Source organism: Neofelis nebulosa, chromosome 6 (genome assembly GCF_028018385.1).
Source record: "Neofelis nebulosa isolate mNeoNeb1 chromosome 6, mNeoNeb1.pri, whole genome shotgun sequence".
Classification (NCBI taxonomy): domain Eukaryota; kingdom Metazoa; phylum Chordata; class Mammalia; order Carnivora; family Felidae; genus Neofelis; species Neofelis nebulosa.
Genome location: NC_080787.1, coordinates 104,842,236 through 104,914,324, shown reverse-complemented (window position 1 = coordinate 104,914,324; position 72,089 = coordinate 104,842,236). Strand labels below are relative to the sequence as shown.

Here is a 72,089-nt window from a genome sequence, read left to right as displayed (position 1 = left end):
CGTTTCATGCAATTGTCTTTCCACGGAGTGTGTCGGTGAGCATACACCGTGTCATCTGTTGTTTTAAATATTATGATGAAACTAAAAGTCCTGTAAAAGCTCGCAGTATTTAACTTTATGATAGTAATGGACTTTTGTTGGTCGCCACCTGTTCACTGCTAGGGCTAGCCAATTTTCTTCTCTTGATACTACTCCAGAAATCCATTATTACCCATCAACTAAGATGTTCCAGACCTCTCTTATGCTCCCTGCCCTAAGTTTAGCAGTAGCTACACTCAACAGAGACATACTTCATTTCAGAGAAAGATACTACAAAGTCCTGGAATCTGGCTCCTAGTCTGCATTCTATATTATTCGTACCATCCTTTACATTATTCATACCACCATAAACCATCTAATATTAGAAGCTGCGTAAGTGATTTCAGTAACATAAGAGTGGACTTTCAAAATCAGTTCTTCGGCTATATGGGTGAACTAACTGGTATTCATCAGGATTGTTACAACAGTGGGTATTTACTGCAATGCATGTTGATCTCCAGTGGGGGTACTCTCCCGGTGGTAGTGGAGTGAATTAAAATATAAAAACTGGTTCTCTACTATGGTAGAAACCCATAATGTGTCCAAACCTACACGTGACAAAATACAGGTCCATTTCTGATTGATTTTTCCGGCATTACTGAGTAAAGTATGGAAAATTTTGTTAACACTCCTTGGCCAAGTGTCCCTTGACTCTCTCAGTCCCAGTTAAGAAAGAAGGGATATAATAAAAATGAAGTTCATTCATTTCACTGTTCTTACTAGTACTATGGTTTGGGATGTAATATCTAGTATGTACTAGTCACCAATGTGTAGAAAAGTCCTGGGTTTCCTTTGACTTTGACTTTGTCCTAAATAGGACATGTTATTGCAGCTGTCTTCATTTTTTCTACCTATTGCATATCAGTTATGGGTGTAGTCATTAAATTTTTGTTATTTCAACCATAGGTTGCAGACAAAATCTTTATAAAGAATATCTTTTTTTTAAATTAAGCTTTTGAGTCCATTTCTGTTCCTTCCTACCAAAAGGTCTTAATTGTTAAAGGTGGTCTCAAGTCACTGGCTATTCTGGAATGGAACATCCTTAGCATTTTAATTAAAAAAGGTCACAATTGGAAAAGCTACTATTTTCTGGCAAAAGTCTACAGGAGTCAGAATTCACCGGCACGTTTTCAGCAGAGTAAATTGAAAACTTTAATCAGGGGCTGAAAGTGTGACCATTCCCAAACGGTAGAAAAGTCAAAGGTGAGAAGATATTCACCTCAGCTGCGCTCTTCATCGGGCTCTTGACTGAATTATTAATGATGGGAGAAGATACTACACTCATAAAAGTTTCCTTATGGGCTTTATTTAGAATCATTTCTCTATCTGGATCTTCTGAGGGATCCTGCCTAGGGTGAGTATCGACTCCAGGGCATGTAAAATCTTCTGAGCTGCTTTGTCTTTTGGGATTCTTAGCCCAAGTAGTTTATCAGCACCGCAACCGCTTTTAGGATAGTTTATCTCACCCTGTTGGGTCTATGAACCTGGCTCAAGCCCATAAAGTGTCTGCTCCTGAGGTCCCCTGCCCCCACCACCTGGAAAAAAATTCTGTAGAACAGATGCCTTAATACAGATGCCTGTATTGGAGATGGGCATCTCCATCTCCATCATAACAATTATAACAATCTCCATAATGTTATATCTCCATTATAACAATATAAATGGGTAGTTCTGACTGCTGAAAGACAGCAGGGTGAGGTAAGGGGTGGGAGACTGGTCCACATCTACCCTCCTAGCACCCACTAAGCCAGACCTTAGGTTGTCAAATCTACCTATGTCTCAAGAGAAACTGGGTTTTTATAAGTATGTTTATTGTAGAGATGTCAGATGAGCAGAACGAGACTGATCTTGCCATCAGCTCAGGACATGTGATCTTCATTTGTTCTTTATTTTATTTGGAGTTTTATTCCCTTCATCCTATATAACCCAGTGTCTCTCTCCCTCCATAGACTCCCAACCTCAAGTATTTAATATTTGTACTTTCAAAGCAATATTTCTATTGGTTCTTATTATATGTGTATCTGTGATGATGTCTTTAAATATGGATATTACTGTTTGTATATGTTTAATTTACATAAATAGTGTGGGAGTATAAAAATTACATTTTAAAGATCTATCCATGTCTACTTAGTTCATTCCCTGTGATTGCTGTATAGTCTACATTTAACCTAATTATTCCCTGGTTCTTTGCTATCGCAAATAATGCCGTAATAAACGTATTCGTAAATACCTCCTGGTACATCCTTGTGAGAGTCTCCCTGTTGTTAATGGTCTATATAGTAATTACTTAATTCCACTGAGTATTGCTTTATTGCCTTCCAAAGCGACCATAGCAGTCTACATCCCCACCAGCAGGGCGTGAGGTTCCCACGTCTCCATACCCCACCAGCATTTGATGTCCAACTTTATAAACTTTTGCTCCTCTAGAAACAATATCTCAGATTTTAATTTGTATTGCATTGATTATTCTAAGGTTGAACATCTCATTTCTGTATTTCTTAATCATTAGAATACCTCTTAATAACCTTTCTATTTTTCTATTGTTTCTTTTTCTTATTAGTCAGAATTTATTTGTTATTCTAGATATTAATTCTTTCTTGGTCCAAAATACTCTATCAATCTTTTCCCAGACTATCACTTAGCCCTAAATTTTGTCTGTGATATCCTTTACTGTCCTTCATTAAGCACTGGCTGAAAACTGAAGTACACACTTTCTCAGAAGCCACTGCAGCTGGGAGTGGCCAGATAACAATTGATTTTGATATAATAAATTATATTCACCTTTTCCTTTATACTTTATGTCTCAAAGGATTTATTTTAAAATAATTCTACATCCCTGGGTAGCTCAGTCGGTTGAGCGTCCGACTTGAGCTCAGGTCATGGTCTCACAGCTCATGAGTTTGAGACCCATGTCATTCTCTGTGCTGACAGCTCAGAGCCTGGAGCCTGCTTCGGATTCTTTTTTTTTTTTTTTTTTTTTTTTAATTTTTTTTTTCAACGTTTTTTATTTATTTTTGGGACAGAGAGAGACAGAGCATGAACGGGGGAGGGGCAGAGAGAGAGGGAGACACAGAAGCGGAAACAGGCTCCAGGCTCTGAGCCATCAGCCCAGAGCCTGACGCGGGGCTCGAACTCACGGACCGCGAGATCGTGACCCGGCTGAAGTTGGACGCTTAACCGACTGTGCCACCCAGGCGCCCCCTGCTTCGGATTCTGTGTCTCCCTCTCTCTCTCTGCCCCTAACCCACTCGCATTCTGTCTCTGTCTCTCTCAAAAATAAACAAACATTAAAAAAAAATTTTTTCTTAATACTTCTACACCCCAATCACAAAGAAGCCTTCTCAGATTTTCTTCAACTAGCTTTACAGCTTTGCCTTCCATGTTTAATTTTGTAGCCTATCCATTGAAACAACTTAATTTTTGGACCTATTCTATATTCTACCTCGTCCACATTCTGTCCAGTTTTCCCAACATTATTTATTGAATAATTCATCTGTTTTCCAAAGATCAAATACCAAGTTTACTTATGTGTCTGTTGTAATTTCTACTCTTCTGAATAATGTCTTAATATCAAGTAAGATTTTTTTGCCCCCTTACTGTTCCTCATTTTCTAAAATAACATAGCTAATTATAGGTCTTTATTCATCTATATAAATTTGAGAATCAGCCTGTAGAGATGCACACACAAAATAAATTCCCTGAATATTTAAAATATTAAATTGTGTCATCTATGAATGTGATTTAGCTCTAAATTTTTTCAGGTTTCTCTTATATGCTTTACTCAGAAAGGTATGATTCATTTAAGTTAATTCCCTGATACGTTATAGGTTTTGTTACTGCAAATATTGAGATTAATACTCAAAAGCTTTCAAAACTACTTCTTCTCTTGCCTTTCCTGTAAAGACTAGAAGCTAAAATACTTAATTTTCAGAGCAGTGCAAAAAGGAGGCTCTACCCAGTTCTGTCCAAAGAGAGAAAATCCCTGTAAATGGCTGTCTTTCTGAACCACCTTCCCCAAAAGCAAACCTGATGAGAAGGCACCAAAATGATACCTATCTTAGACATCAAAGTCCTTTTATTTGTAACCTTTATAATTTTATTTAATATATTTGAGCTATAGTGATATGCTTAGCACACTCCTACCACTAAGATTTCTTCACCCCGGTTTCTTCAACAAAAGAAATCTCAAGGGAAAAAGGTAGAGGGGGAACTTTAGAAATGTATCAACCAATAGTGATGTTTGGACCTTATTTGGATCGCAAATCAAACAGGGAGACTGAAAAAATAATGGAAGAAAATATGAATATTGGATATTTGATATCAGTAAGGAATTTTTAGGCATAATAATAGTATTGCACTTATTTTAAGGGTTCTTATATTTTAAAGATGATACAGTGAAATTTTTATATATGAAATGACAGTACCTCAGATGTGTTTCAAAATAATCTTGAGGCCACATATTTGTAATTACTGAACTTGGTTGGTGGGTGCACTGGGTTCATTTTATGTATGTTTGAAACTTTACATAATAAAAAGTTGATTTAAAAAAGAGAGTGCTGGGGTACCTGGGTGGCTCAGTCGGCTGAGTGTCGGGCTTTGGCTTTGTGCTGACAGCATGGAGCCTGCTTCACATCCTCTGTCCCCCTCACTCTCTGCACACGCTCTCCCTCAAAAAAAAAAAAAAAAAAAAAAAAAAAAAGTTGAAAAAAAAGAGCGTTCATTTTCATGTTATTCGTATTTTCTGAATTACTTCTATTATTTCAAGGGTCATTTTTTGTTTGATAATCATGGTTCTTCTTTTCCCGTAGGTTAATCCTCCTCAAAAATGCCTGGTGACCTTTGGTTGCCCGCTCATATTATTAATTAACAACTAAGCTAATAACTATATATATCTGACACGAATTTCCTCTGCTGTTGGTAGATCTGTTTATCCCAAATCTTCTTTAATTAGAAAAGAGAGCTAAAGGGTCAGTGTCCATAGATAAAGTGAGTCAACAGCCAGCCTTCAAATAAAAATAAGATTAAACCAAGGGGTGCTCCCTTTAGTGTATTACTCTCCTGGGAAGAAATGCTCACCCTTTAATCCCACCCCACCCACCCCCATAGCTCCTTTGTGGATGTCTGGAATTACCGTGAGATTTACTGCTCTCCCATCTGGCCCAAAGCCTGTTGCAGGAGCCCCAGCTAGCCACTTGCTTTAAGAAGCAATTGTTGAGTTCTAACCTGGCGGGATAACAGATGACTGCAATTTGCAGCCATCAAGTGACTATGTCTTGAATTAAGGACTCTAATTTACACCCAATCTCAACTCCCACTTTCCATACTGGCTTTCTCTAAACTTGAAGCATCTCTGAAGCTCTGGATTCCCAGCTCCAATGAACATTTTTTATGTGCTTTCTAGGTTGAGGTTTTTTTCTGTTGTGTTTTATCAAAAAAAAAAAAAAAAACCCAGATGTTTTATCAAAATTCCAGAAATCCATATAACATATTTCCAGCTTCCCGTTCTCAAAATCCTAACAAATTCGACCTCTTGATACTTCATTCTCATCATTCCAAGAGAAGGTAACCTGTGCTCTGGGCCCATGAACTTGAACCTTTGTACACACCTGAGATAGATTTAGATGCAGCATCAAAGTAGCTGATGGGTGGGAAGTGAGAATCCTTTGATGTCATAGATATGCCCTGATGGCAGGGAAGGAAGGAAGAGGGGTGGTGGGAGGGTGTGATTACCAATGAGGCAGTGAGAACCAAGAAGAAAGAATCTCAAAATTTTCAGCACAGTGCTAAAGAAAAGCAGTGATCAGCTAGCAGCCAACCACTAGCCAATCATTTATCATCATTCCAGAGATCCGTATTTTTAAAATCAGGTCCCTTTTTGTAACACCAAAGTATAGTTCTCCAATGTCACTGATTGCACTTATCGCCACAAAGCAATAACTGTCTTTCTGTGGCATTCAGATATACAAGGCCCGAAAACTTGGGAAAGTAAGCAGTTTGCAGTGAAGGTGTTACAAGAAGGGCACTGGCGATCCGAGAAAGATCAAGTCCCCTCATGCAACGCATTAATGTCTCTGCAAGAGAGTGTCAGAGGCAGGAAGAAGGTTTAGAGGTTTTCCTGTATAGATTCTATAAGGGAGAAATGCATGATTTTGTTCAGTATTCTAGCTTTGGTCGAATGAAAGAAATCCCAAATTGAACTGGCTTAGGCAAAAAATGGAGTTTAGAGAAAGGGCATGATGGTGTCTCATGGCAGAACCCAGGAGTGAGCAAAGCCCCAAAGCATTTGTGTAACTGAGCTAACACGAGTTCGCTGCTTGGTGAGTCACAGAATCTATACCAGGTGAGGTGTCCCACAAAGGAAACTGTTTGGCAGCCAATAAGGAGATCACAGGGAATAATTTCCAAAGCTGTGACTCCCAGAGCAAAGATGAGTGGGTTCCTTTTATTTAGGGTTGGGATGAATATTTTTTTAATTAATTTATTTAATCCAAGTTAGTTAACATATAATGTAATAATGATTCCAGGAATAGAATTTGGTGATTCATCACTTACATGTAACACCTAGTGTTCACCCCAACAAGTGCATTCCTTAATGCCCATCACCCATTAACCCATTCCCCCACCCATCTCCCCTCCAGCAACCCTCAGCTTGTTCTCAGTCTTTAAGAGTCTCTTATGGTTTGCCTCCCTCTCTGTTTTTATCTTATTTTTCCTACCTTTCCCCTGTGTTCATCTGTTGAGTTTCTCAAATTCCACGTATGAATGAAATCATATATTTATCTTTCTCTTATTTTGCTGAGCATAATACACTCTAGTTCAATCCACGTTGTTGCAAATGGCAAGATTTCATTCTTTTTTATCGCAGAGTAATATTCCATTGAATATATCTACCACATCTTTCTTTATCCATCCATCATCCAATGGACATTTGGGCTCTTTCCATAATTTGGCTATTGTTGATCGTGAGGCTGTAAACATTGGGGTGCATGTGGCCCTTTGAATCAGCATTTGTGTATCCTTTAGATAAATACCTAGTAGTGCAATTGCTGGGTCGTAGGGTAGTTCTATTTTTAACTTTTTGAGGAACCTCCACACTGTTTCCCAGAGTGGCTATACCAGTTTGCATTCCCACCAGCAGTGCAAAAGTGTTCCCCTTTTTCCACATCCTCACCAACGTCTGTTGTTTCCTGAGTTAATTTTAGCCACTCTGACCAGTGTGAGGTGATATCTCATTGTAGTTTTGATTTGTACTTCCCTGATGACGAGTGATGTTGAGCATCTTTTTCCTCTGTTTGTTAGACATCTGGGTGTCTTCTTTGGAAAAGTGTCTGTTCATGTTTTCTGCCCATTTCTTCCCTGGATTATTTGGTTTTGGGGTATAAAGTTTGGTAAGTTCTTTATAGACTTTGGATACTAACACTTTATCAGGTAAAGGGATGAATATTTACATAGGGGAGCCCTGTCATCAGAAGTAGAAGCAGGCATAAGGCGGCATGTGAGCTTTAAGGAGACATGCCTGTACATACATTGTATGCTATGTAAATGAGGCTTGAGCTCCTCCTTGGGCAGAGAGCGTAGCATCATAGTGAGGCAAAGTTAACTGTCAGTCACTCTGTGGGTCACTCCATGGTCCATCTGCGCAGACATGAGTCAGGGGTTACGCTCAAACTGGTCCGAGTGGTCTTTGCTGCTCTTTGCTGCTCTTCATCAGGGCAGACGTTATTGCTTGAGGGGTAGTTTCAGTTTCCATCACAGATGCTACACTCAGGTCTTTTGCCTGAATTGAGAGACAAGCCAGAAAGAAGAGCTTAAGAAAAAAATGTGGGACAAAGGTCGTTGGATACAAGCAGGAGAACAGTAAAGGTCAGATCTTGGGGTCCAGGTGGTGACGTTTGGGCCCCGGGGACCTGTAAGAGCCTGGGCCTGGAAGGGGGAGTATTACCACCTTCCAACCTCTGGCTCCCACTAAATACTGACGTGGTTTATCTCTTGTTGCCGGCCAGTCTTCTCCACACGATGAAAATCACACATGCTTTCTGTTCCACACTTTACTATTTGCAAATTGAATCAACACCAAAGGAGGCATGGTCTGTCTCCAAAGCCTCGATCAGCAGTGTGGTCTGGAGTTTTTAAACATCTCCTTAACTCCGAGAGGGTCGCCCCTTCCCCCTAAAGGTTTCAATGTATGAAATCATATTCTCTCGAGGCAACGACAGGGTTATCTTCCCTTTCCAGTAGTTAGCTTTGTTACTAGCTTGTACATCAGTGCTTCGCTGATAGATGTTTAACAACCGATTTTCAAAAAAGAAAGGAAAAAGAAAGAAAAGGTAACTGTTGTAATATTTACCAGGTTGCCAGTATAAATACTGTCACCGTGGCCCATTTAAAGCTACCAATGTGATATCACCGAAGCCACAGTTAGGAACAGATACATATAATCTGCTCTCCAGAGCCCTCACAAGCAGCACTCAGCACAGCACTGCTTATAATTTATTTATGTGACCTCTATTTAGATAACAATGTAAAATGGCAGGCAGCAGCCTCTTCTTGATCCTGATGCTTTAGAATCCAGTGGCAAATAGCTTGCACCCCTAGTGCTACGTTTAATTAAATATGAGTGGGCCTGGGGAACTCCATGTCTAGACTTGGAGTGTCGCCATCAGTTAGAGATGTGGCCACGGAGTAGGGGGGAGGAAATGGCCATGCCTCACCTCTGTCAGTTAAGACTATGGTCTCTGAATCCAACCGTTTGGACCCAGAGTCTATCTTTCCCTTCTTTGACTATACGCACTTATGGAGAAAGGCAACTTAATAATTACATTACTTATTTAACCTCCTTTTGCCCCAGTTTCCTAATTATTAAAAAAAAAATTTAATGTTTATTTATTTTGAGACAATTCGAGAGACAGAGTGCAAAAAGCAGAGGGGTAGACAGAGGGAGACACAGAATATGAAGCAGGCTCCAGGCTCTGAGCTGTCAGCCCAGAGCCCGACACGGGGCTCGAACTCACCAACTGTGAGATCATGACCTGAGCTTAAGTCGGACGTTTAACTGGCTGAGCCCCTCAGGCACCCCCGAGTTTCCTAATTATTAAAATAAGGGTATTAGAATACGCACTTCATATGACTTTTATAAGGATTAACTAAAATAATTCATGTGATACAAAGAGTTCAGTGCCTGGCACACAGTAAGGGTGCACTAAATGTTTTAGCATCATTTTAATTACTTGTCTTTTTCTCCTTAATGCTATGTTAACCAGAGTATTGTTTAATATGGTTCACACTACATTTTTAAGTAGTGTAAAAATTTTCATTTTACACATTTTACACATTTTAAATAGTGAAAATTTTCTCATCCTTGTTTTCTAAGTTCTTTTTGAAAAACAAAGAATGGGGGCGCCTGGGTGGCTCAGTCGGTTGGGCGTCCGACTTCGGCTCAGGTCATGCTCTCGCAGTCCGTGCGTTCGAGCCCCGCATGGGGCTCTGTGCTGACCGCTCAGAGCCTGGAGCCTGTTTCAGATTCTGTGTCTCCCTCTCTCTCTGACCCTCCCCCGTTCCTGCTCTCTCTGTGTCTCAAAAATAAATAAACATAAAAAAAAAAAAATTAAAAAAAAAAGAAAAAGAAAGAATGGCTGTTAAATTTTGTCTTTTGTCTTTTCCGTGCCTCTTGTTTGGTTTTTCTTATGGATTACAGACAGGACTTTCAGCGAATTAGCGTAAGCCAATAAATACCACCTTCCGCATCTGCTTCAGGTTCCCTTTCTCCATAAAGCCTGGCCTTCCTCCAGCCCGGGCACACTCCCCCACGTAAGGCCCACTACCCCTCAGCAGATCTCCACCTGGCCGCACCCCCACTAGCTCCTGCACAGCCCCTGGCTCTAGCCCTCCTCAGAAGCACCCTTGCAGTCAACACAAAATGCCACCTTGATCAAAGTATTCTGCCTCAACTTATGATAGAGGAAAAAATGTAAGAAAACAAACAGAAAACAAAAACTTGAGCCCTTAGAATATTACTGAAGGTGGGGGTGGGGGGGTTGTTATTTGAAACCACAATTGGCTGAAGAATCTTCTCCTCCCCCCCCTCCCCGGAAAAAGGAGAGACAAAGACACCTAATTTGCTCAGCATAAAATGTAAGAATTTGAGTTTCCTGCACGTTGAGCTTTCTGAATTTCCCGAAAGCTGCCCAGGAAGCAAGGCCAGCTGTCTGTCTGGATGGGCGGGGAGGCGGCTGGGGCAAAAGCAATGGCTACAGGATGGGGACCGTGATCTGGAATCAAGGTCAGCTGGAATGGTTATGAGGGTTTTACAAAACCTGACTATCTAATATCCAGGATTCGGCTGTATGAGTCACGAGGCACATCTCATCACCCTAAAAACTGAAGACCTGCCTTGCTCGTAACATTGAGTTCAGAGTACTTTAGAGAGAGAAGTGAACATGCCCAATAGGGTTTCCAAGTTGACTTCTCCTGGCTGATCAGGACAGAACAGACACACAGGCTCCAAGCAGAGGAATTATCAGTACAGTGAAGAGACCATCATCAACCAGAAAACTCAGCATCTAGGAATGTTCCCACACACTGGAGGGGAGGGCTGGCAGAAATTCTGGTCTATAGAGAGGAGCCAGTGTTCTGAAGGATTCTGTGAACAGAGGTCCAGGAGAGCCCTGGAACCCATTCCTCTCTTCTACCTCCCAGCAAAGGCCAGAGGTGAGGCAAGGACCCCCAGGACACAGGACATGTGGGTGAATATTTTGAAGTCATTGGGTTTGATAGATTTAGATCATTGGAGAGGAAAAGGAGGGAGGTAGAGGTGGGAACAGTGAAGGTCACATCACTGAGAACCACTGGAGTTAGTGAGACATATGCAGACTCCACTCTACGACACAACTGTGCCATCTGATGAGAAATACCACCTTCCTAAATTTGTCACTCAATAGGAAAATTCCATCGCTTTCTGTTATCCCAACTACTCCATAGTGCACTTAAAACTAAATCATGGGAGCCTGGGTGGCTCAGCCGGTGAAGCAACCAACTTTGGCTCAGTTCATGATCTCACGATTTGTGAGTTTGAGCCCTACAATGGGCTCTGTGCTGACAGCTTGGAGCCTGGAGCCTGCTTCAGATTCTGTGTCTCCCTCTCTCTCTGACCCTCCCCTGCTCACACTCTGTCTCTCTCGGAAAAAAAAAAAAAAAAGTTTAAAAAAATTGCACTGGCATGAGAGAATATGGGTGCTTGTAAAATAACCTAAACACATGGGACAAGTCACTTTAGTTTTTAAAGTGCCATACTTTGTGAAGCTCAGGTGTCATTGGTCCATCACCTCTGCCATCTTTCACAAAACAAAGCAAAACAAAACAAAACAAAGAACATAAGCTCAAATGGACCTCCAGTCATTATGAGAAGCATAAGTAAATCTGTTTCAAAAATATATGGCAATCATTGGGCAGGGTTTAGGTACTTAGTCTTCCTCGATTTGTCACATTGAGATATAACTTACTTTGAATTTAAAAAGCCTTAATGAAGGGTGCCTGGGTGGTTCAGTCAGTTAAACGTCCGACTTCAGCTCAGGTCATGATCTCACGGTTCATGAGTTCGAGCCCTGTGTTGGGCTCTGTGCTGACAGCTCAGAACCTAGAGCCTGTTTGGGATTCTGTGTCTCCCTCTCTCTCTGACCCTCCCGCCCGTTCACATTCTCTCTCTTTCTCTTTTTCTCTCAAAAATAAATAAACATTCTTTAAAAAAAAAAATCTTCGTGAGAAGTGTTTGTACTCTTGAGTAGAATATATGTTTGGCAAAATCTATTTGTGATTTCTAAAACCTGTATTAAATTTTTTTCTCAAGAATAATTAGACTTATTAAGTGCTATTTCTGAAGAAAAAAATTCTAATTTTCATGCACAATAAAATGTATGAATAAGTAAATAAACTGTTTTAGTAATAACAGTAAAGAGCTTCCAGAACAGCTTGTAGTAATCAGCTTTCCAGGACTCTGGTCCATTTTAATCGGGAGCAAGAAAGATCTCTGTTCTATTCTTTTGGTTCATCATCTTGATTAAATCTTTGCTGACAGAAACAGTGGGTAGACACGCCTTTAAAATGATCTGTATAAATCAGTTCAAAATTCCTCTTCTCAAGCTGTCTGGAGTATCCGTATGTGAGCCTAGACTAACTATTAACAAGCCAAAAGCCCCCACCTCTTCTGCCTTCTTTTGAGGATCCTCCAGTCAGGCCAGGTTTTAAAAATATCAACATCTTGGGGCCCCTGGATGGCTTAGTCAATTATGCATCTGACTCTTGATCTCAGCTCAGGTCATGATCTCATGGTTTGTGAGTTTGAGTCCCACGTCATGCTCTGAGGCAATGACATGGAGCCTGCTCGGGGTCTGCCTCTCTCTCTCTTTCTCTCTGTCCCTCTCCCACTTATGCACCTGCAGGCAAGCACTCTCTCTCTCCAAAAATAAATAAATAAACTTAGAATACATAAATAAATACATAAATACATAAATAAATACACACATAAATACATACATAAATAAATAAAAACATCAACATCTTTTATGGTGGTTGCCTGAGGGGAGGTGGGTGGAGGGATGGGTGAAATAGATAAAGGGGATTAAGAGTCCACTTAATTGTGATGGATACTGAGAAATGTACAGAATTGATGAATCATTATATTAACCACCTGAAACTAATATAACACTGTATGCTAATTATACTTGCATAAAAACTTTTTTAAAATAAAAATATCAACATCTTTCATGACAAACTTGAACCCTGTTATGCTTACAAGCCTCGCTCAGGATCCTCAGTGCCATCTAGACTTTCTGCTCTGACAACAGTTTGGATTTTCTGAGCCTGGTACAGGGAAGCATCTTTTTTCGCTAAGAAGCTATTACCACCTTCTTGCTTTGTTTACTATACTCAGCAACCTCTACTTGAAAAATAAAATTATTTCTTACCTGAAAGATTCAGGGCATGAGGTCAGTCTGTTTATACTGGCTTTTTTGTTGTTGTTGTTGTTGTTTTGTTTTTTGGGTTTTTTTTTTTTTTTGTGGTAGTTAGCCATTGTAGCAGTTCTTTGATGGTAGTCATAGTGTCATGCATTTTGGAGTGAGAAACTCCAACGATTTCCTGGAAAACTGTAAAGAAACGTTTTGCTTAGAAACCTGATTGAGAACTGTGTTCACAAAATTGACTGATTAAGTTGATCCGCACAGCACAGGAACTCCCATTATCTGAGTCCTGGGAAAAGACCATTTAAATAAATCTCCTTAAATATTCTCAAGGGAAAAAAAGCAAGGAACAAAACAATGTACATGCTAAATGAACATTTAGATAAAATATGTACATACACATATAGAATACCTCTGGAGGAATCCCCAAGCAACTGGCAACATGAGTTGTTTTAGAGGAGAATGAGGTGAATGGGGACAAGAATGCCATGAGACAGTTTCACTACGTGCCTTTTTGAATATTTCACCATGTGCATTTATTTGAAAATACATACATATATATAACACATACACATATGTTATATATACATATATACACGTATGTACATATATACATGTTATACATATATACGTGTTATACATATATATAACATACATAGCATATATCATATATATAACATATATCATATATATCACATATATCACATATATAACATATACAACATATATATAACATATATCATATATATATATATATATATATATATATATATAAAACAAGTAGCAGGATGGGAAAAATATCTCTGATGGATAGAAATCTGGCAGTTGGAACTTTAAGATCATTGGTCCCCCTGAAAACAAGCCACATGTTAGTGACCGTGGCAGGCTCGCAGGTGCCTCACACAGGCATTGGAGTGGTATAGTGGCTGGGGCTGGGGGGCTGGAGGGGAGAAAGGCCCTGCTTGCCTAAGCACCTAACAAAATGACTGGGAAAAATAAGTGCCTGCCTGTTTTGAGGTTGGAAATTTTGATACAGAAAGCACAGGGACTCCAAATGTAGGCAAATAAATCTTGGACCAGGATAACAGGGGCTACTTGAAGTGAAACTCTCATAGAGATATTTATTGAGCAATTATGGATGAAATGATATGTGAGATTTGCTCTTAAATAATCCAGTGGAGGGGCACTTGGGTGGCTCAGTCGGTTGGGTGTTCGACTTCAGCTCAGGTCATGATCTCACGGCTCATGAGTTCGAGCCCCACGTTGGGCTCTGTGCTGACAGCCTGAAGCCTGGAGCCTGCTTCTGATTCTGTGTCTCCCTCTGTCCCTGCTCCTCCCCCATTCATGCTCTGTCTCTCTCAAAAATAAACATTAAAAAATTAAAAAAATAATAATAATCCAATGGGGAGGCCTGGCATTTGTTGATAATTGTTGAAACCCAATGAGGATACATTATACTCTTTTCTGTTTTTGTGCATGTTTGGAATTTTCTATTAAATGGGAAAGCTAAGGCACACTTTGCACATCATCTTTTAGTTTTTGAAATTGGTCGTAGAAGGGAAGGAGAAGGAAGCTGAGGGCAGGCTGTGAGCATACAAAATCCTGGAAGATTCACCAAAGTTCTAATGGCTGGAGCCAGGGAACACGAGACAAAATAAAGGGAGACTGTGGGGCTGCTCTATGGGTCTCCAGAAAGGCATGTGGGGAAGGGCGTCCTCTAGAAAACACCCAAGAATCAACCCCATGTCACAGCAATGTTAGACATGACAGCACGCTAGAAAATGAGTCAGGAATTAAGTCCAACTGCAAGGAGAACACAGAAAAACAACAGTGGCTTAACACAGAAAGCTGTTTATGTTTGCATCACACCGGTGATGTCGGGGTTACGTGTTCCAAGGCCAGCAGACTGTCTCTGCAGCCTTCCGAGGTCCAGGCTTCTCAGGCGCTGAAGCTGCCCCTTAGTCTTGTGGTCCAGGAGAGTAGCCTCTGCACTTGAAGCAAGAGGATGGAGGAAGAGACTGAAAAGTGGGCAGAGAGGCTGGCTCTTAAGGAAGGTTCTTAGAAGCTTGTCACAAGGAAGTCTGAAACCAGGCTGCATGCGGCAGCTATATGCACATTGTAGCACCAGAGCAGAATCTGTCACCTAGGAAAAACAAGCCCAGCTTTTGCCAAACTCCAAGCCAGTATCTATAGGTTGTCCAAAGACAGTAACCTCATAAGAAGCAGAAGATTATACCATTTTTTTCCTGGATGCTTTTTATGGGCGGGGGGGGGGGGGGGGCGGCAGGGCAGGGAGGGGCTCGGGGAACTAGCCCAGAAAGGCTTTAATGAGAGCCTTTTCCTTACCAAGGGTTCCCAAACCAAATATTAAGAACACAGACTTAGGGGGCACCTGAGAGGCTCAGTCAGTTAAACATCTGACTTGGGCTCAGGTCATAATCTCAAGGCTCGTGAGTTCAACCCCAAGTCGGGTTCTGTGCTGGTAGCTCAGAGCCTGGAGCCTGCTTCAGATTCTGGGACTCCCTCTCTCCCTGCCCCTTCCCCGCTCATGTTCTGTCTCTCTGTTTCTCAAAAATAAAAAATAAACATTTAAAAATTTTTTTAAAAAAAAGGAACACAGACTTAGGTCACTGTAGTGAGCAGTTATTTTTACATACAGTTTTGGGTATTGTCAGGGTATTAGAATTGATGACAGAAATCTTGTGGTAAAAAATGTGGGTGGGGAAGGGTGGAGGGTGTTAGGCAAGAATGTCCATAGCACTGTAGGAGTTTTGTTAATACACTAATCTAATCCCTTCTAAAACCATCAACCTCCCTCTCTTCCCTTCATTGCTCTAGGGTTGTTTGTTTAAAGGCAGGAGTTAAAATTAAACTTAAATTTAAATGGAATGAATTTTAAATGAATTAATTAATTGAAAGGTAATTCGTCGGATGATTCATTTAACACAGAGATTAAAATCAAAATGCACTGTGTCCTCTCGACCACTGATTTCAAAGATGGTCCCCACCAACATCACTTGGGAATGTATTACAAATGCAAATTCTTGGGCTCCACCCAGACCTTCTGAACTCATCTGAGAGATTCTGGTTCACGCTAAAGTTTTGGAACTGATGCTCTAGCCCAGCGATCCCCCACCCTGATGGCACGTTACAATCACCGAGAAAACTTGGGAAAGTCCCGCTGAGCCCCATCCCCAGAGACTCTGATTTGATTGGTTTGGGATGTGTTCTCAGGCGTGGAGATTTTTTGAACGTCCCTCTCCAGACTGTAAGGAGAACACAGGACTGAGCACCGTGGCTCTGGCCAGCTTCGGTCGTCTGGGCCTTTGTGGCCAAATAAAGCCACGCAAAGCAACTACATTCTAGGAGTTGTGGGGGACAATTGTCCCTCCCAAATAAAGACTTCAAGAGTAGTCATCTTTCCTCTGTCCCGTCATAAGCTCCCTTTGACCACAAGTCAGGAGGACCGAGCTGCCCAGACTCCATGAGCCGAGGGAGGAGCTCCCCCAGATCCCATCTACCTTCCCTCTTGCATCTCCATGATTTTTCTAGTTCTCCTTTCCCACCTAACCTGCAGTTCGGGTCAGTTATATCAAATGAGTCAGACCCAAACAAGTCGTACCCAAGATTTCGGTGGCGGAAAGAACATTGTATATGGATACTGTGGGAGAGGCAGAGGCAGACATGAACAAGAGCAGGGGGTATGATGCCAGTAAAGTTTCTGTGGGGAGGCTCTTTTTAAAGGAACCCCAGATGGGGACAGGATGGGTTGAAGCCTGAGAAGGCCTGAAATTTGTGGAGAGCTCTTGGAGGAGAGGTGGGAAGGGTGGTCATAATTAATACTACCCTGTTATGCTAATTAAGATTTCTAATTATAACGTATTCCCATACTGCTATTGCTTTTTGAGGCAGCCAGAGTTCTTTCCCCCATATTGACACCACTTCTAACACCAACACCTTTAAAACTGTTTACATGCATTCGTATCCATGCTACAGTTCTCAAGAGTTGGGGGGGGGGGGGTTGGCTGAGGAGTGGGAAGAGGAGGAAAGTACCTTACACAGATGGGTGAGGGGGATGGGCACACCATGATGCTTCCTTGTATGGACCCCTAAGTAATAGCAAACAATCATTTTATTACTAAGACTAGTCAAAATGCAGGGTGCCTGGGTGGCTCAGTCGATTAAGCATCTGACTTCACCTCAGGTCATGATCTCAAGGTCCGTGAGTTTGAACCCAGTGACGGGCTCTGTGCTGCCAGCTCAGAGCCTGGAGCCTGCTTTAGATTGTGTCTCCCTCTCTCTCTGCCCCTCCCCTGCTTGTGTTTTCTCGCACGAGCGCTCACTCTCTCCCTCTCTCAAGAATAAATAAATAAACATTAAAAAAAAAAAGTTGGATATGTGAAATGTTTTGCAAAGGGTGAATACTGACTGACAACAGAATGAGCTTGTGACTCATTCCCCTCAAGGTTTCCCCCGGGCCACAATATTCTGTCAGACAGGAGAAAGGAACCAGTTCAATCATTGGCCACTGGCATTTTCCCCTAATGATTGATGAAGAAAAAAATCACTCAGGTCCATCAGCTGGGATGAAGGGAACTTGGAACTTAAACCTCTGTGAGGAAGAGACAGAAAGTCCCTCAAAACAGTCTTTGAGAGAACCTGAAATAGGCAAATACAATACAAGCTGTCACCTCAGGTCTTAGGGAAGCTGGGGCTGCCCTTTCTTTGGCATTCTGGGACACAGGAAGGGACTAGAAGCCTAGGGCCCATCCCGGGGTTTCAACCTACAGCTCTCAACCTGTTGACCAGTTGTGAAATCAAATGTGTGTGAGCCCAGCATTTTTTTTTTCAAAGCAAATAGAATAAAAGAGAAAATTATAGTGTATCGCTCATAAGTACCGTTTCAGGAAACTTTTGTTTCCATATTACCAGGACCTGTTAAGGTGGATCAGGGTGGATGCAGGCCCTGAGTCAGAGAAGGGCAAGGAGACCCCTTAATAAAATCACAGGGATCAAAAGGAAATAAGGGGGAAAATACCAAACCTGGACTGTCCTCCCACTCTGGTGGAGTTGGTAAGAGAAGGAAGCTGACTATCCTGAGTTTCTTTGGAAATGAGGTCAAAAGCAGATTCCTGAACATGTCCCAACTCAACTCTTCCAAAGCAGATGTCACCTCAGAAGTGGCTGACTCAAGTAAATTAGAAAAAAAAACCCAAAAAACCACAACCCTAAAGGACCTGAATGGTTTGAAAAGGAGCCATCATGAGCACTTGAGCGTCCGGTATGAGAAACCGCCATCTGAGACAGAGCGGGTGCGGTGTTGGGGACAGGGGCACAAGTTTCAGACCGAACAGGAGAGGACCAAACACGACCAAACAGGAAAACATCAAACGTCTCAGAGAGGTAACTGCAAAATCTCTAAAATTCTAACATTAAAAAAATGAATTCAGAAGCAACCTGGAGAATAGTTTTTGGTGAATATCTGTCTGCAGTTTAACGTAGTTGATAAGAATTCCCACAGCAACAGCAGTGGCCTGAAGTTCAGGTGTGCGGGGAGGTGTCCTTTCCTCTCAGAAGGAAGGGTTTCCCATGCACAAATGCACCCGGTGGGCGGAAGGCCAGGGGTCCACTCTTCTCAAGGGCCGAAGTTTCCCTCATTACTCATTTCCCTCATTCCCCGTTCCTTCATTACTCCAGAAGGTTCGGGATCTTAACAGCTTGACATTGTCTGAGCCTGTTGGCACCTCTGTGCCTGCCGTGAGACCATACCACATGGGAGGTGGTTTCACAACCACATGGGAGGCCAATCCTTGAAATGGGCAAAGGACAATTCCCATTAGAACAAACGTGAATCACCATTAACTGGAGACACCTCAAAGTTTTGTCTTTCAGGAAAACTTCGGCAGCTGTGTTTGGGAGAAAACAAAAATGAGAAATGGAGTTCTTTCCCAGTACTTTTGTCTCTCACTGAAACTTCATGTCAAAATCTCATGCTGGCTGTTTCCTTCTTCTTTCCCAGACAGCTATCATTATCAGGAATTGCAGAAAAGGCATAAAATAATGAAAAAGGCATTGTCTCTACCCACAAAATATTTTATTTAACTTCCAATCTGGAATGGCCCATTTGTATTTAGTACAAAATAAATGCACAGCATCATCTCTGATCATCACAGCTATTTGGCTGAGAGATATAATGATCCCCACTTGAAGACTAGGAAAACTGGGGCTTAGAGTGCTTACTAACACCCCCTACGACCCCGTAGTTCTTTAGCTACGAAGTCTACAAAAATGCACCCTAAAAACTATTCAGCTGCAAAGTCTACAAAATCTATTTCAAAAATCGGCACAACCTTTCTGCTACACACATGGTCTCTCTCTAGGTCATTCTGCCCTTTCTCGAGTCAAAGGTCTCATTCACCTCTGAGAAATCTTCTAGGAAGTGCTGAGTTTCTCATGAGCAGAGTTTCAGGGAGGCACCGCTGTCACTTTCTCTAGGCAGCTCGGGGCAGAAGAACGGACGCAGAGGCTCCACGCATGAGAGATGACTGTGTGTATAGATGAGGGCATTACCTCTCACATCAAAAAACTTGATTTCTTCCATCTCAACATCTAAAAAAATTCCTACGTGGCTAAGTTCAGGGCTTGCAGGAATTCTGGTTTCTGGGAAGGAGCTGGTGTAGATGGTCCCTGCCTTCATGCTGATAAACCAGAAGCCATGCTCGGAGGAGAAACCGGCCTTTCTCTTTCTGTTGACTGATTCCTGGCAGATCCCCAGGGTCCACTCGTCCGCCTGTCCCACTTCGACCTCCCAGTAATGGCAGCCAGAGGAGAAGCATGGGGTGCCCAGGACACAGGCCAGGTGGGTGAACCTCTGGGGATCTTCCACTGGGTTGCGGCAGATCTTCCCACACCGAACATTCTTGAGGTCATCAGAGAGGATGAGGAAGGAGTGGGCGGTGCTTGTATCCAGGGTCATGTCCTCCCGGAACCTCAACAACTCATTGCTTACGTGCAGACTTTTCTCCAGTAGGGCACTGTGCTGTGTGAACAGAAGTGATAGTGCTCCAATTTGCCATTCCTCCAAAGGGGGGCTGTCACTTACCCCTCGACACACGGGGCAGGTCAATTTCAGATCCCTGTGTTCTAGCATCCATCTTCGCACGCAATGAAAGCAGAAAATGTGTGCACAGGGGAGTAAAATGGGGCTTAAGAAAATTTCCAGACAAACCGGACAGGTCACCTCCTCTTGCAGACTCTGGGCCATGGTCTCTGAAGGTCAGTCCTTTGCAGTGAACTGAGCTGAAGTCGCCCTTTATTAGCTTCTGAAAGCGATTGGGAGCCTTCAGTACACAATCTGCTCTTCAATAATCAGGATGTACCTAAATCCAATACAAACATTAAATAGTATAAATCTTCCTGCAGCTTATACAGGAAAGCAGCACTAAATCACCAGAGAATCATAGTAAAAGCACTATCTGTGAGAAAAACAGGGAACCATGTATCTTTGAGAGAAGCTAGGTGATCACAAAAGAGAGACAGGACAGCGGACATTATCTTTTCAGGTGGGGCAGCTGACCTTGTGTGGAGACGCCCAGACGAAGTCTTCTCTGCTCTGACCACAGCTTCTCTCTGTGGGAGCTGAGTGCAATGAGGCCTTTAGTAGGATCTGGGAGCCCAGCTTCTGCCTCTAATCTCTGTAGGTCACCTGCAGTTCAAGAAAAATAATTTGCATAGCCAAATCCAACTATAAAAATAAAGCCAATCCGACTTGAGCGGTCACAGAAAATTGGCTCTAAGAAGTCCTCAGTATTTCAAAGAAAACTACCATATGTAAGTAAAAAACTAGAGAAAACCACTGCAAAATGGTTGAGATACCCATTACAGAATCAATTTTAAGGATGAAGTATCATTCAGATGAAATGCTTTAAAGCACTCTTAGGAAACTCATAAGGCTTGAGTGAGTATGAATAAAAACATAACCATTGTCACCAACTTCTCTAAAATAAATGTCTGAACACAAGCCAAAAAAGTGTTCCTGACAAGGAAGATGCCCTCCAGTTACAGCATCCTCCCGCTCCTCCCAGAGCTCGCTCCTAGAGACACCTCCTGGGCCTCCCTGCAAAGGTTGCGTACTTTGAGTGAGGGCTTGGAACAAGTTGGGCCCCTGACCCAAAGACAGCCCCACTTAAGGCTAGTCAGTGCCGGTGAGACGGTGTGAACGGAGGACTCTTCTTGAAAAAGGGCCTATACTGAATAATAACTAACAGAACTTCTTCCTGAGAATTCACAAACCACACGGTCAGTCGTGGCTGAAGTAACAGAATCAGAGACAAAAACATGAGCCACGCCATTGTTACCACAGAGGGACAGAGTAGGAAGGAATGGGCACTCCTGAGGCTAGCCCAGAAAAACTTGGTTGCTAGAACATCCTGGAACACGTTTCCTCATCTTCATCCAACAAATACTTACTAGGAACTTTCCATGCTCCCACCCTTCACTAGACTTTGGGGATACAGACATATGTAACGATAGACAGGACATCTGCCCACAAGGAACTTGGAGTCTTTGGAAGTCTTCCAGTTCCTGGATGGCATTCCAGTCTGATTGGGCCTGGCTGAGTGACAAGAGATACGCTCCTTCCTGAGGCACCTGCGTGGCTCAGATGGTTAAGCATCTGACTCTTGACTTCAGCTCAGGTCATGATCTCACAGGTCATGCTCCCACAGCTCAGGTCATGATCTCAAGCCCCATGATGGGCTCTGTAATAACAGAGCTGACAGTTAGAACCCTGCTTGGGATTCCCTCTCTCCCTCTCTCTCTTTGCCCCTCACCCACTCATGCATTATCACACTCACAGACACACACACACTCTCTCTCTCAAAATAAATAAATAAATGTTAAAAAGAGTGGGCGGGGTGGGGGAAACACCTGGGTGGCTCAGCCGGTTGAGCATCTGACTTCAGCTCAGGTCACGGTCTCGCAGTTTGAGAGTTCGAGCCCCGTGTCAGGCTCTGTGCTAACAAACAGCTCGGAGCCTGGAGCCTGCTTCAGATTCTGTGTCTCCCTCTCTCTCTCTCTCCCCCTGCCCTGCTCATGCTCTGCCTCTCTTTGTCTCTCAAAAATAAATAATGTTAAAAAAAAATTAATAAAAGAAAAGAGATAAACCTCTTCTTTAAATCCCCTATCACACTTTCCAAAAACCTGAATTTTTTTTCCTTAATGTTTATTTTTGAGAGACAGAGCACAAGCGGGAGAGGGGCAGAGACACAGAATCTGAAGCAGGCTCCAGGCTCTGAGCTGTCAGCACAGATGTGGGGCTCAAACTCACGGGCCGTGAGATCATGACCTGAGCCAAAGTGGGACGCTTGGCCAACTGAGCCACCCAGGAACCCCCCAAAACCTGACTTTTTAAGGCAAATTGAATATGGTGCTTATAATCGAAAAAAGCTTGCCCAACCCACCTTGGAATATATGCAAGAAAAAAATTAACAAAGGAAAAAAAAATACTGCATTTGTAAAAAGTCCTTATCCATGTTATCTATGACTCCAAACAATCAGAAACAATCTAATCATATAAAGATAATGAAATAATTCTGTTAATTATAATACAGCTATTAAAAGTAGCAATTCTTAAATTCCACATTTGAATGAAATCCTATGGTATTTGTCTTTCTCTGACTTATCTCCCTTAGTGTAATACTCTCTAGCTCCATCCACATCAAGCCATTGCAAATGGCAACAAAACAAATGAACACAGGGGTAAAACAAGAAAGGGAGGCAAACCAGGAAACAGACGCTCAGTGACAGAGAACAAACTGAGGGTTGCTGGAGGGAAGGTGGGTAGGGGAATGGGTTCAATCGGTGATAGGGATTAAGGAAGGCACTTGTGATAAGTACTGAGTGTTGTATGTAAGGGACGAATCGCTAAATTCTAACCTGAAACTACAATTACACTGTGTATTAACTAACTGGAATTTAAATAAACATTTGGAAAAAGAAAAAACAATTGATAAATATATTTAAGTAAAGACCCAGAAACAGCTTTAAGAAATAATGCTAGAAAATAAAAAAGAACCCTTTTAAAACACATACACTTGTCATTGAAAACACATAAAAATACATGTACGCAGGGGGCACCTGGCTGGCTCAGTCGGTTAAGCATCTGACTGCAACTCCGGTCATGATCTCAAGGTTTGCAGTTCAAGCCCTGAATCGGGCTCCGTGCTGATAGGGCAGAACCTGCTTGGGATTCTCTCTCTCCCTCTCTCTCTTCCCCTCCCCAGCTTGTGCTCTCTCTCTCTCTCAAAATAAATAAATTTTAAGAATATATATATGTATTCAAATAATAATAATAAAAAACACTTCTATGCATAAAAAAAAAAACCACCTGAAGTTAATACGTAAAAATTTAACTGACAATATTAGAGTAGAAGGTGGAAAAAGTTCCCTGACACAGGATAAGACTGACTCCAGAAATCTAAAGATAAAAGCATTTAAAAGATAACTTGTAGCGAAAGACAGAGAAATAGGACAGTGGAAATAGCACAGAGGGAAGAGACTACTTACACTGATTTAGACAATTGCAGCCATCTCCTAGGTCCAAAGTCTACACCTCCCCGTCTCCTAGCCTTAGCTTCTCTCTAAAGTGAGTTTGAGCTCAAGAGATTCTGGCCTTATATAGTTCCTATGACATAGTCTCCACCCACACGCAGGGTCATTGTCTCCACCCCAAAGATTGGATTATCTCAACCTGACCAAGTAAACTCAAGCAACCCTCCTCCTTGCGCAAGATGTTGGCCTGAAGTCACATTCAAGATTTTCCAGCGGTTATCCTCTGAGTTAAACTAACAAACCTACTGCCATGCAAATGAGATTCTCTAATTTCAGAGCTCAACTTTAAAAAACAAAATATTTTGGAGATCAAATACAGAAGCGCGTTGCTGAAATCTAATGAAGTCTTGGCTAATGTAATAATTGGTGTTATCGTCTCTGAAACTATTTTGAGCGAGAACAGGATCTAGAACAGTTTCCATATCCTTGGACTCGGTGATTCTGCTCTTCGGGGACAGTTATCGGGCAGGATGAGAAAGATAGCAACCAGGTAAGCCTATTACCCCACCATAATTATTAATAACATCCCCTTTTACTTTCAAATCTGTCCCAGTTTAAACAATAAATTATATAGCGTTTATGTAAGAAGTAGAAGAAGCGTGCGTGGGTGGCTCAGTTTTGTTGAGCGTCTGACTGTCGATTTCAGCTCAGGTCGTGATCCCGGGGCTGTAGGATGGATCCTCCTCCCCCCAACCCCCATTGAATTCTGCGCTGAGCATGGAGTCTGCTTAAGACTCTTTCTCTGGGGCGCCTGGGTGGCTCAGTCAGTTAAGCGTCCCACTTTGGCTCAGGTCATGATTTGGTGATCCCTGGGTTCGAGCCCCCCCCCCCCCCCCCTCCCGCCGCAAGCTCTGTGCTGACAGCTCAGAGCCTGGAGCCTGCTTAGGATTCTGTGTCTCCTTCGCTCTCTGCCCCTCCCCCACTCACAATCTCCCTTGCTCTCTTGCTCTGTCTCTCTCTCTCTCTCTCTCTCTTTCAAAATTAAATAAATAAATAAACATTGAAAAAGAAAAAAATATTCTCTCTCCCACTCTCCATCTGCCCATCTCCTACTCACACTCTCTCTCTCTAAAAGAAAAACTAAAAGAAGTAGAAGCAGTAAAAGTCATAATGAAGGAGAACTATGACACAATAATCAAACAAAAGGGAGATGAAAGGTCAATGAATTCCGGTAGTTGAGGGGAAGTAAGAATAAACCCTCTCCCTGAGATGCACACATTCTGAATAACCTCCCATTCCTCAGGGTTCCTGCTCTTGCTGCAAAGCCAATTGAACAGCTTTTTCTCTCTTTTTACCCAGTTTCGGTCTCCATTTCCATGAGTTAAATATCTATAGCGGGGGTCTGACATTTTTAAAAGGTTTTCATCATAAGCTCCTTTCCACTCTTAAACATAACTGCAAATCCCCAAAAATTTCCTGTTTATACAAATTATACTTCTCCGTGTTTACAGTATTACACATGAAAGCTGCAAACATTTCTAAAGATTTATTTAACACAGTTAAAATAACAAAACTATTATATGGTAACATAAATAACATGGCTTTGTAGACAATAAGTAGTTTCCAAAACAACCAAAAAAATACAACTAAGTTGGAAGAGTCATTATTTTGCGTGTTTGAAAACCTCTATAATTCCTAATCAACAAATACGGCTGCTTTCTCACATCTGCTTCTGCTTGATCTGTCGCGATACGTTGTTTTGGTTGAACCCTGTAAAGAATATTCGGCTTCCCACAGATACTTAATTGGAAAAAGGAAGTCCACTGCTTCTCAACCAATTTCATAACTCCAAGCAGCAGCTCCAAATCTTACTTTCTTGGCAACCAAAGACCCCAACGATGAACCCAACGGTCTTTTTCGTGTGGCTTCTGTAGTCTCAGAACTAATTCATATGATGTAGCTAAATATGAAACTTTTTTCTTCTTTCTTGCCCAATCGTAGAAAGGTTCTTTTCATTTTTTTTCTTCTTAAACTATTTAACTGCAATAACAATGCCAAACCAGGTTTTTTTTCTATCACTAACATCTATCAGGCCCTCAGCAGAACATTTGTCACAAAAAGCATCGCTGCTCACTGAGTTTATATTTTTCAGCCAGCTCTAATTGTGGCTGTTGCTGAGACTTTATCTGCTGGGAGAAATATATCTTCCCCAGAAATACTTTAATTCCCAGATTCCTCATAACTACTGTAATGCTGAATTTAGTAAGAAATGTCATTTTTCATGTTCAAGTGCTGAAAATACTTGAAGTCACTTGTGTGTAATATCTTAGCATCCTCGTGACAACATATCAAAAATGTGTGTATTTTTTTAAGCTTTAGCGTCATTTTTAATGATCATTAGTACTTCTGTGAGTTAAGACTAAATCACAAAATAAGCTTGTTTCCATAGCTCCCTGATTAAAAAAGAAATCGACTTTCACACTTGCTAGTTAGATAAGATACAGCCATTGATGGGGGAGCCAGGCACAGTCAGCCCAATCAGGAGTCTAAGATCCCTGCAAGGAGATGATGTATTCGTTCCAAACACCGTTTGTATTTTTCAAAAGGCAGCAGCTACAGTGGGGCGGCTTTTCACAGAGAGCTTCCTTCCGCTGGCGCTGGGCTTTCTCTGCTTTGCAGCCTCCTCTTTTCGCCAAACCTCGTCCTCCCTTGCTCTTGGCTGCCTGGTCACATTAAAGTGGACCCGCCTGTCTAAATGGGAGAAGGTGGAGGGCACATCTCTGAATTAGTAATGTCGCCAGAATTTGCTAATAGAGTTCCCACACTCTCCTCTTCAAAGGGAGCCTATATTACAAACCTGGCAAACCCCATAAAGAAAATATTTGTGGCACTTTAGAGAACAGGTTTCCCCCACCATCCAAAAGTAGAAGGTTCCTATGAAAACTTCCCTAAGCTGAAATGGTGTAAAAGCGAAGAAACAATCCCCATTGATTTAGATGGAAATTTTTTTGAGTGTCCCCAGACTCAACATTTAATAACCTCTTAGGCATTTCGGATACCTTAGGATACATGTTGCCAATGGATGCAGAAAATAAAACAAGAAAAAGCACAGATGCGACCACACTGTTTCAAAGCTCTGGCAGCTGGACGCTGAGATGCTGAGTGTAATTCCTGGGTGAGGCGCTTGGTGGCGCCACTCCGCTACCCCAGCGCGCGCTGCCTGTATAATGGTTCCTGTCAAACAAACGCTGAATGCTATCTTCGCTTCCACATTTTTTTTTTTTTTTGTCAAAGTGCAAATTCTCTTTGCATTACTTTCAGTTAGCGAAGACAGGTACTAAGGTAGGTCTTTTATTACACAAAATGGTGTAACATGAACCTTCCTAAAGCAGGGGGAGACCTGCAGGCAGAATGTCCCAGTTTCGCACTAATTTTCAAAAACAGACTACAAAAAGGGACCGTAGTTATATATTTGATTTGTAACCTCTACTCTGATCTTATTAATGGGCCTCTTGTTTTTTGTTCCTTTGAAGTGTTTTTATTTATTTATTTATTTGCCCAAAATTGGGAGGAAAAAAAGGGAATGTTCGTGTGGTTTATTCACGACGTGTGTTCCTTTCTGTGTAAGAACTGGCAACAGAGGTCTTTATCTGCTGCAAATTACCTGTGAAAAGAACAAGCTCTAACTTGGGTCTCTATGTGTCAATGACCTTAGGCCACCCACCCTCAAAAAAAAAAAAAAAAAAAAAAAAAAAAAAAAAAGGAGTAGCGCTTAGTGACCCCAAATGGGCCCACCCTCCTCCCAGCTCGAAGGTTCCAGATGCTGAGCAAAGGCTGGAGGGAGACAGAGTGAATGTGAGTGAGCGGTGAGTGTGCCGGAGCGCACACACACATGTGACCCTGCCCCTCGAGCTGTTGCTCTCTCAGGGTTTCCAGAGCCAACTAGAAGTGTTTTCAGATTACCCATATGTTTTCTCCTCCGGATTCGGACTGTCAAAATATTTTTGTGGAGGTGAGGAAGTCTGAGTCAAAATAAATTTCCTCTCCACCTAATTAGCTGACGCTCGATGTATTATCAAATAGAACCTGCAGATCTCTCACAACAAGTTGTGTTTCACCCCCCCCACCCCTGTCCTGGGAGTAGAGGTACATCAAGGCGAGCTGCCTGCAGTCCTGCCTGCAGCTGCTCAGCCTCACAGAGGTCAGAGACTACCAGTCCGGCCCAGGAAACAAGGCAGCGATCCAGGCTTGGTAACGCCCTCCTCCACGGGTTCATCTTCTTTGGTGGCTGTCCATCCGTCTTCGGAGACACGCCAAAGCCCCTACCATGGCTTCCTGGCCTCTGCCCCTCTCTCCAGCCTCATCCTCTCGAATGTCGACATAAATCCTTCTTTCATTCCTTCCCTGCGCTCCTCCACAGTTCAGAACAGTCGGTTCCCTCTAACTGGAACCAGCCCCATCTAGCCACCCTGACAACGCCTATTCACCCATCATTCAGACACAGCTGGGGGGTCAGTTCTAGAGGGGAGTGTGGTCTAGGCCAGTGCGGAAGCCCCTGTTATATCCTCCTGTACTACCCTCCTGCGTCCTTCCTTATGCGTGACCCCAGTGCTGGTTCTCCGTTTATTCATGCGGTCGCTTGACTCGTCTGCGGTTCCCTCACATTGAATACATCACACCCTCGGAGCACTTGCTTTCTGGCAGGCATTTTCCTAAGGGCTTCACCTGTTTTCCAGCGTGGAATTCTTGTAGCTCTACGGAAGGTACGTGCTGTCATCATCTTAAGCTCACAGACGATGACCTTAAGACTCTATCAAGCGAAGTGCCCTCACTGTGTTACGAAACCTCCCTGGTGGCCTACCTCTAGTCATCTTTCACATGAGACCGAAATCAACATCTATCCTGCTCAGATCAGTATCTTGTGATGTTTCTATTTTATGCCTACAATCCAATACAATTGAAGTCTGATTAAAATAGCCACTAACTTAATTCTTTTAGCTTCTGGAACTATAAATCTGTGCTGCCTTGATCGTCATAGTAACTCATCAGATCTGATCTAGGGATTGAAAATTCTGGATCCTGTCGATATTTTCTGCCATTTGTTTGCATCTTAGTGATAGTTTATCACCTAACTAAAGAGAGAGGTGTGACACATATTTCTAAATGTCCTTATTATTACTTGAATGCCTGGGCGTTAACTTTTTAGGTTTTTGTTTGTCTGTCTGTTTGTTTATTTGTTTGTTTTCTACAATTCTATTGGTGAATTCTTTAGCATGGTATCATTGCCAAACAAGAAATGGTAATGACTAATTAACAAAGTCAGCACAGTCCTGCGAACACAACATAGGATGAATTATGCAGTCCAATCGTTCAATTCATTATCATTTAAACACAGCACGGTGTCTTAGCAGCATGATGCCCATTGTCATGAGGTAGGTCCAAATAAACTAAGCAAGACAACTGTCCTGCTTCAGAAGAGCCAGCAACACTTTAAGCCTTGCACACAAACATCCATTGAGTATCTACTAGCTTAAGATACTCTGTTAAATACTAAGGGGATCCAAAACACAGGAATGACCCAGCTGACAATTTATATGTTACAATATAAGGAAGGGAGGTAAGACAAATATATGAGAAGGTAAGTAAGGTTGAGAAGTAAACAAGGCACTCTGTGGTGTATAAAGGGCTGTTAGTCACCCATATACTTTTTTAACCACGTCTACATATAGATGACAGAGGACAACAGATTTGGTCTGTTTTTGGACATCCTCTTTTCAGAACCCTCATGCCATTTAATGTTTATTTCATAAAATCGAAGACCTTTGAAGTTTTATTTTATTTTTTAACGTTCACTTATGTTTGAGAGACAGAACATGAGCATGGGAGGGGCAGAGAGAGGGGGAGACACAGAATCCGAAGCAGGCTCCAGGCCCTGAGATGTCAGCACAGAGCCCGACGCAGGGCTCGAACACATGAACCGTGAGATCATGACCTGAGCCGAAGTCGGACGCTTAACCGACCGAGCCACCCAGGTGCCCTTCTTTTCTTTTTAATGTTTCTTTATTTTTGAGAGACAGAGCATGAGTGGGGGAGGGACGGAGAGAGGGAGACACGGAATCCGAAGCAGGCTCCAGGCCCTGAGCCGCCAGCACGGAGCCGATGCAAGGCTTGAACCCACAAACCGTGAGATCATGACCTGAGCTGAAGTCCGACGCTTAACCGACTGAGCCACTCAGGCACCCCAAAATCAAAGACCTTTGAAAGCAATGCCAACTCATCTATCCTATGTGAATCAAATGGAAGTGATTCGTGTAGCTTTACTTTTCTAACCAAGCCCTCCTCTCACCCTAAAAGAATTCCAATTATTTAGGACTCTCCACAGAAAAGTGTCTAACAAGTATTGTGGACTGATAGTTCATAGTGAATTTATTGATTGACTCATGTTGTCCTTCCCCAAATAACGTACTAACTATTCTACCCCATGCACCTACTATAGCAAGACATCTAAGTGTCTCTATAAATGTGAGTCATCTACAGTTCTGAAGCTCAGGAGAAGGATCTGGGCTACAGACGTGGGCGTGGAAGGGATTTGTGTGTACGCGGTACGTGTAAATGGTAGCTGGGGCATTGCCCATGACAGCCGTACGGTATGGGGAAGGAGGGCCTAGGGCAGAACTCTGAGAAACACCAGCATCTAGAGGAAGGGGAAGAGCAATCCCCAAAAGAGATTATTTCGGAGCCACTGAGGAAAGAGACCCATGCAATCAACAACATAATCCCATAATCCAAAGGCCTTCGGTACACTGGGGCAACCCTGAGAATACCTAGCATTTCAGCCTCACTGGGCCCTGTGTGCCGGCAGAGGAAGTCAAGCCAGGAAAAGCCAAAGCTAGGTGTTCTGGGAGACTGTGGAGGTCTGAAATCTAAATGGACAAAGAGATCTGGAAAAATAAATATGATGTAGCATATTTGTCCAGGTGGGAAAGGCCAGGCAGGCCACACACGCTGCAAGACAGAGGTCGGAGCAAAGCCCCTAGTCCCAGGACACAAATCCAGACAGAAGGAAAGGTTAGGAAAGCATGAGCATGGGTGCATATCTACTTAAATTATTAAATCTCACTGTAATTAAGTGCTGCACACGATTTACATATAACATTTCTCCTTTCCTCTAGGAGCTCCTATTCTAGGGAAATGCCCTTTTTAAAAATATCTGTTACTGATGTCAACTGAGGTCTCCTTTGCTAGTGTTTAATAATGAGCAGCATATTAAAAAGGGTTTCTTTGCTTATGAACGAAGTAATCACAGTTTCTAAATCTTCAACAAAACTCGATGCCTATCCCTTCTGTAATCAGAAATGTTACTTGCCTTAAGTACCTTTCAGGACTACTGAAAAATGAGCATTCTATTGGGGGGAATATGCAAAAATATATAAATGCTTTAAAAATAACCAAAGAAAACACAGTTGACGCTGACTTCTCAAATTAGGCTCCTCATGATGCTGAAAAGTCAAACCACAAAGTCCTAGTGTACTCAGCACGTACTTATGAAATGTCCAGAGGGCTTATCTATAGCTTGCCCAGAATGATCTTGTTTTAGGGATTAATAAAATATGAAGCATGGGAAGGTCAGCACATCGTATAACCGAAAGATTACACCATGCATTGAAGAAGAGTTTTGAGGTTCAGATTCTTTGCAGACTTAAATTAAAGAAGCTTAACATTCTTGGGGGTCAGAGCAGTTCAAAAGAAATGCAGTTTACTGATTCAGCAAAACCAAGTTTATGCAGAGACATCATTTCCTAGGAGGACAACCTCTTCCTCTGGCTGGGCTGGAAAAAAACAACATTCAGGTCCAGAGATGCAATCTCTTCCCAGTCATCTGCCCGGCTACGGAGGTCACAAGCTCAGGAATCTGTGTTGCACACTGCCATCTACCGCGTCTCTGTGGGAACTGCAGCCCCAGCCTTCATTATTCATGATCCTAGCCTTGATGATGGCCAGCAGGAAACCAGTCAATGGGCATCACTTTCCTTGCGCTTGTGGGAAGTTTTATGAATATTAGCAATAAATGCAAATGAGATCTGCACCCTCACGCAGTTAGATTCATCGAGATTTGTAGCATGATTTTAGAAGCAATGGAGTAAAATTAGCCAAGACATTGCCTCGCTGAGGGGAAATCAGTTTATAAAATTTATAATCACTTTTCTCAGCATCACAGAGAACTTAACAACAAGCATTCTGGTGTTTTTTATAATAAATCCCAAAGCATCAATTCTTATTGAGAGGACCGAATGATGTCTACGTAAAAGAAAATATTCACGCAGGTCTGAGTTTCTTGCTCTTCCGATGTTTCCAGGCATCAATTTTTCGAAGATCAACAAGCCTATATTTGCTCCATCCTCTCTTATTTTTCCTCTTGGTATCTAACTTCTGCTCATTTCTCTGCAAGTGAGGCCAAAGGAAAGGAAATAATGCTAACACTGATCTGTCACTAACGGGCTTGTTACTGGAGCTTGTTAGCAATTCCGATAGGTCAGTGGGGAAAGAGATTGTGAAATTCAAATAGGATTGCATTATGGATATAGTTCGCCAGACCACGGATATCACTACACATGAATACTGGTGGGCTTCATTTTAATAGGATTTACTAAGTAATTATAGTCTGTACTTAGTACGTGATGGACGCACGACTAGTGACCTGATAACTAGTGACCCGCGGTAGGACCAGCTTTGCAAGGATTTGGCAAACGGCTGAAGGCACTGTGCATTGGCAGAGAGCTTGAAATGACACCATTCCAAATACATTTTTTCCTGCTATAACAAGCATGGGCTTGTAAAAATTACCCTGGGGAGAATAACGTTTTAGGATGATCCTTGGAGTAGGTGAGAATTTGGCCCCGGGAAAGGAGCATCTGAAAAGAAGTAGGAATCACAGCAGCTAAATCAGGAGGAGAGCAAAGGCTTTGGAAAGAGGGGACTCCTGCTGTGATGATGCTCACCCTCTTGTTCCTCAGCCCAAAAGACTGAGAGGGCTCCGCTATGATTTTTTAAATTATATCAAAGAAACGGCTTGTTTTGCTCTGTGCCGGGTGTTGGCAGCCAGTTGTAATTAGAGAACTTTTGCAAGAAAGACCTGCTTTCAGGGCTTCCTCTCTCTACAGATCTTCCAGAAATGGCCAGACCTCCCTTCGCAAGGAGAGCTGAGAGTCGCAAAGGCGCTGCTGTCGCGTCGGTAAGGGAAAATACAGCAAAAATTCTGCACTTCACCTCTTCAGGCCATCCGTTCCCCCTCCGGACTAATCCAACAGTGCGGGACAAACCCGCTTCTGGAGACGTAGGGGAGGCTTCGGACCTCTAACTTCGACCACCCACTGCTCTCCCTACTCAAGAGACTAAACAGTCACCGATTTTTCTCTCCCCCACAGAGACGGGTTAGTAGAAGAGGGAAGTTTTTCATCCTTTCTCATGTTCCAAATATGTATTTATCCCATTTTTCTGAATAGTTTCTAGGAGGAGCAAGGCCAAGCAAAATGTCATTTGGGCCCCTAATTTTAAACATCTGCTGGTATCACGCTCGTGCAAGTTCAGCCGAAACCCTCCCTTCTGCACATGCTTGCCCCAAGCCCTCATCGCTAAAGGCCAGCCACATCTCCCCACCACCTCGGCCCTTATCCCAAGCTAAGCTACCACTTGCTCTGGCCCCAACTACCACAACAGCCTAACTGCTTGCCCTGTATCTATCCTATCCCCCTTCCAGTCTTTCTGTTACTCAGACCCACCACTGCCTGCCCCTTGGTTACAACTCTTCAGTGGATCCCCATTGTCCCTAAGATAAAGACCAAAATCCTTACACAGGCCTACAAGGCCAGGTACTGGCCAGTGTCTGGGAACTATCTACCTCTGCGGTCTTAACTCCCACCACCCTTTCCCTTTCCCCCCCATATACAGCGTCCTTCATCCAATTCTAGGATGGGCTAAGCCCCTCCCCCTAGCCCCTGAGCAAGTACTGATGAAATATTTTTTCTGCCTGAGGGACTCCTCCTTCCCTTCATCCCTAGTTTATTTCTCTTGTCTTTTAAACATAACTTCTGCAAAGCTTTCCCAGAACCCAGGCCTAAGTCCCATTCCTTGGATAAACCATCTCATAGAATCTTCCCCCCCCCCCCACCCCTTTGGAGTACTTAATATGGAATTATTATTAATACTGTTTTTATTATTGCCAAATAATCCAAATATTTGATGTGATTGCTTCTAATCTGTCTCTCCTAGTAGACCATAAGTTCCATGAGGTCAAGAGCAGTTTCTACTCACCTTTATATCCTGAGCACCTAGCCAGGGTCAGCTTTAGAGATGCCCGATCTATGCAATTGTATGGAAGACTGAGAAGGGCTTTATGCCTGACTTAATGTTCTGCTGTTGCTATCTTAAAATTCTTCGTTTTTGAACACTTTTTTTTATTTTGAACTAAGACCTGCAAATTATGTGGCCTATCCTGTAGCTGGTGTAACATTTGACATACAGAAGGTAATAAATACATCTCCAATGAATAATTATACAGCGAATAATTAATACACGAATGACCCTACGTCTAACAAAAGATACAGCCTCGAGAATTTCACGTGCAGTAGGAAGGATCTCCAAAATATATACGTCTCTTAGTAACTTCTATCGGAAATTCTTGTAACATGCCTAAAACATTTTACTAACAGTTAGAGGAAAGCTAAAACTTCCAGCGTTACTGAGATTAAAACAAAACAAAAAAGCAAACAAAACTTAAGTTCACTCAGGGACATAGATCTGATCTTGCGATCTGCATTAAGACAAGACTCGTTGAGGAAGAATGGAAAGAATGGGAAGAATGGGAAGAATGGAAAGACTTGTTGAGGAAGAATGGTGGCCCATTCTCATACTGGAGGCCATCCTGAAGCTGGAAATGCTGAAGTCAGACCTGGTTTTAACGTGGAAGCTATACTACCATCTTTCAAGCTTGGTATACCGCTCAATGCTATAATTAGGTCAACGTCAGACATTCATTTTATTAACGAATTTCTTAAGTTCATGTAGATATTTTATTCATGGAGAGCGACAGATCTGGGTTTGATTTCTAGGTGTGTCTCCCTGAAGCCAGGTATTGAACCTTTCTGAGACTCAGTTGGTTTATCTGTAAGCTAGGGGAAGTAGAGCTTCATGCACAGTTCTGCAGAGAATTATAGATAAGGTGTGTAAAGCACCTTCGATTGCCACTCAAACCATTTAAATGCCTACCAAGAAGAGGCAGAAGTCACCAGTGGCATTTATAGACTCGTTGCCATTTCCTTAATGTCTTCTCAAGTAAGAAAAAGTGTATTTTTCTTGCTTTCTTTACCACTCATTCATTGTTTTGAGTACCAAGATTTACAAGCCATTTAATAGCTTTGACTTCTTGATACTTAACTGAAGCCGTCTCTATATTACACATTATTCTCTATAACAACATTACTTTAAACTCAAGTAGTTTGAAAGTGAGTTAATCTTTCCCTCTCCTGTCCAAGTAATCAGGTGGACCTAAAGGTCTTTATAGTCAAAAAACCATTTCAATGTTTCTTTTGTGGCGCTGGAAACAGTATGTCCATTGAATCTAGACTTTATTTCTACTTCTTAATGGGTACTGAGCTACAATCTCCTTACAAATGACTAGAGATGAGTGAAGAACCCTGTGGTCCCGGAATTGAATTATTGACCTAGGATAGGGTTTGTCCTGCGGGGAATTGGTAAGAAAATTATAAAACTGGACCAGACATCGAACAAGTGCAGAGTAGAGGTATAGAAGTTAATTTCTAAAATCGTGATTGTAGAGTTGAAGACTTGTAGTAGTATTCAATTTGTTACAAATGAAGAAAAGTAGTAGTAAAAAATAGAGAGAAAGGAAACAATTGAATTCCTTTTCCTTGTCCTTACCATAGGGATTTTATCCCTGGGTTCACAGAGCAATATCAGAAACATATTGAAATCGAAAGCCTCCAGGGCGCCTGGGTGGCGCAGTCGGTTGAGCGTCCGACTTCAGCCAGGTCACGATCTCGCGGTCTGTGAGTTCGAGCCCCGCGTCAGGCTCTGGGCTGATGGCTCGGAGCCTGGAGCCTGTTTCCGATTCTGTGTCTCCCTCTCTCTCTGCCCCTCCCCCGTTCATGCTCTGTCTCTCTCTGTCCCAAAAAAAATAAATAAAAAACGTTGAAATCGAAAGCCTCCAAACCCTGAAGCTTGTATCGATCTGATCGTGGAAGAATTTATAGGCATCCAGGTTTTCTTGGTGATCGTCACTTATCCATCCATCCATTCACTTTATGCAACAATTTTCAAGGCCCTACTATATACCACAAAGCTTGATAGGTGCTAAAGTATTAAATGAAATGTCAGGAAACTCACATTTTATGCTGATAACCCAACTAACCACCATACAATGTGCACCACTCTTGGTGAAGGGTGGACAGCATTTGAATCATGAGGAAGAAGCCTTTAATTATGCTGGAGTAATGAAAGAAACCAGGACGAGATTTCATTTATCATTCGCATATGCCACATATCACACTACAGCTAAGGTAAGAATAGTGTGTACGTGTATCTTCCATTCCCTGATGGTCATGTTCTCCTTTGAAGCCAGGAGGGCACATCGTACTCCTTCATCTTTCCCCCACCTTGTGCAACACGATGCCCAGCATAGCAATGCCAAAGTTCCAATTGAAGTTAACTGAATTACAGAATGGATTTTGAGAAAAGAATATTGGTGCTTCAAGCACAAGTGGTGAAAGACTGAGCAATAAAGAGGTGAGTCTTTCAAAGATATTAAAGAGTTGGAACAAAACTTTGAAATTGTCCACCTTGCCAATGAGCTGCTGAAAATCAGTCTTTATAGACCCATGTGCTGTCAGGTACTCAAAAACAATGAGCCAGAAAAAGAATAGAATGGTCAAATTTGGGACTGAGGGTCCTTTATTTTTTAGAAAGTGAGTTTTTATCGAACTACTTTTGATATTTTTTTAAAGTGAGAAGCCCCAAAGGCTTGCTTTAACAACCGTGTTGAAAAACTCCCACATGTGAATGTACCCCGTACCCTGGGCTATTTGACCTATTAAAACAAAGATTCTCCACGAGCTCACATCATCATGGAATTTTTCTTTCAAATTTATGAATCAGGCCCTTAGTGTGAATAGACAGTGAGGGAATATCTTCATGAATAGCCTCCCTATTATCATGGTTCATGACTTTTTACAATGCAATTATTGTGGCACGTCATATCATAACATAATTGAGATTCTAGAAATGGAAATGAGAGGTAATTGAAGGGACAAGGTTACTCAAGAAAATGCAAATGCCATTTTATTTGCAAATTAAATTAAAAATATAATGAGATGGGTGTAGAAATTGAAAAATCAATTGAGAGAAACGAATTTGGGATCTTTCTAGAAGGGACATCTGTAAGAAAATTCTTCTGCTCTGACACACCTTTTCAGAGAGTAAAGCTCTTCCTGCTAGCTTGAATGGAACTTGAATGGAAGCCGGAGTAAAGGCAGATCTTTAGAACACACAGGAATAGTGGAGGCTCGGCAGGCAAATGGTGGGCTTATGGACGTGCCTGGCCTTGAACAATAAGCAATAGGGAGTTTTTCCAACGTGAACTCCAAATCAATCAAGCAATCAAGCTGTAAGTGAAATCAACTAAAATGCGAATAATCTTCCCACAAGAAGTCAAGAGTTGTACCTACTCTCATATGACTGCTGGTCTTATACCACCAGAGGCAAAGATGTTCACAGTCTTTAATCAGAAGTCCAATTTCTGAGTGCTGGAGTTTCTTTGCTTGTTTAACATTCTCTCTCTCTCTCTTCTCGCTCTCTCCTTTTCCCTTTCTCTCTCGCTCTCTCCTTCTTCTTTATCTCTGTCTTTACTGATTAAAAAAAATAATAAGTTGGAGCTATCAAGACATTTTGCCTCTAAATACTTGAGCATGTGATTCTTAAGAGTGAAGCAATTCTTTATAATCACAATATCATTATCACAATAAAAAAAACTGAGGTGCAGGAGTCTATATTCCATTTGCTTTCATATCTCTTAAATCTCCTTTATTCCAGAATAGCCCACTGGCACCACTTTTTTTTTTTTAATTTTTTCAGGACATTGACATTTTGTTAAGTCCATGCCACTTGGTCCATCTGGATTTGTCTAACTGTGTCCTCAGAATTAGGTTCAGGGCAAACTGAGCCATTGTGTTTAAAAGCGGACCGCAACGGTATTTACTGTTCACTCTATCTTTGAACAATGGTCTTAAAAAGAACGAAAGAATATGAGTTGACCTTTTAAAATATTTAAAGTACTAAAGATAAGAAGTAAAGAACTGTTGACCTGTTTTGGTGCCAGAGTCTTTAGATCAGGTTAGGGCAGTATATTCATGAGGTGTTTGTGAATCTTGAAATTTCCAAGCATGTTTATAAAGGATCCATCCGGCCTTTGGAGATTTACTCAAAACCTCCCGGTTTTTCCTCCACTGAGAGATTTTTGAACTTGAGAATTTAGAAAGTGATTGTTCATTATCCAAACTCTTTGAAAAAAAGAAGAAGGAGTGGGCGGCACTGTAAAGGAAGAATCTTAGTTACCGGGATAAGAGACAAAATTTATGACTTTCCCACTGATTCCTCAGCCAATTCTGCCCCTCCCCAGTCCCCACTTCTCCAGAGATTAAAACATGCTTGAATTGGAGAAGTCGTTTCCTTCCTTCTGTTCAGTGCCAGTTCTCAGAGGAAAACATCCATTTTGCTCTTTGATTCTTGTAGCCCAGAGACAGCAATGAAAGACCCACTGCTTCCTCGAGTATAAGGATTCCATCTGGGGGGCTGCTGGGCAGGAAGGAGAGTTGCAGGGTGTATGTGCATCAAGCGTGGGTGTGAGAATGATTCCCCCCCCCCCCCCCCCCGGGGCCAGTTCGTTGGCCTGGAGCCCAGAGTGAACCATTCATCTACCTTAAATTGCACCGGGAAGCAGAGATGGCTGGGGGGGAGTCACTCCATGGCCCTGCCACTTTCTGCCAGCTTTCACTGGGTCTCCTCCATGGGTGATGTCCTAGAAACTGAGGCAGTTTTTGGTCTCCTCCAGGGGGAGTAAAAGACGCACCTTCCAGTGGTCAGTAAACTGTAAGTGAAATCAACTAAAATGTGAATACTCTTCCCACAAAAAATCAGGAGTTGGACCTACTCTCATAATGACTGGTGGTCTTAGATCACCAGATGCAAGGATGCTTACAGTTTTAATCAGAAGTCCAATTTCTAAGTGCTGAGTGGATGTTAAAGACGAAAGTGCTGTTGATACAGACGTAGAACCTGTTCAGACATCTGATGCTCAAAAACGGTAGGCCCAACTTGCTTCACTTTGATCTGAGAATGTTTACTTGTAACATTCAGCTTCAGGTTGTAAGAAAAAGAAACACGAAATAAAGCACATAAATAAACCTGGCTGAGCTATTTGCAACATGCAATCAATGTCTTTAGTTTCTAATTAGGGACAGTGAGTTGAAAGTACGAGGGGTTGTTTTTGTTTCGTCTTGTGGTGGTGGTTTTCGTTGTTGTTGTTGTTGCTGTTGCTGCTGCTGTTGTTGTTGTTGTTTGAAACAAGGAGAAAATTTTGGTCTGTTCACATGGAGGATTTGGCTGAGCCTAGGGTGGCCGATTGGTCTGGTTTGCCCGGGACCAGGGAATTTCTCAGCACAAGGGATTTTCACTGCCAAAACCAGGACTGCCCCGAGCAAATCAAGATAATAGGTCATCCTAGTAAGGCCAAAAGGGGCATAGCCTCTAAAACATGGAACGCTTGGCCTCGTCCCATTGATGTGATGTTCCAAGATCAAAGAATCCAGAGAACCAAAATGCTTGCAATTTAGGGAATTTAAAAAATTCACTAAACAATGTCTTAACATTCTAAATGGTTAATGCACCTTCAGGAGAATCTGTAAACTTTGACCACAGATAGTGAAGTTGAGATTTAGGGAAAAAATGTGCATCAAAAATCTGAAATGTGGGGCGCCTGGGTGGCGCAGTCGGTTAAGCGTCCGAATTCAGCCAGGTCACGATCTCGCGGTCTGTGAGTTCGAGCCCGGCGTCAGGCTCTGGGCTGATGGCTCGGAGCCTGGAGCCTGTTTCCGATTCTGTGTCTCCCTCTCTCTCTGCCCCTCCCCGTTCATGCTCTGTCTCTCTCTGTCCCAAAAATAAATTAAAAAACGTTGAAAAAAAAGAAATCTGAAATGTTGATATAGGTTTTTAATTTTCTAAAACAGTCAAATAAGAAATAGAAGAAATACCAGGTCAGAACTAACAGATTTTTCTGTTACTCATGTATCTCAATTTTCAGGAGCATTTTAGTGGTGGTGCTTTATGATGAGCTCCACACATAGGTTTGAAATCAACCATGTTTGTATTTAAGAGCCAGTAAATCTCCGGAAATTATATTAATTTATTGGAAAGCAAGGTTGAATGCACCTATTTTTTCAAGGATTTAATAATGGCTTGCTTTTATTATGAAAACAAGTTAAACAAAATTTGTTTGTGATTCCAAACAAGGCTTTCGAGATTTTTTGTGGTTTTGAATCTTCTTTTTAGTAATAACAGCTTTGTTTAAAAGAAAAAAAAGCTTCAGATAATCACGCAAACTAGATGTCCAGTTATTTTATAACAGTCTTAGATGCTCAGAAATCCTGCTAAATGTTTCTTTATAAGTAAAAATTTGAACCGGTGCTGTCACAACAAATTCGTGGTCCAAATAGTTCTTAGGATACTTACAGTTGGAAAAATCTAAAGCATGATGGAATCTCGATGAGCTGCTATTGCAGATTGGAAAGTATAATATTTTATTTGAAATGCTTCTTGATATGATTATGTTAGCTCTTAGCAATTAAATTTTCCTTTTGAAATGAAAAATCCATACAAAGTACTTTACATGCATTTATATGATTCAATCCTCATAACAATGTGAAACATTGTTAATTTCGTTCTAAAAGATGAGGAAACTGGGATACAGAGGGGTTAAGAATCTATGGAAGCACAAATAGTAAGAGACGATCTAATTCAGAAACTCTCACTCTTGTACCACCAAATCCTACCTTCAGTGAATTTTTAAGTGATGAAAGATGGAGGGAAGCACAACCAGGCTGGAATGGAGAAAACCAGAAGGGCAGAGTGTTGGAGAAACCAAGGAAATACACAGAATGTTTTTATTTTTTTTAATTATTTTAAAAAAAAATTTTTTTTAACGTTTTATTTATTTTTGAGACAGGGAGAGACAGACCATGAACAGGGGAGGGTCAGAGAGAGGGAGACACAGAATCTGAAACAGGCTCCAGGCTCTGAGCTGTCAGCACAGAGCCCGATGCGGGGCTCGAACTCACGGACCGCGAGATCATGACCTGAGCCGAAGTCGGATGCTTAACCGACTGAGCCACCCAAGCGCCCCCAGAATGTTTTTAAAGAGAGGGAGTGGTCAACTTAGCTAAGTGCCACACACAGACCCAGGAGGACCAAAAAAGGTCAGTTGTATCTTGGCCATGAGGGACTTTTGGTGACCATAGTGAGAGAAGTTAAGGAATGGTGGGGACAAAAGCCAGATACCTGTATGAAGTAAGAAAGCAAAGTTAGGGGTTAAGCCCACTCCCTTGACCATTTGAATTCTCAAAGAAGAGAGAGCCTTGATGGTAGCTGAAAAGGGAATGACCAGTTTATTTTTCTAGGAGCCTTGGGGAGGGCAAGGCTGGAGAGGCAGGAGAGTGGGACAACGACCTAGGAATGAGATGCCATAAAGTTCCGAGGGGCCTGGGGGCAGTTGACGTAGGTCAGTGTCCTAGTGGACTTGGACTTGAGAAAGGAGTGAGGCATTCTCTGAGACCAGAAGACAGATCTTGGGAACATGTGTGGGTGTCAACAGAAGGAAGCATTAGGTACTCAACTGGTGGCTAATGATGGGCTTACCTGAGACCTAAATGTCCACAGTGTCTGGGCAGCAAGATCACCTGCTGAGACAGAAGAAGAGGGCACTAAAGGGGGTCAGAAGGACTTTGGTGAGTGTGGGGAATCTTTGAGGGACCTGGACACTCTGAACAAGTATAAGCACCGACAAGAATTTCTGAGGACCCAGCCGAGACTGGAGACCAGGTGTCTGCAGTGTCCCTGATCTGCAGGTGGTATGGTATGGCTTTTCATCCAGAGTGTTTACTCTCCTGAGCATGGGAACAGAGAAGGCAGATACACTCCGGATTCAGCTTCGTGCAGAAGCGGTGAGAGGATGTAGTAATCAAGAAGTAAGATGACTGCCAAAAAGCTATTAAGATTGTTAATTATGCCATTCAGGCCAGATACAAAATGAGGTCCCTGCACCAGTGGTTGGAGGTCCTTTCTCCCTGTTTCATATTTTCCAATGTCCCCATTCAAGACCTAGTCAGCCAAAAGTTAAATCATATGCCCAGGATATTTCCTAGAGAGTTCAAGTATTTCACACTTTGGGAGCTTGACCTACAAACACTGCTCCTGGTGTGTAAGGAAATGAACTTTTAAATCAGAACCTTACAGAAAAACATCAGAAACCAAGAAATGTGCACTAACCCCTACACACCCTGCAGAGAAAATGGACGGCGATGACTCTAAATTCAAAACAATATTTGTAGTGTGGTCTCCAGAAGAATTTCTCCCCCTGACTGTCACCGCTAAGAATGTATCCAATTTTGACAATCGCTCTAACATAACAAGCCCTCCCTTGGCTCACGTCAGTGGCAGAAATGTCACATGCCTTTGCCTGAAAAAAAAAAAAAGATGGGGCGCCTGGGTGGCTCAGTCGGCTAAGTGTCCAACTTCGGCTCAGAAGTGTCCAGCTTCTGTGCTGACAGCTCAGAGCCTGGAGCCTGCTTCACATGCTGTGTCTCCCTCTCTCTCTCTGCCCCTCCCCTTCTCTCTCTCTCTCTCTCTCTCTCTCTCTCTCAAGTAAATAAACATTAAAAATTTTTTTTTAAACTTAAAAGTAAGCATTTTAAAGCATTTTAGAGACATTGTTCAGGAAGTATTTGCAGGCACTGATAAATTAGATTAAGATTATAATTTGCAGGTTTGATATAACTAAAAGCAGGGATTTCTAGAGGCAGTGCCTCATGGACTAAAACCCTTGCTCCAAAACTATCTGAGCAACTAAATTACTAAGTTAACCTCTCTCTATTTCTGTTTTCTTTTCTGCCAAGTAGGTAAACTAATACTATTTTACGGGATTTCTATAAAAATCATATGCCAAGTACCTAACAGAATAGGAAATGCAGGGAGTATTTAAAAGAATAGCTATTGTTATTGCTCCGAAAAAGGCTTTGCTTGAATTCTCTGTGGTCACAGAGAAAACAAACAGTGATTACTCCCCACATCAAAAGGCTTCATGGGGCTCAAGTTGGCTTCCTTTGAATCAGCAGGGAAAGCTTCATCTGTGAGCACATATTCTTTACATTTGAGCCTCAAGGACATATCTCCAAATGCTAAAGTTTAAATTAAAGATGTTTGATTTGCATCTTAACCACCAGATGGTGGCGGGGGGGCGGGGGGGCCTTTTTGAATTTGCCTTTGTCCCCGCTTTGAGTCTCGGGTCTCCGGGATCTGGAATGTGAGGTGCCTCCAGACCGCCCCTGCCCCCATTAGTGCTTACGGCTTGCCTCTTTCATAGCACCTGGCACCCTCATCGATTTTTGTCTGTCTTTCCTGATACATCATGAATGACTTGAGGGCAAAAAATTCATCTCACTCTTATTGGTATTCCCAGTGCTTAGGCAGATAACAAATATTTGTTGAGTGACCAGGTCCTGCCCCAGCTGTGCCTCATGTTTCCACTCTTTGGAACACTCAGCTTAAATTCTTGATTAGCTAATGGACACTTCAGCTAATGGAACCGAGGTGTCTTCACTTACATCAGAGAATGAGGCAGACGGATGGTTGCACTCTGCTTCTCTTCCATCCAAACACGTCCTGATTTCCAGTTTGTTCCTGGAGCTTCCCTGCTCAGAGAGAAGCAGCTTTGAATAAGAAAGGAATGATCAAAGAATTAGACGGCTAAGCATATATCCCAGGAAAATTTAGGCATTTATAATGGAATAAAATAAACTATAAAGGAAACTCAAATTCCTCATTATGCCAAAAGGTAAATAAGTTACTACGTCAGTAGGTACGATCGGACTCAGATGTGTTAGCGGAAAATGATACAATTTCCCTACCATCCATGAGTATGTACAGTGAGGAAAGAATCAGCCTATCAGGGTCTGCTCTGCAGATACGGGAAGGAGACACTGGCCTTATCTGTAAATAGCTGGCCAGGTAATAACAGGATGAAAGATAAAGGTTTACTCTTTCTTGAGGAGGGAAACTAAAGAGAAAGGAATCCTCACACATCATCCTGCAGTCTGAGGTGTGAAAATGAGGAGAGAGGCAGGGGTCAACGCCTGTGAACTGAGTTCCTTTACAGATTGCCCTTTTGCTGCCAGACGCGTGTGTCTTTAGGATTTAACCCTTTTCAGTGGTCTTCTGTGGACCAAGTTTCACACTTTCCAGGTGGTGGTGGATTGGAGTTGGCACAGCAGACAATGGCCCCGGGGCGTGTGACGCAGCTGGGTGAGCCCAAGTAAATGCAGTGACCCAAAGTGCCGGTGGCTTCTCCTGAGGCCCCAGCACACTGCCTCATAGCAACCTGCCCAGATAGTTTCCTCCTAATCCACTCAATTCTAGCACAATCCCAATTTTGTATTTACCCTCCATTAGCTATTCCTTCAATATTATTTTTGGCCGTATAGGTCATGGACATTTCTCAGGGGATGCTCCTGAAGGCCTTCCAGAATCTCCAAGATTCTGGAATACAACAAGTAATTATTTCCCCTCTCTTTCTCTGATGAGAAGCTAAGTAGATGCTTGCACACTAACTTTAAATGCCCTCGATGGGGGCCAGTTAGGCTCACTCACTAAGAAATTGCTCCTACAATCCCACCTTTGTCAAAGCCTGTGAAGTTCAAATTGACTACAAATTTCTACTTTCCGTGGTCTGAAAAGCTAACTCGTGCATAACAAAACCCTCCATGTTCAGCCTGAGAATATCACTTCCTGAGCAATATTCACCCAAATTGGCATGGCTGCCTTTGTGGCCCATGTGTCAGGTAAATGTCACTATTTCTGCTCACCTTGTTTTCTGCATTCATTTATTGATTCATCATTCAGTAAACCACTTGCTGAGCCCTGACTATGTGTCAAGCCCACGGAATACAAAATTAAATAAAACGGAACTTCTTATCCTTGCAGACCATGCAATGTACTGAGAGAAGATAAATAAAAGTGTATTAGAATCTACTGAACAAATTGCTGTGGGCCAGAGTTGTTTTTTGTGATTTTTGGGAGGATGACTTGGTTTCAGTTAGAAGCCTACAAACAATATAGTTTCTAGGAGCAAAATGCTGAACATAAAATAGATCGATTCCCCATGGTCAATTATTTTCGAGAAATGGAAAATCGGGAAGGGCTCACCTTGATGCCATTTTCTCCTGATTGAACCAATTCCATGCAATGATAATCGATGTGGACTAACCAGGTGAGAAGCTGACCTGGAACAGGTGTTCCTGGGACTTCTTGTAGTAAAGCTAAGCTGGTGGCATTCCTTTGTGAACTACCGTACCTGAGAAAACCTTCTGATATGAGAGTTCACAAGAAATGGAGAGTCTACTTTGTCTCTAGCTTAGAGCCAAAAGCTGAGAATGCCAGTCTATTATGGCTGTGATAAAGGACAAATATAAAAATAGAACAAATGGTAATATAGACTTATACAGTGTGGTACTTTTATAATAACAGCTTTATTCAGCTATAGCTCACGTACCTAGGACACATTTCGCCCATTTGAAATTTACAATAGTTGTTAGTATAGTCACAAAGTTGTACAACTATTACACAAATCAGTTTTAGAATATTTTCATCACCCTAACGAGGAAAACCCATATCCATGAGTTGTCACTTTTCATTTGCCCCCAACCCCTCAACCATAGGCAAACACCAACCTACTTCCTGTACCTACGGATTTGTCTACTCTGGGCATTTTATCTAAGTTGAATCATACAATATGTGATTCGCTGTGACTGGCTTCTTCCACTTAGCACGCTTTCAGAGTCCGTCCAAGTAATAGCACATGCCAATACTTCATTTGTTTTGATTGCCAAGTAATATTCTATTCTATGAATATACCACATTTTATTTATCTATTCATCTGCTGATAGATATTTGAGCTGTTTCCACCTTTGGATATTAAGAATAACGCCCACGGGGCGCCTGGGTGGCGCAGTCGGTTAAGCGTCCGACTTCAGCCAGGTCACGATCTCACGGTCCGTGAGTTCGAGCCCCGCGTCGGGCTCTGGGCTGATGGCTCGGAGCCTGGAGCCTATTTCCGATTCTGTGTCTCCCTCTCTCTCTGCTCCTCCCCCGTTCATGCTCTGTCTCTCTCTGTCCCAAAAATAAAATAAAAAACGTTGGAAAAAAAAAATTTTAAAAAAAAAAAAAGAATAACGCCCATGAACATTCATGTACAGGTTTTTTTTTTTTTTTTGTGGACATGTACTTTTATTTCTTTGGGGTATATAACCAGAAATAAAATTGCTGAATCATGTGGCAACTATGTTAAACGAAAAGAAACTTCCAGGCCGTTCTACCAAGAATCTGTACCATTTTACATTCCCACCAGCAATGTGTGAGGATCCCTATTTCTCCACATCCTCAACAACACTTATTCTCATCTGGCTTTTTTATTATAGCTATTTTATTCATAGGTGTAATGTGGTATCTCCTTGTGGGTTTGATGACTAATGATGTTGAGCATCTTTTCATGTAGTTATTGGCCATTTGTAGGCATTCTTTAATGAAATGTCTATTCAGATCACTTGTCCATTTTTATTTTTTTTATTTTTATTTATTTATTTTTTTTAATGTTTATTTATTTTTGAGACAGAGAGAGACAGAGCATGAACGGGGGAGGGTCAGAGAGAGAGGGAGACACAGAATCTGAAACAGGCTCCAGGCTCTGAACTGTCAGCACAGAGCCCGACGCGGGGCTCGAACTCACAGACCGTGAGATCATGACCTGAGCCGAAGTCGGACGCTTAACCGACCAAGCCACCCAGGCGCCCCAACACTTGTCCATTTTTAAAGTGAGTTATTTATCTTTGTGTACGATGCTTTTATTTTTTAAAGCTTATTTATTTACTGAGAGACAGAGTGTAGGGGAGGGGCAGAGAGAGAGGGAAGGAGAGGAGGATTCCAAGCAGGCTCCACAGTGCCAGGACAGAGACCAATGCGGGTCTTGAAATCACGAACCGCGAGATCATGACCTGAGCCGAAAGAGTTAGATGCTTAACCAACTGAGCCACCCAGGCACCCCTGTGTACAGTAGTTTTAAAGTTTACAAAAATGCTTTCATGTTTATTATTTTACATCTTGTACAACAATGCTATGGGTATTATTATTATTATTATTATACAAGATAAGAGAACTGAGGCTCAGAGATGTCAACTGACTTGCCAAGGTCACGTAGCTATCAAGTAGCAAAGCCAAAACTTGAACCCAGCAGAGGCATATCCCCTGCCATAACTGTGAGCTCTGAAAAAGGAAGAAAATTTTCCTTGTATTCTATCTGGTACTGATTAGGCAGCCCACCATGTCCAAACATCATTAAATCAAATAATACTAGAATCTCTACACTAAATATAACTCCCAAGGGAGAGTCACGCCAGAGCATTCAAAATAAATTGCATGGATGGCCAGACAGGAATCTTCCTTAATAAGACTTCTGTCCAAGACTGCCATAAATACCCCTGAGAACTCAGAAGATAAAAATAAATTTCATAACAGTGATCTTGCTGTGACCATAACCGGCCTAAAATCACACTGCGTTCTGAGGTCCTGCAGATGCTCAATTTTATTCTTCTTTTCAGAATGGGAGTTCTTCAACTTTTTCATGATTGATAAGAGCTTCTAGATGTTTCCAAATGCAGTAGGTAAATCATTTTATAGGGTCAGTGGAAACCATCAGAAAAGACCCCCACAATCTACAGAATTCCAAAGCACCTTAAACAGAACACCAATCAATTACCGCTGAGGATACATGATAAGCTTTGTGTTAATTTTAAGCTAAACATAGTATGAAAGTTACAGAATTGAAAAGAAACAGCAAAAAATGAGGTTAGGTAGAAAAACGTGGACTCTGGAGCCAGACAAACTTGAGCTCACCTGAGAGGAGGCGTCTCAGTAGCTTAAACTTTAAGTGATTTATTTTATCTGAGACAGGGATTCTACATTGAATTTACATTTCTTCTGTGAAATGTAAATAAATAGATAGATAGATAGATAGATAATTTTTAAAAAGGCAAAACCAAAAAAAAAAACCCCAAAATACCCTATTCTATCTAGCATTATCATAATATTAAATGAATTGTGTATGTAAAATGTCTGGCACATTACACTAGATAATGGTGCCTAATTTATGAGAACAGAAGAGGATATTTGTAGGATCTTTGCAATGTCAGTTCCATTTGAAATTAGTAGCTCTAAAAAAAGGAATACTTTTCCAGACCCATGTCCCAAAGGGCATTTTTTAATATAGTAGGGGGGAAAAAAAAAAAAAGAATGCTCAAGGCAATAAGAATGCTCTTGGCAACGTGGCCTAAGACTTTATATTTGACAGCTAATGTATCATTGGGAAGATCTGTAACCTTGAACCAAGGATACAAACCTACAGTGTAGATACAAAGCAGTGTTTAGATGGAAATGAAATTTCCTTTTTTTGTTTTTTGCCTTCTTAAACAACCCATCACTCATTCTCTCAACAAGACCGGGCATGATTTTATCAGTCATTCTCAGATTTTATTCTTTTTTTTTTTTTTTTTTTGTAACGTTTATTTATCTTTGAGACAGAGAGAGACAGAGCATGAACAGAGGAGCAGAGAGAGAGGGAGACACAGAATCTGAAACAGGTTCCAGGCTCTGAGCTGTCAGCACAGAGCCCGACGCGGGGCTCCAACTCACGGACCGCGAGATCGTGACCTGAGCCGAAGTCGGCCGCTTAACCGACCGAGCCACCCAGGCGCCCCTCAGATTTTATTCTTTATTGGAGGAGAGATGGCAGATACACTTTATTAAAGGCATAAGTTGATATAAATATGCCTTTGGAAGCTAATGCTATTTTCAAGATTGGTGTTAGGATGCGCATGCCCCATTACATTCTGGGAAAGAGGAAAACTTGTGCCCAGCTGATTCTCTCGGGCAAGTACAATGCAGACGAGGTCCACCATTCTGGGTCCAACATGAAGGACTCTGGGCAGGTTAATCAGAATTTTTTACAGAACCTGTTCAAAGGAAGTTTAATATACTTTGCACTATTTCAAAGAGGAAAAAAAATGGGACCTAAAACTAGCCATTGAATTTATTAGTGAAGTTGAGCATTATGCATGTGACATTTATATTTTCTCTTCTGTGATTTGTATGTTTGTAACATTTGCCCATTTTCCTATTACAGTGTTTATCTTTTCCCATGTTATTTAAGGTTTTAATCTGAGGATATTAATAGGATTGTCAAAGACAAAGCAAATATTTTCCAAGTTTTTTGTTTGCCTTTTCATTTTTTTTTTTAAATTATTGATGTAGACATGTCTTCCACTCTAATGCAGTCAAATCTGCCTTCTCCTTCATGATCTCTTGTATTGGAACATCTCCGTTTCTTCGAACCTTATTTTACAACTACACTTAATGGCATCTAATGTGACAGAAAGGCCTAGGAGGTAAGGATGAAGAGCAGCTATTCCATTAAATAATTAGGACGTCTTTGGTCACTTTTAGAAAGAAATTTCTGTATACTTGTGAGTTTTGACCCAAGATTGCTGGAGTATAAACAGTAAGTGCAGACTAATATTACAAGAGCCTTGATGTGAATGTGAATAGACACTATCAACATCTATGGGTGGGAAAAATGAAGACCTGAGTTGAAGATACTGACCTTTGTCTTTTACTCTGGCAGATCTGATGCGCCTTCAGAGAGACGGTGTCTGTTCCTCATGATGGCTGTGACCCTTTTGGGTGGTTAACTCTATCCTCAGAAGGAAATTCCATGACCCTATAATAGGTGGTATTTCAGGGGGAAAAAGAGAGGTTATGCATCATGATAATTGTGGTAATACTTGAGCTTGAAAGCTTTGAAGACTTTGCCCACTTTATTTCATTTTAGCTTCAAGTGTCAAAAAGGGATAGGTAGAGAAGCATCATTATTTCCATTTTACAGAAAAAGGAAATGAATTGCCCAGAGTTTAAGCAATTGATAAAGCCCAGCATGGTACCGCTCTGTGAAATACCAGACTATATTCTTATCCTCATATGCACAGATATAGTCTTGTGAGTAAGACAAGATATAAAAGGAACAATTAAGAGCACCCAAGAGAAAACACACTAGCATCAGATTAAATGCCACAAAATACTCTAATGCGTGGAACTCATAATAAATGCTGAACAGGTAGCTGAGAAAAGATTATATCCATGTTGCCTGATTGTTCGAGAAAAAGTTGATGGAAATATGAGTGTTTCAAATGGGAGTTGGATTTGGACAAGTACATTGAAAGAAAGCATTTTCGACAGGACTGAAAAGAGACCACACTAGCGTAAGAACGGATGACCTGGACGGAGAATGCGGGAGGCAGGAAGCCGGCCTGCCGGAATAGCCTTGTTAGGAGCAAGATATTCGGCTGGAGAGGTAAAGTCAAAATTTAAAGGGCCTAGAATATCAGGGTGAAACATTTGAAACTGAACCTTTCAGCAACAGAGAAGCACGGAAGATATGTTCAAAGGAGAGGGAAATGGTTAACGATGCGTTTCTTAGGAAGACTCGTGTGATAAGAACATGCAAAGCAGATAGAAGGAAACAGTGCGAGAGGCTAGAAAAAACGAAATGCAGAGGGGCAAACTCAGAATCACAGGTGCTGAAGAAACGTCTTCCCAAGAGTTCAGTCCCAGAGAGTGGAGATTACCTGATGCCAGTGAAGGGACACAGGCAAGGAGATATATTTTTCTATATTTTTTTATCCGTATTTTATGTGTACACACACACACACACACACACACACACACCACTGTGCTCATGCACCAGGCACCCAAAGGCCCCTTGTTGCCTGCTTCTCTTCCAGGGCCCTGGAGAGGACAGAGCTGAAGCAATTAGTTCAGACTGATAACTAGGCTTGTGGAAGTGGATGAGCCTTCAGATGCAACAGAGGAAGATATTTTTAAAAACCAAAGGCCCAAAGAGGGAGATTCGAGGAGCGCTGGTAGTTAATGGATAGGAGCAATGAACAAAGGCGATTAAGGGAGCAGAGCAGAACGGTAGCTTCCTCTGACAAGTGCACAGCACCTTCTAAAGCACTAGGTGTAAAGCCTCACATGCACTGTCAAGGGTGTGAGCGGTGCAGTTAATGGAGAAAGCAGAGTTATTCTGCCGAAGAGACCCATTTGAAAGTGAAATAGAGGTCAAAACCCCACTCTAACATGGAAATTGGAAACTGCCAGATGTTCCAATGCCGTGGTATAGTTCAAAAAGGGCAGAATTGACGGATTATTAACTGTGCCAGCTGGCATCGTGGAATTTATGTTTTCTTTGTTATGTGAAATGTACAATCATAACAGAAACATTAAAAACCTGAGTAGGTTCAAGGAAGGACATAAAACAATATAAATCAAAGTTTACTGTAATAAATATAGCTAACAGCAGAGGGCTCCCTTCAACGCCTGGCAAATTCTCAAGGCAGACAAACTCAAGGGAAGGAGTTTTTTTTTTATTTTCTGGTAACTTCTACCAGCATTGAACATTTTCATACATATGGGGGAAAAAACCCAACTAAATAAATGAACTAAACTAAACTAAGCTAAATGTATTACAAGCATAATTTTTAGAACTTCAGGTCCTAAGATTCCTTTCTTTAAATTTTTTAACTGTATTTTTTTTGCTAATGAGAAACTATCTGAAGTCATTAATGCAATAATTCAGGGCGGTCTAGTTATAAAATGCCTCGAGATAATAGAGTAACAGCAGTTACAAGCCAGAATAATAAAATATTTGGTAATTATGATAATGAATCAGTCAATAGGATTTCTTTTAAAATGAATGTAAAGATTTCTAGAATAGTGATACATGCTCCACATGGGAAATAAGTAAAAATAGAAGATAAAAAACAGTAAGCTTAGCCCTCAGATATATCCTTAGTTAACATTTTAGTTTATTTTTTTTCAGTCTCTTTTGTGTATAACTTTGTTTCCATGTTAATATATACAGTCAGATTGATTACTGTATTATGTGTAGAATTTATCATTTTCATCTTGCTTAAATAATCCACATTTTAACAAAACATTTCATAGTCCATTATAAATTCATTTGTATACATAACTCTTAATAATTACATAATACTCAGTAATATGAGTATATATCCTAAGAGGTGCTTAACGAATATAGGTACTTAACCAAATTTAAGCACATTCCAAGTGTTCTTTTTATGTAAGTATAATATCTTTTCACTTAAAATCATTTTTTTCGTATCATGACTTAACTCCTCAGGCTAGTAGTTTTCAAGATAAAAAAACTTTAAGGAAAACAAGGGAGTATGAAATAAGTAGCCTAGCCAATTTACACAATAACTTCTATTTAAGTGGAAATGACACTGTTAAACTACAAAACCTTGGTGTGGCAACAAAAGGACCATTTTTAACCACATTGCTGCCCTTGAAGGACAACTGATAGTGACTCATGGGAAATAGCCCATGAATAGCACAGAAAACATGTAAGGAGACACAAGTAGGGTTTGATTAATGAACATCATAAGCACACTATAGTCATATCTATATCTGTGTGTTTTTATATTGCTTTTAAATTTGTTTATACATATTTACATTTAACTGGGAAAATGGACATAGTACATTCTGAAGTATAAATATAATTATTCTTTTACTTCATCATATTTTTGTTTTACTATTCAGAATTAATAGAAACAGTAGCCATTATGAAAAAGAGATATCAGATTGTAAAAAATAAATAAATAATAAAAATAAAGAAATGGATGCATCGGGCCATCAAAGAGAGAGAGGGAGCGCGTGTGCTCTATTTAAGCCAGTTAGCACCCCTGACACCAGTGAAAATTCTGGTGCCTGGAGCGAACAGACCAGATGCACAACACCTTCTAACACATGGTGTCTGCAGGGCTCAGCTTTTCCTTTTGCAGAATATTGTGAAGTGTGAGTGGTGCAATGGACTAAGCATAAAAATCTGCAGTCTGAGTCAGATGATGTGGGTTCAAGTTTCTCCCTGATCATTACCAGATGTGTGACTTTGGAGGAGTTAAGTAATCCTTGAAATTCACTTAGGGGTAAAAAAAAAAAAAAAGTGATTTTTATAACCCTCTAATGCATTTCAGACTACCTACCTAATGACACAGACAGCATTTCCATAAAATGGCAATTTTGACCTATAATCCCTACATCCAAACACACAGAATAAAAACCCAGGAGGGCTATACTCTGCAACCAGGGCTCTTTAGCAAATCAGGGCCTGGAAAGAGTGGACATTAGATTAAACACAAGCTGATTTTAAATCAAATTGAAATCCTATTTACATTTTTCATAAGATATTTTAGAAATTAAGTATTGGAATCATTTACAAAGCATATTATTGTATGCAGTAGACTATAGTGTAGCCATATTTTCAACCAGTGATTTTTAATTTATGATGATGAAAAATACGGATAAAGTAGACTTTTTCTCAAAATGTTGTCATTTGATTTGCACACTGTCCTTAGAAAGGATAATGATTTTCCAAAGGCTAGTTTTACTGCTAGCCAGGTACAGCACTCATTTAAATACTGATGTTTTTGTTTAAATACACATGTCTGAGGACTTCCTTGGATTCATCAAGGTACATCGTTAACTATACCATGAGTCAGCAAATTTCAACCCTTCGACTCAGGGGCCAAATCCAGCCTGCTGCCTGTTTCTGTACAGCCCTCAAGCTAAGAATGATTTTTAAATTTTTGATGGTTAGAAAAATCAAAAGAACTATAATGGTTCATCACACATAGAAATTATATGAAATTCCAAGTTTAGCATCCGTAAAATTTTGAATTTCATCAGAAAATTTGTGGAAATCTGTTTTCTCTCTTGTTACATAAGCACTTACATAATATCCTCAAATTTGCCTCTTGGCCTACAAAGCCTAAAACATTTTGTTTACTATCTGGCTCCATACAGAAAAAGTTTGCCAAACCCCGAACCATGCCAAAACCCAAAACCATTCTTCAGTGTTCCTTGGGCTCTTTATGAATAATTAAAGACTGTGCCCCTTTCATATTAGAAGCAAATAGTCAATAGCAGTGGTTCTCCAAAATTCCGTACTTTGCAATTACCTGGGTAGCTTCAGAAAATATTGATGTTTGTGTCCCAGCCCCAGAGACTGTGACTTAACTGGTCTGGGGTATGCCCTCAGCTTTGAAAGCTTTAAAAAAAAAAAAACATGCGTAGGTGATTCTAATATGGAGTTTAGCAACAACTGATTTGGTACTTTGGCAAATTCAATCCACTCCACTTCACCTGGGCCTTCCCGCCTGCTGATTCCCCAGCACATGGCCCATTGCAGCTGCCCTCAACCCTTCAAACTCCCAAACCTCTTGTTCCTGCTGCCCCATACTCCATTTCTTGTAGCGCAGGAGTCCCTGACCAACTCAACTGAGAAGTTCAAGGCCAATCCACTACCAAGTTTGCCTGTCTTACCTTCTGAACAGAATTCCTTCCTGAAGTTAATTCTCTTCTGTCCTGACCCTTCTAGAGGGAATACACCATGGTGATTTAAAAGAGGTTGCTTGGGGTGCCTGGGTGGCTCGGCCAGCTGAGCATCCGACTTCGGCTGGGGTCATGATCTCACGGTTTGTGGGTTTGAGCCCCATGTCAGGCTCCGTGCTGACAGCAGAGCCTCCCTGGGATTCTCTCTCTGTCCCTCTCATTCCCTCTCTCTCTCTGTCTCTCAGAAATAAATAAACAAAAAAAGAGAGAGAGCTATTGCTTGAATCAGAACTGAATTTGAGTCCCTATTCCTTTATTTATAAGCTATGCAAGCTTGAACAAATTGTTTAATCAGTTCAACTATCAGTTTTGTCATTCATAAAGTAGGATTAAGAATAAAACCTACCTCAGTACACCTGTGTGGCTCAGTCGGTTGAGTGTCCACCTTCATGATCTCGTAGGTCATGATCTTGCAGTCTGTGAGCTCCAGCCCTACGTTGTTGGGCTCTGTGCTGACAGCTCAGAGCCTGGAGCCTGCTTCAGATTCTGTCTCTCTCTCTCTCTCTCTCTCTCTCTCTCTGCCCCTCCCCTGCTTGTTCTCTAAAGAAATAAATACACACATAAATAAATACATAAACAAACTTGAAAATTTTTTTTAAAAAAAGAATAAAACCTACCTCATAGGGATCTTTGTGAGAATTCAATGAAATTTGCTTGCTAAAGTGTGGTCCTCAGACTAGCATCATTAGCACCACGTAAGCACTTGTTAGAAATGCCGAATTTCACACTCCACCCAGATCTTCCAAAACAGAATCTGCCTTTTAATGAGATCCGATAGTGATTTGTGTACACATTAAAGTTCGAGAATCACGGTGCTAGGAAGATCTAATTTCACTGTGTGTCCAGGCAGAGTCTCTGCTCAGCCCCTCTACGGCAATACCCAATATATGTGATGTTGCTGGTGCCCTTAAGGGTGTCTTTTTTTATGTACAAGAAGAAATTTCCTTCAGGTAAAAAAAAAAAAAATTGATTTTTCAGCCATGTGCAAAAGAATTTGAAATTAAGAGAGACTAGGGTGGGGGCAAGGGACGGCTAAAAAGTGCAGGGTCACCTTTATACAACTTAGGAAAAGATGCTCCTGCTGAGCATTGAGCATTCATCACCTCACAGGCACACACCTGGTGAGCTGACAGAGTCCTTGTGCAATTTAGAAACACATACTCCCATGGGCTGCTGTTGTCAAGTTTTAGACCGCATGGCTCGCCAAATGCGGCAATGGCCCAACCAGTTGTCCTTGGCAACATGTGGCAATACTTTGAAGGTGAGTTTACATGAGGTCCCGAAGTAGTGTGTGGTCCACTGGAATGAAAAGAATGAAAAACGCAAGGGTGGATCCAAAAGAAAATGCCAAAATGACAGAGGGCAATGGAGAAGAGGTAGGGTAGAAAATGGACCTGGGGTTATTAAGGAAGACTTCTGGAAAGAGGTAGGATTTGACACAAATCTCAAGGATCTATGTAACTGAGATGTGAGGGGGAGGTGGAATCACATATTAAATATGTTACAAACAGTACTGGACTGTGAGAGAGACTATATTTTGAGACTGGCAGGATGAACCGTGGACAAGAAGGCAAATGGGGGTATTGAAAAGTCTAAACTCATTAGACTATAAATATGAAACCATTTTATTTTCTTCCAATAACTGTCCCTATCTATGCTAGACCGACCCCTCCACCCCCGCCACACACACACACACACACACACACACACACACACACACACACATCTTAGCCCTAGTCCATGGGTTTATTTGGTTAAGTCTTAATGTTACATCTAATTCATCATGTTCTTCTCTCTTCCCCCAGCCAGGGGCACGGTCTTTATCAGTTTCCCTCTTTCTCCTCTTTCCAGAACTATCTCCTCTAGAGGTGGAGCAGGGCAGAGTAAGGCTGCATACCTCCCTGCTTACCTGTGGTTCCAACGTGCTTCATGCTCTCCAGTATGCCCCCTCCAACCCACAACTCTGGGCACTGGAAGTTCCTAATTAATTTTGTCCACATCTTTGGCTGACCCCAGCTCACATTGTCATGTCACATGCTTTTGTCCTTCACTGTGGGATTCCTCTAGAGATAGTTATCCCCAAACTCAGTCTAACTTTCTTGGTCAGTTCCCAGGCTTGTAACAAGTACATGTGGAACCATCTCAGTTTATCTTGGAAAGGGGCGCGTGTCAACTGGGGGAGTGATGAGAAATCTTATGACATCTCCACCTGACATTCCCCTCCCCAACATGCAAGTGCACGTACATCACCTCTATAAACGCCCTACCTACACACCTGACAGCTCAGAGGTAGTTCATCAGCTCTGCTATATAAGCAGATATTCAACCAGGGAATAAAGTGTCAGTCTGCCTTTCCTGAGCCACTCCCAAGTTTATGAACGATTCTCTTGGACCTCCCTCTCTTTCCTTCAATGGAGGAGATGAAGAGAGAACGTGAACACTTTGTTCCTTCAAAAGACTCCTCTTCTCAGTTGTTGTTGTTGTTGTTTTTAAATATCAGGAGGAGGTGAAAGACAATGGAGTAGTAACCCCAGGTCTGCTGGATAATCCTTATCAAGCCCTGCAAAGAGATAGCAGGTCTCAGTAGCTGTGGTTCCTGGGGCTTAGAATTTGGGGTACATATTCCCAGTTTTGAGTCTTTGATGGTTCTGGGACAACACGAAAAATCTCACTCAGCCCCTGATGTTGCACTGTTATAAGATAAAGAAATTAATTCTCAGAGAAGGGCAGATGTTTTCCCAATATTAAATAAAAGGTGAGATTTAAATACCAACATCATACTTCTTCCACTGGTTCTTGATAAATGCAACTTACCTATCCATAACCCAAAAGCTTTTGAGCTAGAAGACTCCAGGAAAATAGGAGGGAATAGGCACATTCTGTAAGCACAGTAAGCAGTCTCTCCCAATAGCTATGATTATGCACCTTTTACAAATTTATATGATTAATCATAGTGCTGAAGGCTGAGCCTAACTCACTCATCAGTTACAAGCATCTCAGTGTATTATGTTGGTTTAAGAATCATCGACTGTATATATTACCCCACAGATTTTGACTTGTTGAAGACTGAGGTAAATACCAAAGGGTATTAACATACCCAGCTAGTAAATGAGGAAGGGCTTCCCTTGAGAACTCTGTTCCACCTACACTGAGACATTCCAATCTATAGCCATGGACAGCTATGCTCAAGCCAGCTTCCCGTGCCTTCAGAAAGGTCAAGCTGGAGATCATCTTAACTAAACATTTATTTTTAAGTTAGGCCAGGTCTATACAAGCAGAGAGAGAGAATATTCCCCCCTTATCTAAAGTATTTGGTTCTTCTCCAGGGAGCAAACCAAGATCATCTGCAGACATGTTTAGAGGTAGGACACTGGGCATTTACTTAAAACTTCAAGTTACTGAATATTTATGTAATCTTTTCTTTTACTGGGGATTAGAAGGTTTGCCTGTATGGAAACACTACTCTGAGAAAGCTGATGTAAGACGGCACTTAGTCAGATGAAGGCATTTTAGAATCCATTCAAATCAAACGTTACTTCAGCAAACAAGTATTTACTGAGCACCTGCTCTGTGCTGAGCACTGTTATAGTTCTTTACTCAGTACAAGTTCTCTGCGAGCCAGATATTTTCTTTCCGTTTTTTTCTAAAGGCACAATGTAGAGATATTCTGTACAGAGAGATTCAATGTAGAGAAATTCTTGACTCCTTGTCCATGCTTGTGATTGCACTGATCCGTGCTGCCTACGATCAAGATCTTTGGTGCTTTCTGGTTAGAAAGACTGCTTTTTCTTTATGGACGTAACTCCCTTTGAGTTGGCAACAGCTGGGAAATCTTTGCTCGCTTCACTTAATTGAGCTGTCAGCTGAGATCCCAGTCCAGATTTTTTTTAAAGAAGGAAGAGAGGGGGCGCCTGGGTGGCTCAGTCGGTTAAGCGTCTGACTTCAGCTCAGGTCACGATCTCGCGGTCCGTGAGTTTGAGCCCCATGTCAGGCTCTGGGCTGATGGCTCAGAGCCTGGAGCCTGCTTCCGATTCTGTGTCTCCCTCTCTCTCTGCCCCTCCCCCGTTCATGCTCTGTCTCTCTGTCTCAAAAATAAATAAACGTTAAAAAAAATTTAAAAAAAAGAAGGAAGAGAGGGAGAAGGAAAGAAGAGAAGGGAGCAAGAGAGGAAGGGAGGCAGACAAGATACAGTTAATTCTAGCCCCTAAGATTGTAGTCTTCATTCGTGGCTTTTTCAAGGGGAATTAACATGCCATTCTCCCGATATTCAATTTTGTGGGGAAGGAGTTCTAGGGAAGTGTTCAAGAATTACTGTTCAAGTGTCATTATTAATTATGTCACCATCGTTCGATGATGCATCCCCCATTTATATGTGTATCTTCTTCCCCTTGATAAGAGGTGATCAGCACATGGTCGAATTAAAGAAAAAAATAAATGTCTGAAGGCAACCTGAGTGTTTAAGTGCCTGCCCACAGGACTTAAATAATCCATGACACCTGGTGAAAGGACACAAGGCCACCAAGAAAAGACTCCACAGAGGGGTGGAGCCATCCAGACACAACGTTATGGGCAGGGATAACCTGCAGATTTATAACATTTAAAACATGAAGCAGAAACTGTAGAAGTTACTGCTCCTAGAAGAGCTTTCTTATGACCTGGAATAATAGAAATTTAACCAAGTTTCTTTTACAAGTCTCTCGGTCTTATTTAATACAAAGAACCAAGCAATCCATTATCTTATTAGAAAAGATCAAAATAACAATGCAGGAAATAGAAGTGAGAAGACAGCAAGAAAGGAGAAATAGAGGTGAGAGGAAGGGAGGGGAGGGAGGAAATGTGGGGAAGAGAGAGAGAGAGAGAGAGAGAGAGAGAGAGACTAATTTCTTCCTTTAGAGCTAACCTGGGAGTATAGAGCCATGAAATAAAGCACCTGCCTCTACTTGAAAGATAGCATTGTGTTCGCACTAATGCCCCATATAAGACATCAGTTTTCAGCTAATGCCACTGAGACAGGATGAAGAGCTTCCAATAGTTTGGAAGCAGCATGCAGTCTGCCCAGTTTATTTCAGAAATAAAAAAAAGAATGAAGCAACACAGCAAAATGTATGTTCCCCCTTGGTCCACTGAAACATCAAACTCCAGGGTGAGATTAATGTAGTATCATTCCCTCAAGCATTTTGTTTTCAAATATGTGCTTGCCGGCTTCAGGAAAACTGATACTTAGGAGAAAATGGAATCGTACATAATCCAAGCAATGGACATTGTTCTGATATCTGTGTCTGGCTTTAAAATATTTCAAGTCCAAAGACAATGGGCTTCAAAGTGGCCATCAGAGGGGTACACCCGTCTTCCCTCCAGTGGAACACAGGAGAAATGGCAAGGAGAGGCCAGCAGCCTGCTTTGGTGGCAAGATAAAGAGAAAGCTGAGTCTGGGTTGAGAGGAAATTGTGCTCCCTTCTGACAGTGGGTCAAAAGTCTGTAGAACTCAGCTCAGATGTAGAACATATAGCGGTAAGGCAGACACTACCTGAAGTGACCTCCAGTGAGTCACAATCTATACACCCACCTCCCATTGAATGTGGGCAGAACCTGTGATTTGCTTCTCGCTGACAGAATATGGCAAAGGGGATTAGATGGCAATTCTCCTGATGATGCGACTTTGTGTGGCAAAGTGTTGGAACGTCACTCCCTGGATTAAGCAAAGATGATGGGAGAGTCCCGCCCCCATCATTACATTCATTACATCATGTAAGACTCTCTTTGCAAACGGGATAGAGAGAGTTAACTTATGTTTTTGTTGGGTTTTTTTTTTTTGAGGTTTCAATATTTTATTCAAGTTTTACTTGAAGCGATGATAATTACGGCACTTGGGTTTTTTTTTTTTTAGTTTTTTAATGTTTATGTATTTTTGAAGGAGAGATAGAACACAAGTGGGGGAGGGACAGAGAGAGAGAGGGAGACACAGAATCTGAAGCAGGCTGCAGGCTCTGAACTGTCAGCACAGAGCCCGACACGGGGCTTGAACCCATGAGCTGCGAGATCATGGCCTGAGCCAAAGTCGGATGCTTAACCAAGTGAACCACCCAGGAACCCCCAACTACAGCATTTGAAGGGGAGGATCTAATTCCACACAAAATGGAAGACTCTAAAATGTACCCATTAAACTGCTAAAAAAAAAAAAAAAAGAGTAAACTGCCATGCTGTCAAAGGTCCTTTGAGAGGGACATAAAACAAAAAACTCAAGTAGTCTCTGGGAGCTAAAAGAAGCCCCTGGCTGACAGCCAGCCAGGAAACAGGGACCTCAGTCTTAACAACCACCGAATTCTGAATCCTGAATTCTGCCAACAATCGCATGAGCTTGGAAGAGGACCCCAAGCTTCAGGTCAGCCCACCTGACACCTTATCTGGAAACTTATGCGACCCTGAGCAGAGGACCCAGATCCCTGACCCAGGAGTCTGAGATAATGAAGGTGTGTTGTTTTAAGCCACCAAGTTTCTGGTGGTTTTTAATGCAGCAATAGAAAACTAATATAATATCAGCAAGGATCCCGCCCAGGGTGCAAAGGGACCCCCAACAACTGGAGTCTGTGGGGTGAGCATCTAAAACCAGAAGCTGATTGATGGTCGGCAGTGGTCTGCCAAAGTACAAGGTCACCGTAGAGGTATCCGATGATGATGGGAGTCTCTGAGGAACTCGCAGATCGTGAGAGGAGAGGTGAACAATCTGACAGGTCTAGAGAGCTCAAAGTCCCTGAGAGCCAGGGAGAACTCCCCATTCCCTAACCCAGTAGGGTGTTAGCAAAACAGCTACCCAGAGAGGGAAAGGCCTGACTTATAGCATTTGCCCATTTCTGTGGTGTAGAGACTCTCACCATGACCGAATTCAAGCTACCAACAGTTTAACAGCTTACTCACAATTTTCCTGATCTCTAATAATCAGCTGTTGGGAGCCAGTGTTTAACACAGCAGGTCTCCTGTATTTCCTCCACCCTGGAGGGAGAATCAGCCAGCCTGGGGGGAAGTGGGGAGAGCGGAAGCCTGACCTTCAACAATAGGTTCCCAGTCAGTCGGGAGGGGGTGAAGAGACTTAACCCTGAATGGCGAAGGAAGCGTTGATTCATACCAGTTAGACTGGCTCCAGAAGTTGAGACCCAACCTAAGGTAATGTTGAATTGCGCATTATATGAGGATGAGTAAAGGTCATGGTCTGCCCAGATTTTCAAACACACACTCACACAGGTGCATGCACACACATGCACACACACATACACACATATTACTAACAAGATAAATTAATCTTCTCTGTAGGTTTAACTATCCAAGACAGAAATAAAAGTTGCAGAGTTACCATTTTATTTCTTCTTCTTCTTTTTAAAACAATTTCTTAACATTCCCCTCTTTTCTCAAAATGTCTTTATAAGTGAGGGGACTCTTAAATCCCAACATTAGACACATGAATGACTAAATGACTGAGGTCAATCTCCTAATGTGTTTCTCTGTTTAGAAGTGCTAGGCCATCTCAGGAAGCCCCCTGCTAAAAGGCAGCTTGTCCGGCTAAGGTGTGCACACGGGTGTACCGCTGTGAGGCATCTCAGGAGACAGAAGCCAGGGGAAAGAACCCTCAGATTTTAAAGGCAGTGAGAATTAAGCGGCTTTGCCTACCTAAATGGAACTGACAGCCAAATGGGAAGAGACAATGGGGCTAAACATGAATGCTTGCTTCAGGGTAGAAAGAGGAAAGACACTTTAACCTTGGGTGGAACCAGACCTCCGGGGTCAAGGTGAATCTGTCTGCACTGTTTCCATGGGATTTCCACTCGTAAGTTCTCTGGTGAGTCATCTGAGAGCAGGTTGAGGAGTTGCCATGGATTACCTCCCTTTTAGAACATGTTCTAAGGGAGCGAAGCCTTGGAATTTTCATCCATGTATATCAAGTTCTGGAAGGATATCACTTTGAGTTCTACATCACACATCGAGACGTGGGCTATCCGTGGCAACTGTTCTTTGTACACATTATTAGAGCACGTACCAAACTGAATTCTTGCCTCTGTTCATTCCATTCAAGTGAGACTCTGACAAATCAACACGGCCTAGTAGAAGGAGCTCAAAAGTAATGAGTGTCTTTGACATGTTTATATCTTCATAGAACTTTTGGACTATCCTTGCTCTCATCTCCTGACCTTAATTCTCACTTGACCGAGAAAAAAAAAAAAAGAAGCAATTAGAAGAAAATTTCCATGGGCTTCTACCAAAATATCTACCCACTTTCTCTGCACTCCCAACTCTTCCGTGGATGACATTTCCATTCTAAGTGTCAGCCCCTGTCTACTAGATCCCATCCCTCTTGCCTAACCAAAGTGTCAACCCACCAATTCTGCAATTTCCTACACCATGAATTTTTCGCTGCCTGTTGGATCATGTCTTTCAGGATTCAAACTCTGCCATGATTTGTCCCATCTTAAGAAGGAAAAAAAAAGCACCTGTTTTGACCCCACTTTCCCTATCAACGCTCTTCTCTTCACTCCCCCAGCAGCAAAGTGCTTGGTTGGCTCTCTCGTTTCTTTTCTCCATTCTGTCTTGAATCCACTCAATTGGGTTTTTGCCCTCACTCTGCCACTGAGACGGTTCTTGACAAAGGTATCAGCCATTTCCATGTTATTAGACCCAATGGCCAGTTCTCACTGATCACCCCACTTGCCTGTCAGCTCAGCATGTGACAAGGTAGGTCACTCACTCCTTAACACAGTTTCTTTATCCTGGTTTCCAAGATGGTACACTCCCAGTGCACCACTGGTCACTCCTTCCTAGTCTCCTTGGTTACTTCTGCCACTTCTCCCTGAAGACTTAGTGTTGGAGAGTCCCAAGCTCAGTCCTTGGCCTCTTTCCTTCTTCATCTGTCCCTACTCCCTTAGTACCTCCCCATGTCCTGTGACTACCTTACCACTTGTACGCTGATGGTTCCCAAATGTAGATCCCCAAAGCAGACCACTCTTCCAAATTCTAGACTCCCACAGTCAACTGCCTCCTGCGTATCTTCACTAGGATGTCTGACCTCTCAAATGTAACAGATCCCAAACTGAAGTCCTGACCTTCTCCCCAAACCTTCTCCACCTACAGCCTCCTCCCTATTTGGAGGTAGAAACTCCATGCTTCTATTCGTTCAGGCCAAAAACCCTGGACTCATCCTTGACTCTATTTGCCCTGACATCCCCCATACAACCAGTCAGAAGATCATGCTGGCTTTACCCTCAGAATATGTCAAGACTCTGATCACTTCTCTCTACCTGCACAGCTTCCAGAATAGCCCAGTCCCTGTTCTCGCTCATCTGAATCACAATAATGGCTTCCTAAACAGTCTCCTGGCATCCGTTATTGCCAATTAGAGTCCTTTGCCACACAACGGCCAGAGTAATTAGTCTGAAACATAAGCTCTGCTATTCCTCTGCTTATAGCCGTGTGGTTCTTAGCATTTTCCTGCAAGACAGTTGCTTCAGGGGAGGCCACAGGGCTGGTTCTTCAGCCTAAGGGAGACTAGCTTTCTCAATTAGAGAGGAAAAGCTCCTTTTACTGGCAAAGTAAGCAGAATTTAGAGCCCCAATTTCTTGGGGCGCCTGGGTGGCTCAGTCGGTTAAGTGTCCAACTTCAGCTCAGGTCATGATCTCACACTCCATGAGTTCAAGCCCCTCATCGGGCTCTGTGCTGACAGCTCAGAGTCTGGAGCCTGCTTCAGATTCTGTGTCTCCCTCTCTCTCTGCTGCTCCCCTGCTCATGCTCTGTGTCTCAAAAATAAATAAAAACATTAAAAAAAAATTTAGAGCCCCAATTTCTTTGGTTAGATTAGATCCACCTGCGTGCTCCCATCCCTGATTTGTCAGGGATTTTCCTCTAACTTCCCAGTCAATGCCAGAACCTCAATATAAGAGGTTGCAAGAGGATTTGAGTTCTGTTTACTATTTCTAGATAGCATATGGACTATGTCACACATGTTTCAATATACAGTGTTTTTCTTGTCATTAATTCTTCCCTAGTTTGTAACTGGGGTTGATATACTTGTTAGAGTTTTTTGAAAGGGTGCTTTTAAATTTCTAAATGCATATATACATTTTGAAAAACAGTCTTCTTGTTAATGCCTGCTTTTTTTTTTTTTTGCACTGTTGTGAGATAATACGTTATGTATGGGTTTCTTCTTTCTTGAATGTATTAAGATTTAATTTGTGATCTAATGCACGAACATTGTTTATAACTGTTTCCTGTGTGTTTAAAAAGCAAATGCTGGGGCGCCTGGGTGGCGCAGTCGGTTAAGCGTCCGACTTCAGCCAGGTCACGATCTCGCGGTCCGTGAGTTCGAGCCCCGCGTCAGGCTCTGGGCTGATGGCTCGGAGCCTGGAGCCTGTTTCCGATTCTGTGTCTCCCTCTTTCTCTGCCCCTCCCCCGTTCATGCTCTGTCTCTCTCTGTCCCAAAAATAAATTAAAAACGTTGAAAAAAAAAATTAAAAAAAAAAAAAAAAGCAAATGCTTTTAGAACTGGTAATACATTAATTCGGCTTCGCAAATACCCTCTAGCCTTCCATATTCTGTGTTGACTTGATCTATCAACTTCTGATGAAGGTATACATGTCAAGGTTTATACTTATAAACCTGTAAAAACAAAACAAAGCAAAAGGGAGAGAAAACCCTGTAGTGGCTTCCATCTCCCACAGAGAGAAACTATGTCCTTACGTGGCTGCAAAGCCCCCACTGCCCTTTTCCCTGTCCTTCCCCTTGTGTCTGGCTGTTCATGTTATTTGTGCCAGAAGCCTCCTTGTGGCTCCCCAAACATGGCCTTTGCTCTATTTTCTCTACTTTGAAAGTTCTTTTTCAGGACCCACTTGGCTAATTCCCTCACTTCCTTCGAATCTTTGCTCAGATCTCACCTCTTTGATGAGAGCTTCCCTGTCACCCTATTTTTTCTATTTTTTTCTTTTTTTTTTATTTTTGAGAGAGAGAAAGTCCAAGCAAGGGAGGGGCAGAGAGAGAGAGAGAGAGAGAGAGAGGGACAGAGTATCTGAAGCCGGCTCCGTGCTGATGGTAGCCAGCCCTATGTGGGCTCGAACTCACAAACCATGGGAATGGTCAGGACCTGAGCCGAAGTCTGAACCTTACCTACTGAGCCACCCAGGCACCGCCCCCCTCCACCACCATCACCCTATTTAATGGACAATTGTGCCCCACCCCCAGTTACCAATTTCAACTCCCCTCACCCTGCTCAATTTTTTTCCCATCACATTTATATCACTCTCTAACATACTATGTGATTTCTTATTTTGTTTATTCTTTGATGTCTATCTTCCCTATTTGAAAATAAACCCTGGGACACCTGGGTGGCTCAGTCATTTAAGCGTCTGACTCTTAATTTTGGCCCAGGTCATGATCTCACAGTTCATGAGATTAAGCCCTGCATCGGGCGTATTCCTACAACCGTGCCTGGCACATAGTAAAGCTTTGCCAACATTTGATGAATGAACGACCTATCCTTAGACTAAAGCTTCCATTTTGATCATCCTTTCGGGGAATGTTCATTGCATTCTAAGACTTTTCTCAACTCTCTGTTGGGAAAAAGAAATATCTACATTAACAATAGCTCTTGTTATGAGATAAGATCACAGCGCATCTATTTTTTCACTATTTGATTTACAAGGGTAATTTAGTTAATATAAAAGTATGCTATTATTTCTCAAAAGAATACCCCCATGGTCAGTGTCTCTTCATTATTTTTGGCTCGCTGTCCTCATTTCCTCATTGAGAATCCCCAGGAAAATATATGTACATATATTTTCCTTCAATTTCAAAGAGTCCAAGGAACCCCCAACACTTCTTCATGAATCTCTGGGTATTCATGGACTTCAGTGAGAGGCTTCATGCACACATACTCTCACAAAGGCATGTACATACACTTGAAATTGAACTTACATGGCCTTTCTGGATTTAATCTTGTTTCAAACCTTTTTTTTTTTAACGAGTATTTTGTTTTTAACTTTCCCCTACATCTTACCAAGTCAGTTTGGTTTTGTCATTCTTGTTGTTGTTTGGTTACGATTGTTTCTGCTTATTGAAATAACTTTATTTTTTAAAATTTTTTCATGTTTATTTATTCTTGAGAGAGAGAGAGACCGACAGAGTGCAAGTGGGGAGAGACGGAGAGAGTGGGAGACACAGAAGCAGAAGCAGGCTCCAGGCTCCGAGCTGTCAGCACAGAGCCCAACGCGGGGCTCGAACTCACAAACTGCAAGATCATGACCTGAGCCGAAGTCAGAGGCTTAATCGACTGAGCCACCCAGGCGCCCCTACTGAAATAACTTCAAAGTGTTTCAATTTCACAAAAAGCTTGTAAGTATAAGACAGCCATATGAAAACCCTGCTGGAAATCTATCGTGTGTAAATTTTCACTTCAAAGTAAATGGAATGCAAAATGAAGATGTGAAAATAATTCCTGGGTCCATAAATTTTTTTTTTTTTTTTTTTTAAACAGGCTCCAGGCTCCAAGCCATCAGCCCAGGGCCTGATGCGGGGCTCGAACTCACAGACCGCGAGATCGTGACCTGGCTGAAGTCAGACGCTTAACCGACTGCGCCACCCAGGCGCCCCCCATAAATATTTTTTAAGCTTATTTATTTATTTTGAGAGAAAGAGAGCATGGGGAAGGGGCAAAGAGAGAGAATCCCAAGCAGACCCCACACTACCAGCAGGAGGCCTGATGTGGGGCTTGAACCTATGAACCATGAGATCATGACCTAAGCTGAAGTCAGATGTTTAACCAACTGAGCCACCCAGGCACCCCCTGGGTCTGTAAATATGTAATAGGCTTTTGGGCTTATGGTTGTCAAGTGGCAAATTTATAATACACGGTAATTAAAGATAAAATACACAGATTTCATGGACTTCTCTGAGTGAAAAGTTATTCAATTTACTAATTGTATTCCTTATACTCACAATCGTGTATATCTTATTAATTAGTATATTCTTTTTTTGGCTTTTTAATGTTATTCGTTTTTGAGAGAGATGGGGGAAGCGTGTGTGTGCAAGCAGGGGAGGGCAGAGAGAAAGGGAGAGAGAGAATCCCAAGCAGGATCCATTCTGTCATCACAGAGCCCAACACGGGGCTTGATCTCACAAACTATGAGATCCTGACCTGAGCCGAAAATCCAGAGTCGGGTGCTCAACCAAGTGAAGCACCCAGGTGTCCCAGTATATTCTTAATTTTAATTGTAAAAAGCAATTCTGGCTATAGCCTCTGAGCAATTGTTTACTACAAAAAATTTTAAAGTCTTTGTAGGGGCCATGTCATTGGCCGCTCTGTCCTGCAGACAAGTGGTTTTGCAACCCCTGGAGTGTATGAGAATCTCCTGTGCCACTTTACAGTTATGGAGCTTTCCTGGTTCAAGGACAGTCCTACTGAATCAGAATCCCCCAGGTGGAGCCCAGGCATGTAAGTTTCAAAAACTTCCAAGGAGATTTTTTTAAGACAAGCCCTGCATAAGCAGTGGGAAGCCATGTTTTTTCTTTTCCTTTTTTTTTTTTTAGGTTTTATTTTGGATTAATATTTGATTTATACAAAAGTTATTAAGTTAGTATAGAGTTCCCATATACCTCTCACCCAAATTCCCCTAATCTTAACAGTTTCCATATCCATGGAACATTTGTCCAAACTAGGAAATTAACATTGATACATTACCATTCATTAAACTACAGACTTCGTTCCAATTTCACGCGCTTTTTTCCACTCATGTCCTTTTTCTGTCCCAAGGCCCAATCCAGGGTGCCACACCATGTTTAATTATTGTGTCCCCTAGTCTCCTCTAATCTGTGAAAGTTTCTTAGTCTTTCTTGTTTTTTATGACTTTGACACTTTCAAGGAGCACTGGTCAGGTATTTTGCAGAACGTACCCTCCCTCAATTTCGGCTTGCCTGATATTTTCTCACGATTTGGGGAAGAATTCTTCAGAGGTGACATTCCCCATTCATCACATCATATCAGGGGACATGATGTCAAAATTGCTTATCACTAGTGATGTGTCAAGCCTACTCACATGGTTAAGGGGCTGTCTGTCAGGGTTCTCCATGAAGCAGGGACAATTTTTCCCCTTTTCTAATAAACTGTCGTGTTCCTGAAATAACTTTAGAGTGTTCCCGTTTCACAAGAAGCTGGCAAGTCATGACAATTCATTAGAAGAGAGTTGCTAAGTCTAGCCTGCACGGAAGGAGAGGTGGATTACGCTCCAGCCCCCGAGACGGAAGCAGCATCTACATATATTATCTGGAATCCTTCTTTAAGAAAGATCTGCCTCTTCTCCCTTATTTATTTACTCAATCAGTTATTTATATTAGGATGGAGCCAAGTTTTGTTTTGTTTTGTTTTGTTTTTCAGGTCATATGCAATTCTAATGTTTTTTATTTCTCAAATTGTTTCACCTCTGGCCATTTCAAGCTCTTTCAAGTTGGCTCCTTTGTCCTTTGGACATGCTTCATCTTTTTTTAACAAATGCATTTCCTTTCATTGTGGCACCACAAGAGCCCCAGGCTCACCTTGGATTTTCCCTGACCCAGGACTGAAATCAGACATTTCTCCAAGGAGACTTCGCTCTTTTTGTTGGAAAATGACATCTGGAATCCAAACTCTAGGTGCTGGGTATGCTTGCTGTTTTATGACAGTTTTACTGCTTCAGGTCCTAAGGACAGAGCAGGGAGATATATACATGTATACACACATGCCTGTAATTATTTCTTTATCTATCGATCTGTCTAAATAGTAAATTAAATGTGAGTTTGAACTGATGTTTCCAATTCCAATCCTGCACCACAGGGCTTATTCCTGCCTTCCCCACTTGCTTATGTGTCACTTCTATCCCTGACAGTGGGAAACCTGGATCCCATTGTCTACAATTTATTTGCATGTCCACTCAGCCCTTGTGTGTTTGTGGAGTTGCAGAATCGCTAACCCATAGTCCTGTGAGAAATGAATTTACTGGCCAGAGTACAGTGTTTATGTATAGTCCTTTTGTTTTTAGCCTTATAATATCTAGTAAAAACGTTATTTTCCAAAGTTACTTAAGTCAGCTCCTTTTTCACCCCATCAGTTTATTTTTCAATAATATTCTTGCCTCGTGACTTCAGTCACATATGGTCAGTACAGAAAATAAGAGCAAGCAAAAAAAGAAGAAAATACAACTCATCCCGGTACCATGACTCAGCAATAACAGAGAAGCACTACTGACATTTTCATATAGTGTGTGTGCATTTGTGTGCCTTTGTGTTATTTTTACTAATATTGGGATTATTCCTCATGTTCTGCTGTATGATTTTTTTTTTCACCTAATGCTATGGATCCTTAAGGAACTATAGGTTTGTAAACAGAGGCATCTCCTGATGAGATGCATATTTGGAAAGACCATCCTGGAGCCCTAAAGAGAATGCAATGGAGGTGAAGGGAAGGAGGGAGATACCGAAATCAGAAATACTCCTGGGCAGATAGAATTATCTAGACTGACAGGGGTGCCTGGGTAGCTCAGTCGGTTAAGGGACTGACTTCATGATCTCACTGTTTGTAAGTTCAAGCCCCACACCAGGCTCTGTGCTGAAAACTCAGAGCCTGGAGCCTGCTTCACATTCTGTGTCTCCCTCTCTCTCTCTCTGCCTCTCCCTTGCTTGTGTGCTCTCTCTCTCTCTTTCTCTCACTCAAAAATGAATAAACATTTAAAAATTTACAAAAAGAATTACCTAGACTGAGAGATTAATATTATTATTATGTGACATATTTAAAAGAATAACAAGTGAAATAGATGAGGGTAAATGAATTTGAGAGGCATTTCAAGATAGAATTGACAAGATTTTGGTGGATGCTTGGCTACTGGAGTGAGCTAGAGGAGAAGGTGAAGAACTCTGACATTTTAAGACAAGTGGATCCAACAACAGTGATGACATTAACCCACATCCATATAGAACACAAAGCAAAGGTTGGGTTTTACAGAGAAGATGATTGTCTGATTTTTGTACATGTTGAGTTTAAGGTGCTTTGTTCTTTCAGCTGGAGCAGTTCAAGGTCAATTGCATGTTTGTGTCTGGTTGTCAGATAAAAGGATCGACCAAGAGCTAGAACTTGTAGAAAAAGTTGATAAACTCCCTGCCGAGAGATTGGGTAAAATCACTCCAGGAGATCTGTAAAGCTAAAGAAAGGCGCAAAAAATACAATTGGAAATTTAGATACCACTTAAGATTCGGGCAGGGGAGGAACAATCAGTAAAAGGGGATAAAGAAGGGGGAAATGGGCCAAGAGCTAAGAAGAGAAGCAAAAGTATGTAGTGTCTAAAAAGTAAAAAGTGGAGAAAGTTCAGAAAATGACCAAGCACATCAGTGCTCCCGTCACAGAGATGAGGAGGCTTCCAAGGACTGAAAGAGGTGAGGACATTGAGGTAACACATGTCAACTCTCTTTCCAAGAAGGTGAAAGTGAAAAAAACCAGAAACAGTGTAGTCTCTTAAGGAGAAGTTAGAGTCTGTGAGAGGCATTGTTTCCTCTCTTTCTCTCCTTATTTAGAATTGGAGAGACTGACAGGCCCAGGGGTTGGAGGTGAGAGGTGTCAGACGTCTGACTGGGCAAGTTGGGTCTCCTGCCATTTCAGTTACCTTTCTAGCCCAGAGGCTTAGTGAGGAATTATTGCAAAATATGAAGAGTGGAAATTCTTAGTATGGGTTAGGTGAGGGCAGAGAATATTGTGAGCCTTCACGTGTTACACACAGATCATTTAAATAATCATTATCTGAAATGATGTTTGAGAGAGCTGTTTAAACATTGAAAGCAAAGTTAAAAATTCTGGCATTACATGAAGTAGACCATTATAACACAACTTTGTGCTTTTTATCCAGTGTATGGTTTTTTAACTCAGTCAATCTATAATGCTCAAGTGGTTCAAGAACAATAATACAATGTGTTTCCTGAGAGTTTCAGATATCTAGTGACCTTGAGTGTGCATGAAACTCCAGTTAACTACATAATACTGTGAGAAACATCTAAGCTTCAAAAGAAAATTCTCCATTTCATTCTTCATGTAAAAGTAAATGTTTGGGGCTCCTCTAAACAAACAAGTTCAACATATATTTATGCTAGATTTTCTAGAAGAATGTATTGAAAACATAACACTGAACTGAAATAGGAACGGTTTATTTATTGAATGGCTCTTTTTGAAAAGTAATGATAGTGTGAGTCACAGAAGTTAACTGCTTCCTTTTGTAATATGGCCTGGAATTTCTTTTGATGTGAGCAAAGATACAATTATTTACAAGTAAAATAAAAAGAATTTTTTAAATTTTTATTAATGTTTATTTCCTTTTTAGAGAGATTACATGAGCAGGGGAGGGACGGAGAGAGAGGGAGATGGAGAATCCCAAGCAGGCTTTGACCTGTCAGCACAGAACCCAACCTGACATGGGGCTCAAACTCATGAGCCGTGAGACCACGACCTTTCAGCCCTGGGACGCTCAATCGACTGAGCATCCAGGAGCCCCCCAAATTTTTTTTTAATTTTTAAAATTAAGATCAAGGCACTGATTTAAGTCAAACTTTGCA

General features: G+C 41.8%; 1 protein-coding gene across 6 annotated transcripts; it reads right to left on the bottom strand.

Annotated features, from left to right (window-relative positions):
• Window positions 1–18,295: 18,295 nt before the first annotated feature.
• Window positions 18,296–58,597, bottom strand: RFPL4B (ret finger protein like 4B). 6 transcript variants are annotated; one of them, XM_058735010.1, is made up of 7 exons: window positions 56,767–58,597; window positions 54,838–55,790; window positions 49,627–49,743; window positions 45,123–45,366; window positions 43,526–43,612; window positions 20,608–20,736; window positions 18,296–20,410 (listed from the first exon to the last, which is right to left on the bottom strand). In XM_058735010.1, exon 7 carries the CDS (start codon window positions 20,293–20,295, stop codon window positions 19,483–19,485), a length of 813 nt encoding a protein of 270 aa, XP_058590993.1. In that variant the 5' UTR covers window positions 20,296–20,410; window positions 20,608–20,736; window positions 43,526–43,612; window positions 45,123–45,366; window positions 49,627–49,743; window positions 54,838–55,790; window positions 56,767–58,597; the 3' UTR covers window positions 18,296–19,482. The 6 variants fall into 6 exon arrangements, 3 of the variants coding, with proteins under 3 accessions (XP_058590993.1, XP_058590994.1, XP_058590995.1); XM_058735011.1 differs by lacking the exon at window positions 45,123–45,366 and having other exon boundaries at window positions 43,526–43,607; window positions 49,623–49,743; XR_009263224.1 differs by lacking the exons at window positions 18,296–20,410; window positions 20,608–20,736 and adding an exon at window positions 25,066–26,333.
• Between the last annotated feature and the right edge of the window lie 13,492 nt (window positions 58,598–72,089).

Bases quoted from the DNA above. Each gene is read 5' to 3' on its own strand.
- RFPL4B (XM_058735011.1), bottom strand. From the start codon at position 20,295: ATGGCCCAGAGTCTGCAAGAGGAGGTGACCTGTCCGGTTTGTCTGGAA.